This window comes from Aegilops tauschii, chromosome 1 (genome assembly GCF_002575655.3).
Source record: "Aegilops tauschii subsp. strangulata cultivar AL8/78 chromosome 1, Aet v6.0, whole genome shotgun sequence".
Classification (NCBI taxonomy): Eukaryota; Viridiplantae; Streptophyta; class Magnoliopsida; order Poales; family Poaceae; genus Aegilops; species Aegilops tauschii.
In genome coordinates, this window is record NC_053035.3 from 376,129,564 (window position 1) to 376,201,652 (window position 72,089).

At 48.2% G+C, this 72,089-nt stretch overlaps 1 protein-coding gene across 1 annotated transcript; it reads right to left on the bottom strand.

Annotated features, from left to right (window-relative positions):
* Window positions 1-29,180: 29,180 nt before the first annotated feature.
* Window positions 29,181-30,280, bottom strand: LOC109736407 (myb-related protein 308). Its single transcript, XM_020295627.4, has 2 exons — window positions 29,909-30,280; window positions 29,181-29,816 (listed from the first exon to the last, which is right to left on the bottom strand). Exons 1-2 carry the CDS (start codon window positions 30,169-30,171, stop codon window positions 29,336-29,338), a joined length of 744 nt encoding a protein of 247 aa, XP_020151216.1. The 5' UTR covers window positions 30,172-30,280; the 3' UTR covers window positions 29,181-29,335.
* Window positions 30,281-72,089: the final 41,809 nt, after the last annotated feature.

The window sequence follows — 72,089 nt, forward strand, 5'->3', positions numbered from 1 at the left end:
TGCTACCAAAGTCAGGAGATCACAGAATGATCAGAGGACATTCCATCAACTTGCTGCATATATTTGATGTTCCTCAAAAGTACAAAGTCATGAGTCTGATTGTGGAAACAATCAAGAGGACAGCTGCAGATCATAAGAGATCTTGTGGGTATGCCCCACAAATTCAGGAGCTCATCAACTCCAAGATGGGCACAGGTAGATATCTATTGGACAAAGAGAATTTACCCCTCAGGCCAGACTTTGAGGACAACACTGTTGTCATGACTGAGGAAGATCCATCATCAGTGCAAGCACATGAGAAGAGAGAGAAGGCAAGGGCAGAGAAAGCTGCAAAGATGCCAACTGCTGAAGAAGCATCTCAAGTGTTCTTGAAGAGTAAGCAAGACCAGCTTGCATATCTGATCCAATCCACTTTGAGGATTGAGAAGGGCTTGGCCACCCTGACTCAAAACCAGAAGAGCTTGGAGAGGATTATTGAGCAGAAATTCTATGACCTTGATGTCAAGGTAAGTGAGATTCAAACAGCAGTTGAGCAGCTTTAGGAGGAAGCAGAGGAGAAGAAGGGCAAGTCTACTACAGATGTTTTTGCTAGAGTGCCCAGAGGACAGAGATCAGCTGCAGTGCCAGTCACAGATACTAGAGCTACAACATCAGCACCAGCAGCTACAGCATCAGCACCAGCAGCTACAGCTCCAGTGCCACCTCCAGCAGCTACTCCACCAGCTCCAGCTACATCAACAGATGCCTTCGTCCTTGGAGTTCTCTCTACACCACCTCCCGAAGATCAAGCCTGAGAGACGTTTAGCACTATGCATTTCTGAACTTTTTGGTTACTTGTTGCCAAAGGGGGAGAAAAATGTATAGATCATAGGCTTCGAGAGAGTGTGTTGCTTTTTATCTCTCTTGCTTTTGGTTGAACTTCTTGATTGTGTGCTTGTGTGAGATACTTTATGTTCTTGTGAGATACTTGTTTGATCATGTGTTTAATCATATGCTACCTTAATGCTTGTTGGATGATATTATCTCTTATATCCTTATATGATCATTCACTTGCTTGGTTATGAGTGCATGCTTTTAATCTCTATCATTTTGAGCGCTCCACCAAGATGTATGTGACATGGAAGAGTAAACCATGATCCTAATCGATTGTGCATTTGCATTCAAAAGCAAACTTTAAATAATGCACAAATTTAGGGGGAGCTCTTGTTTATCACATACTTCTCAAAGCGACGATGTTTTTCAATCTTATTATCATTTGTCGAAGCTTTGATCTATATGTTGTCATCAATTACCAAAAAGGGGGAGATTGAAAGTGCAACTATCCCTGGGTGGTTTTGGTAATTCCTAACAACATATAGCTCATTGAGCTAATGCTATTTCAAGATAAATATTTCGGGAAAGCTCAATGATTGGCATGGCATGGATTAGAAAAGTGGACCCCTCAAAATGCCAAGGACAAAAGGATTGGCTCAAGCTCAAAGCACAAGACTCTACATTTTTTATTTTAGTGATCCAAGATCACATTGAGTCCATAGGAAAAGCCAATACTATCAAGAGGGGGTGAGGTGTTGCTTAATGAGTTTCTTGCTCGAAATGCTTAGTGATATGCTCCAAAAACCCTCAACTACTTTCTCATATCCACATCTGTATCAAACCAAAAGTCAAAATCAGCCCCACCGAAACTTTCTATCCGGCGCCACCGAGTTCACTTGACATAGCCACTGCCAGAAACCCTAGTCTTTTCGGTCTCACCAACAGGGATCTCGGTCTCACCGAGATGGGATTGTAATCTCTCTGTTTCCCTTCGTAACGTTTCGGTCAAACCGAGATGAGCGATCGGTCCCACCGAGATTGCAATGCAAACTCTCTGTTTCCCTTTCGTAACGTTCCGGTCCAACTGAGATGAGCGAATCGGTCCCACCGAGTTTGCCTGACCAACTCTCTGGTTAGTCTATTACCAAAATCGGTCTCACCGAGTTTGTGTAATCGATCTCACTGAGATTACGTTATGCCCTAACCCTAACGAAATCGGTCCCACCGAGTTGACATGTCGGTCCCACCGAAAATCCTAACGTTCACATTTTGAACTAAATCGGTCTGACCGAGTTTCATGATTCGGTCCCACTGAGTTTGGTAAATTGTGTGTAACGGTTAGATTTTCTGTGGAGGCTATATATACCCCTCCACCCACTCTTCAATCGTGGAGAGAGCCATCAGAACATGCCTACACTTCCAACATACATTTTCTGAGAGAGAACCACCTACACTTGTGTTGAGGTCAAGATATTCCATTCCAACCACATAAATCTTGATCTCTAGCCTTCCCCAAGTTGCTTTCCACTCAAATCTTCTTTCCACCAAATCCAAATCCTGTGAGAGAGAGTTGAGTGTTGGGGAGACTATCATTTGAAGCACAAGAGCAAGGAGTTCATCATCAACACACCATTTGTTATCTCTTGGAGAGTGGTGTCTCCTAGATTGGCTAGGTGTCACTTGGGAGCCTCTGTCAAGATTGTGGAGTTGAACCAAGGAGTTTGTAAGGGCAAGGAAATCGCCTACTTCGTGAAGATCTACCCGAGTGAGGCAAGCCCTTCGTGGGCAACGGCCATGGTGGGATAGACAAGGTTGCTTCTTCATGGACCCTTTGTCGGTGGAGCCCTCCGTGGACTCGCGCAACCGTTACCCTTCGTGGGTTGAAGTCTCCATCAACGTGGATGTACGATAGTACCACCTATCGGAACCACGGATAAAAATCTCCGTGTCAACATTGCGTTTGCTCCCTCAAACTCCTCCCTTTACCTTCATATGCAATTGTTTTACATTCCGCTGCTATACTCTTAGAATTGCATGTGTAGGTTTATTGCTCGACTTGTGCAAAGTTGCTAAAATCTGCTAAGAACTAAAATTGGGAAAAGGCTAGATTTCCCCCCCCCCCCTCTAGACATACTTTCGATCCTACACCCCCTTGCTCCTTTATATACGGGGGCAGGGGGCACCCTAGAAACAACAGACATTGTTCTTAGCCGTGTGCGGTGGCCCCCTCCACCATAATCCACCTCGGTCATATCGTCGTAGTGCTTAGGCGAAGCCCTGCGCTGGTAACTTCATCATCACCGTCATCACGTCGTCGTGCTGACGAAGCTCTCCCTCGAAGCTCTACTGGATCATGAGTTCGTGGGACGTCACCGAGCTGAACGTCTGTAGATCGCGGAGGTGCCGTGCGTTCGGTACTAGGATCGGTCGATCGTGAAGACGTACGACTACATCAACCACGTTGTCATAACGCTTCCGCTTTCGGTCTACAAGGGTACGTGGACAACACTCTCCCCTCTCGTTGCTATGCATCACCATGATCTTGCGTGTGCGTAGGAATTTTTCAACAATCATATTACTACGTTCCCCAACAGCGCTTACATAAAATTTATTTTAAGTGCGAAACTCAAGCATTGTCTCCTTGGTTGCCATTGTGGGTCCACATATGCTTCACAAGATCATTGAGTAGTTGCGTGTGCACCTATTGATCTCGAAGATTCTGATGCATCTGTAGAAAGTTCATCAGCTGAGCCGTACCTTGATCTTCCGGGATTTCAACTTGTTCTTCAGGTGCTTCGAAATCATGGGTTTGGGTTACGCCATCACCCCCATCCTCGACAATCATATTGTGTAGAATAACACAACATGCCATCAGCTGTCACCAAGTTTTTGATTCCCACATCATTGCAGCGCTTCACACAATTCCCAACGAGCCTGAAGCACACTAAATGCCCTCTCCACATCCTTCCTAGCCTCTTCCTTCATTGTTAAAAAGTGGCTCTGTTTATTGCCACGCGGCTCGGATATGGTCTTCACAAACGTCGCCCACCGAGGATAGATACCATTGGCAAGGTAGTACCCCATGTTGTAGTCTCGGTCGTTGACGGTGTAGTTGCACGGCGATCATTCCCCATTGCAAAGCCTCCTGAACACCGGAGATCGTTGAAGCACGTTGATGTCGTTGTGAGAACCGGGCATTTCAAAGAAAGCATGCCAAATCCATAAGTCATGTGATGCCACCGCTTCCAGTATGATGGTGGCCTCTGGTGTGACCTTGATACATTCCCCGCAGACCTTTGGGGCGGTTCTTCCATTGCCAATGTATGCTATCAATTGATCCGAGCATTCCTAGAAACCCCCTTGCCTCTCCAGTAGCCAACAACTCCTCCGTGTCCTGCACATTTGGTTCTCTGAGATACCCAGATCCAAACACCTCCGCCACGACGCGAGCAAACTTGACAGTAGTCTTCGGGCACGTGCTCTCCCCATCCCGACCATCTCACCAACGACGTCTGCAGCAGTACCAAGTGCAAGCATCCTCAGAGCAGCTGCAAACTTCTGCTTAGACAAGAAAGAGAGTTTGCCGCAGCAATCCCTTCTGAGCTTGAAGTAGTCGTCGTGTGCCTCCACTCCCTCCACAATGCGCAAAAACAATGGTTTCCGCATGCGAAAACGGCGACGAAACCATGGATCATCTGGGAAAGCAGGTTTGGGAGCAAAGTAGTCCTTGTGCAGTAGCTTTGCTCTGGACACCCTATCTCGGTTGATCACTCTTCTCCCTTTGATTGAGCCCCTGTAGGAATATGCTTCACTTGTCGGTCCATTTCCTCTTGCATGCTCATGAGCATGATCATGTCCACTTCTTCGTTCGAATCCGACAAATCAAAAAATTCATCTTGAATCATTTGGTCAAGCTCCGTCGATCCATAATACTCGTCCGACGAAGCATCGGAATCCATCGTTTTACCTAACAAAATCACAAAAAATCCGGTCGGACAATGTGTCGAACACATCAAGCGCAAGGCGGAGCTGGAGAGTTGCCGCGGCGAGGACGGGAGGGCTCTTCCGGAGCTGGCGGCGGAGAGCCTAGGAACGGCTGCAGAGCGGGTGTGGCGGCGAAGCGCGAGACGAACGGCGCGGAGGGGAAGAAGAGAGGAGATAGCAAATGGATCCGGCTGGTCTTCGGGGTGAATTTGATGCAATTTAGGGTGGGGTCGGGCTATCGGGTCTGACGTAACGGGCGTGTCTGGGCGCCCCATATCCGCCACATATTTGAGCTGGATATGGGGGTGCCGGTCAGCCTAGGCGTTTGAGGGTTGTTTGAGGGGTCCGTCTGGATCAAAAAATTGTGATCAGACTGTGACCGAGTGGTCCGTTCAAACATATGAGGCGGGTTTGAGAGATCCAGGTATAAATACTCTTAGCGGTCAAAGTCAGCGTTTTAGCGGCATGTACGTATGCGTAGACTCAGCCTAGTTCGATGTGCACTGACTTGCTAAGCGAACACATTCTAGTGGCCGCCCATGATTGCAGCTCCTCTCAGCTACGATGTCGAAGTGCACTCGATTGTCTATTCAGATGTACGTATGCAAAGGCCACCAGGGCTCGCATATTTGGCGCGCAAGCAAAGAATACCAGAACGGGTGGCTGGCGCTTCTTCGCCCCACAAAATAAAACAAAAGAAATGGCGCCGACTTGTGAGCTCTGACTATGCAAAATGTCTTGCTACTAGCTAGCAAGGAGGACGTGTGAAGCAAAAGGAGGGGCCGCAGCGCTGCGCCAAATCAGGCCAACTCGACCCCATCCCGCCGGCCCCGTTCATTTAGGGCAAAACGAACAGACCCTACGGCCAGCGCGACGGCCTGAATTCATCTTGTCCGTTTTGTGTCCAGCCTGACCCGTTTCGAGCGCAAACATGCGTTCGGTTTGGGTCCAGGCGGACAGCAAACGGACGCGCCGCTCATCCGCGTCGGGGCCGCATGGCAAGCGGCCACCTACCTTTCACCGCCTAACATAATGCGCACGCGCGGTCGGCCCCACCTGTCATCCGCCCAGACGTGCGGTAGACGTCCGTCTTAAATGGGAAGCCGTGGACCGGTCGCAGTCCACGCTCCCACTCCAGTCGCCGCGGCCTCCTCGAAACCCGACAACCAAACCCTAGCTCTCCCTTCCCCTTCCTCGAGCTCGCCGGCCAACGAGAGCCATGGCGTGGTGGAACACCGGCTGCAAGAGGGCGCACGACCACGAGGCTGGCTCGTCCTCGGGCCGCCGCAGCCGCGGCATCAAAGCAAAGCCCGCATCACCCCCATGGCACGCCCCACGGAGGGCTCCCGCGCCTGCCCCATTCATCATCGGCCCTACGGCCGGCGGCGAGCGTGACCGGCAGTACATCCACGTGGATGTTTGTCCTCGTTATTGGGAGACGAGGACGCCGCTCCCCTGGAGCGACGTTCACCTCCCCAATAACTGGCATCTGTCCGCCGACCGGGTGCCGATCCCGCCGGTCCCGACGAGCGGCCGTGCGCGCCGCGAGGAGATCGAACGCCGCCGTCTCCTCCTGCCAGACGACCTCTACTACGACCCCAGGTACGCCGTCGACTCCGACCTCTGGGACACGTGGTTTCGGGACGACCACGACACGCGGCGCGCGTCATTCTTTGCCGGCACTTCATCGGGGCCGCGGCGGCCACGTGAGCGTCGCGCGCGTGCTTCGAGCCCTCCCCACGTGCGCGGGCGTACGCGGGTGCGCGACATCACGCTGACACTGTCGCCGCCGCCCTCTCCGTCGCCACCACCCACCTCCTCGCATGACAGAGGAGGAGGAGGCCCGACTCCTTCAGCGTGTCATGGAAGACTCCATGAACACGCACGATGAGCGCCAATGGGAGGGCCTGGAGACCATGATTGCCCTCTCTGCGGCCGGCGACGTGGCCGTGCCGGAGCTGGAGATGAGGGACGTCAAGGAGGAGGTGAGGGTGGAGGTGCTGGAGGAGTTGCCTGTCGCCGCATTCCACCCGGGCTTGGTGGGCCAGCGGTGGAGCTGGTTGTGCACGGCCGCGGACATGGCCGACGGCGTGGGGGCCGTGAACTGGTGCCCTACACCGTCGCGGTCATCGGAGCGCGAGACGTCGCCACGGGGTGAGATGGTGCAGGCGCCTCTCACCTTCCAGTAGCCTCCCGCTTTCCAGGGACCAGCCCACCTTTGGACGCCGCCGCCCTACATCGACCTCACTGGTGACGACGACAACGGCGACGCGTGAGGAGACGGCGACGGACACGGCATCAACGGGCACGGCAGGAGTGCGCGAGCAACGCTTTTCTTTTGTTTTTATGTTAATTATGTCAATGCAACCGGGTGGAACGGGGCCGTTCGAGAGCCGTGATGTTTAATTATGGTTTTATATTTGCGTTTATTTTTAATTTTTTTCAGCATTTTTTTTAGTTTTTGCGATTTTTTTAATCACGTCCACCCTGGACATGATTTGAGGTGCGACCGCGTGTTGGGCGCACCGACATGGGGACGGCCCCAAATAGACAGGGACGACTTCATTGCCGTCCCAAACGGATAAAAGCAGATCAAAATGGACGTCCGTTTGGGATGTACGCTGGACTTTGCCTCAGTCCACCAACTACACTACTGCTACCAGTTCAGTGTTCCGAGCTGATGATGAGCGCTTTGTATCGGCGCAGGAGAGTGTCCGCCTTTCCCGGGCTGTAAAGCGCTTTACCATGTAAGATTCGGCTACCAAACAACGCAGGCACGCGCAAATGCTTGCTTACTCAATCTCGTCTCATGCAGATTCTGGCCCACTCAGCTTGTTTTGCACTCTTAATGAAAATTTGAAGCATAAAATCTCTCAAGGTCAGAAGAACCGCATTTCCCAGGGCACCAAACCTAACAGAATAGCATAGTTTGGCCATACGAGTTTCTCAAATACATCTAGAGGGTGTTTGGTTCCCTGCTTTGCATCTGCCTCGCATGCATCGTGCAAATTTTTGGTTGTTTGGTATCCTGCATGGGCTCTTCAACCTGGCCCGTGGATGCAAAAGGGGACCTCTCAGCCAGGCTGAGGGAAACACAGGAATCGAGCGTATCACGCGTGCTAGCTTGTTCGTTCGCTGTTTTCTTATCCCTTTTGTCTTTACTGCATAGATCAAGCAGCGCAGCCAAGGCATGTCCTCCCCGTAACCTGTTGTTGTCGTCTTCGAGCAAGCACCGCTGCCGTCGCCCACGACCAAGGGATCGCAGATAGGCTCCTTTCCGTAGCCTGCCGCCGCCGCCCTCGAACAAGCACGGCCGCCGCGTTTGTCAAGCGCCATGGCCGCTGTCCTCGTCAAGCGCCGCGGCCGTCCTCAACCAAGCAGCGCCGCCTCCCTCGACCAAGCGCAGCCGCCATCCCCGGATCCCTCGTCAAGCGTCGCCGTCGTCCTCATCAAGCACTGTGGGATCCCTCGTCAAGCATCGCCAGTGTCCATGGCAAAGCACCGCCGCCGTCCCTAGATCCCTAGTCAAGCGCCACTGCCATCCCTAGATCCTATCAAGTGCCGCCGTCGTCCACGGTAAAGTGCCGCCGCGTCCCCGGATCCCATCGCCCGCGCTGCCGCGTGATACCTGTTCCTCACTGATTTCAGTGACATTCAACACCTCATACATGTATATCGTACAAGTTCACCAAACAATCATCTCGACCAAGCCACACTCACCCAGGATCCCGCATTCAATGCAGCCTAAAGCTACGCAAGGAACCAAACACACCCCTAACATTTTTAATACACATGTAACTTTTTTCAAATACATTATTACACTTTTCAAGTACATTTTTTATGACAACTATTTCATATAAATCTAAATATTTTTATATGTGTTTTAACATTTTAGAAATAAATTTTTAATTATTTTTTCTAAAGCCATTTTATAAGTGGATGATTAACATTTTTAAATAAATGATTTAACATTTTGTAAATACAATGATTTTTTAAAATACATGTTTTGTTGTCTACTTTTTTTCATACACATTGTACATTTTTCTGTAGATCTGAAACCTTTATTGGATATACGTTTAACATTTTTTTAAACACATGTTTTTGAAAAATAAATCAAATACGTGTTATAACATTTTTTAAATGTTATCAACAGTTTTTTAACACTGCAAAAACCTATTTTTACAACAGTCGAGTAATTCTTCATGAAATACTATATGTATTTTAGATTTTTTTAAAATATAAAAAGGTAAAAAAAAAGCAAAAAGAAAAATGAGCGAAACAAGTAAACGAATAAGCGTTACTGGTTTGGCTGATGTCCACGCCGCTTCAGGCGAGGGGACGGTCTATCTCACTATAAGATGTGGTGCAGCCAGAGCAACGGTCTATCTCACCTGTTTGATTATTCAAGAAATAAAATCTTCGGTTTGATGATCCCATATATGTTCGATGATTTTTTTTTTGTGCAACACTGAGGATCTTTATTCAACAAATGCAGACCTAGCACAATCAGCTAGCCATCAGGCTCCTAACTAGGAAAGAAGGAACAGAATCCAGTTAGCTCTCAGTCACCATTTACGGGCATGCCGCTTAGCACATAGGTGGGCTTGAAAGTTGGTTGATCCATATAGATGTTAAATACTCCCTCCGTCCCATAATATAAAAACGTTTTTTAAACTAACAAAGCTTGAAAAACATTCTTATATTATGGGACAGAGGGAGTACAAACTAAAATATGAAGATATGCAGGTGCCGCAGAGGCTATCTGTCGCGATGAGGCTGGAATTCATTTGAGCTCTTCTGCCGTGGTTTTTCAAGGCACAATTGATCCTGTGTTGCTCTAGACTTACGGTTGCAAGGAGGCATTGTCATTAGCTGAGGACCTCGGCGTACAGAGGGCATTGGTGGCATCCGATTGCAAGAATGTCATCAACCACATTAACCATGGGACAGGAGGTCCCCATGCTGCTATTATACATGAAATATTAGAACGTAAAGCTAGTTTTCAGTTCCGTGGTTTCATCCATGAACCCCAAAACTTCAATTTCGTGGCCGATAATCTTGCCAAATTTACTTGTAATCTTGCTATAGGTAGACATGTGTGGTTGGGCAATCATCATGATCCAACAGTTGTACCTATGAACATTACTTCCAATCAATAATGGTTGGCGAGATTTGTTTCTCAAAAAACTAAAATCTGAAGATAAATCCTCTATTTTTTTAAAAAGCGAAGCCGCAACCAAACGAGAGTTATGACGAGAACTCCAGAGGTGGACAACCTCCGGTAGTCTCTTCATGACAACGTCTGTACATCTTCTGAGCTTTACAAAGACTACACCGTCCCGGAGCACGAAAGCTTCAGCTATTATAGATCGGTAACCCCATGATGAGGTCTACACCAAGCTCTTGGAGAACTGGTAGCGGACCTCGCTACCCTCCAGCTCCGCCATTCCTCTGTTACTATGAGCTAATGACAGCATCGGTAGTTATCTTGATAATACAACTCACATCCGTCATTTCCCTTTTTCTTGTTGGTGGACGCCTTAGATCATGTCGCCCTCCCCTACTATTTTTGCATATGAAGTTTAGAGCATCTCTAGCAGACCCCCATCCCGCCGACCCGCAAAACACGTTTGCAGTTCGCGGAAAAACGGTTTTGCTGGTCGGCGCGGACGGCCGCAGAGGTAGACCCCGCAAAACGGACCCATAAAAAAGAATATTCACGGAATATGATCTTTTACGGGTTCGTTTTACCTGCCGCAGAACAGACCCCTCAAACTTAAACTGTAAAACGGAATATTCGCTTATATTCTTTCCCCACGCCTTCTTCTTCCTCTCGTCCATGTCAATGGTCAGTTAGCTTGCTCCCGCGAAACCGATGAATAGCACACGAAGCGGTCAAAAACGAAGCCGCAGACGACCAAATACGAAGCGCACGAAGCGGCCAATCGAGGAGCTAGCAAGCTCCTCTGTCGGGGTTTGAATCGATCGAGAGCTAGCTAGCTAGCTCAGCTCGAATCCATCCAGGAGAGAGCTAGCTAGCTAATCCATCCAGGAGAGAGCTAGCTAGCTAGCTCAGCTCGAATCCATCCAGGAGCGAGCTAGCTAGCTCAGCTCGAATCCATCCAGGGCGAGCTAGCTAGCTCCTCCGTCGCCGCAGAAATTTGCCTATCTCACAGTTATATCAGCTACCCTCTGCTCCTCCTCTACACTCAACCCTACTGTGAAAATATCACTCTTCAAGTAATTGACTTTCATGAGAGACTCGGCCGGGGCTAGCTAGCTAGCTTGCTCACATCGATTCACAGAGCTAGCGCGGACGGGCGCGGCGGCCGGGCGGCCGAGCGGACGGGCGGCGGCTGGGCGCGGCGGCCGGGCGAGCTTCATGGCGTTGGCGGGAGCAGAGATTTCTCAACCTTCAACGTTGACCCGTATTCAGGGCCCTGGCAAAGTTGCCTTCAAAACTGTAGATACGAGGGTTTCGGCTTTGCGTTCACAGGGCACCTTGAAAATTTTTAAGGGTCGAACGATTTTAAGGGGTCTATTCGTGCCCGCTTTTCTGATTGAAACTACAAAAGATGGTTATTTTACAGATTTGACCATTTATATGGGGTCTGCTAGAGATGCGCGGAAAAGGGAACAAGGATGCGACAAATGGTGGGATGTGTCGTTGGTGAGGCTCGATCGGGTAGGAGTCCAGCACGACCTCAACTAATTAACCCCGGCCGGGTGAAAGTGAATAATGGTGGCTCCGCTGCTGGATGCTGCCCGTCTTTAGCATGGCAGTATCTCCAACGCATCGCCTTCGCTTTCACACGTGTCTCGACCATGCCTCGCGATCCATGGAACAATGTTACTTTGAGGCGTGATATCATCTGCATCTCGTACCATTCCGTCACAGCACAAGCCAATGCACCAAGGACATGATTACGTTTCCGGTCTACTAGTGTTGTTTCTCGGTTTCAGACTGATACAACATACGGAGTAAATTCTGAAAAAGGACTAGACTAGCAGTACTACACAATTATTTACAGACTAGCTGGCAAGATGTTGCAACAGAATATTGCCCCCGGTTGGCAACAATAATACTAATACTTTTCCATTTGTGTTGTTTGGCGGGCCGATTGGTGCCAGCTCCACGAGATGGATACGGAAAGGGTCAGATATAATCTGCAGGTCCGGTTGGTTCCAACTTCTAGCCTTGTGAGGTACCAACAGGGGACGACATCCGTACCAGAATTCTGGTTGCACCTAACACCGACCTTCATCCAGCCAACATTCTGTTCGCCGCCAGCCCGCCACCATTCTAGTTGGGAACAGATAATCTCTGCATCTTCCCAGAAGGTGGTCAAGACTCAAGAGTGGCCACATGGTCCAAGAGATGAGATAGGATCTTCTTCATAGGATGCATGCAGCACTACTGGGAAGGCCGTGCTAGCTTCTACACACGCACGCTGCTAGCTGCAGCGGGTGCTGGCCTGGACAAATCACAAATATATGGTACTACGTACATGGCAGGTAGGTGAGAGAGGAAAGGATATATCCAGAATGGGCCAATGTGATTATTGTGTTTGAGAAAAAACCAGCCCAGCGATGCCCACCATTTCATGTCCATACACAGTTTCGGTGAGGCACTGACCCATTCCATCACTGTTGCACCCAACTAACTACTCCTAGATCAGAAAAGTCCTTCTAGATGCCTTTTTGTGGGCTCTGACGTCCGGGAGAAAGATACGTTGAGGTCGAACTATAAATGGAGATCGATGCCCGATAGGGAGTTGCCTAACCTAACCACAACCTTTTCAGACGGGCGTCTCTGTGAGCTCACATGATGTACGTAGCAAAACATGCACCAAGCTGCACGACCACGAGATGGTATATCCACCAAGGAATGGAAAGTGAGCCGCCCAACTGCCTTTCCAGTGGCCGTTTCCGTTGCCCCGCCGGCGCGGCAACCATAGTCACACAAGCAACTGCTACGATGACAGCATGATCAGCTCATCAGCATGATTAAGCCAGGGCTGACATGGTCGTCCATGTAATAATAATAATAAAGCTAAAATATTTTATGTTTCTGCGCACAATGATCGATCAGTGGAACCTTCTACCGCGGCACGGGATCCACGTTTATTTTAGCAGCGGTCGAAGCGGCAGACAGCCGTGTAATTTAGGTAGGTGCAAGTGCAGCCGGTGATGTTGTGATGCTACCAACCTTCAGCGACCGCCGTCCGATTCATGCAGTTTCCAGATTCCTTCCGCATTGAAATCATGAAATGAAGTTATCTTTTGTTCTCGTCTAACCAAAGGATATATGATGTGTACGTGCTCCATACTACTCCCTCCGTTTGGAAATACTTGTCAGAGAAACAGATGTATCTAGACGAATTTTAGGATACATCTATTTATCCGACAAATATTTCCGGACGGAGTATATATGTCATAGGTTTGTTGGAAATGCTGACTTTGTTAGAGCATCTACAGCTGAACTTGGCAAATTCGACCCCTCAATCTGCGGACAGTGATCGGTCAACCCTTAAAAAACGCATTCCACATCCGGATACCTCAAATTCATGTTATTACACGCAACGTGAAACCTAATCTAAGCGGAGTTCGTCCGGTTCCGCTCCCCGCTCGCCCAGCTCCGCCCTGGCCATGTCCAGCGGTCGGCTGCGCTCCTAGGAGTGTTGGTCGGTCACCGGCAAGGTAGGGTAGGGCATGGGACACGACCCGGCTCAGGGACTCAAGGCCCCACCATCTATGGCTTGGCGCCGTTGTTGTCGGCGGGCTATACCACATATGTTCTAGAGCATGTGCATGTGCACGACGATGTCCGACTCTTCTCATTTTGCGACAGTTCTATGCTCATAAGCATAGATTTGATCATGTGGTGATGATATCCACACTAAGGATATGCACACGACTCACTCTGAGGCTCACTACTCTACACTATATATATTCTAAACTAAGAGCATCTACAGTCGGGCGCCTCAAACCCGTCTCATACGTCCGGGCGGGCCGACATTCTAAAAAAAGGTGCACAGAACAAAAGGCATGAGAGAAGCACCCAACGGGAAGATTTTGGTTTGATCATGGATTAGGCCGTGAAGTTGACTCTTTTTTCGACAAAGGGCGTTTTTATTGACTCATAATATAGCATCGAGGGATACAATCATAATGAGCATATACCCGGCCTCTGCATAACTAAGATGCACACAACCAACACTAACACACACACGCAAAAGATCACGCTGGCAAAGAGCATAGTCATATAGACCGAAGCTATGCCTAGACGGAGAAAGAAAACCGAAGCAATCAAACAAGCGATTGACGATATACAACAACGACCTTCGACACCAACCAACTCTTGACAGCACAACGACAATGAGCAAGGTTCTTCAGAAGCAACGCCTTCATGAAGGAAACGACACACAAGTGCCGACGTCGCCAGATCCAACCATCGAAGGTCAGATCATGGGTTTTCACCCTGAAGATAAAGTCCGAGCAATGCCTTCAACAAGGTAACGATGCAAAAACACCGCCATTGCCAAGTATAACCAACTAGGGTTAGACCAATGGTTTTCATCCCGGAGCTCGAGACCAGGTACTCGAAAAGCACCATCCAATCGAAGTCATTATATGTTGTCACCTCCACTTGCCACAATCCTAGCAGCTGTAGACTTTGACGAAGGAGGAAGATCACCGAGGTTGCCAAAATCCATAGTCAGGACGCTTTAACGGCCCCGCGGCATCTAAACAAGTGGCAGCCGATGACTTATCCGCATCAGATGACGTCGCCACACGCCGCCACTATCTTCGTCGTCCTCGCATGTGGCAGCAGATAAGACCAAGCTGCTGGAGGACATGGATGTCGTCATGCATCGCCATTAACGATGCAGATCGCGAACCCCGTTGGAGGTGAAGGTCCAAGCCTCTCCAGCGACAACCATCCAGCAATGTCGCATCCAATGGGGCATCACCAGACAGCCATCCACGGCCGACACCACATAGCAGCAGGCAGGCCAGATCGTGTGCGATGGCCCCGACATCTGCTGCATCGCCACCACCGCATCCTCGCCGGGGAAGTGGGCAATGGCTGCTGCATGTGCTGGCTGTTGCATGGCCACAACCTTATTCCACGGGAGCACCGGCCATGGCTTGGTGGGCGGGCTCTCCAGATTGGGGACATGGCGATCTTGGCTCAATTCCTCCGTCGCATCGGCTCCCGCTATACAGGGGAAGCACGCCACCGCGGCCGCTGCACCAAATCCGCCTTCAATGCATCAAGCCGTCGCCAATACATCGCCTACACGCCGTCCAAAAGCCACGGGAACGAAGTCTCGCCGCCGCCGTCGGCCGCACAGGCAAGCCCGGCGTCGACTCCCGGTGGCGGCGAGGGGAGGACGCGCAAGGAAGTGCCGCCTGAAAAAGCGGATCGGCAGCCGCCCGTGTCGCCCACGCGGGCGACGAGGGGGAAGTTGACTCCTAGCAGCATGATTTGTCACTGCCACAATATCTCGCCACTCTGGCGGCGCACACCTAATTCGATCACTACTAAAGTTGAAACGATGCACCTCTCCGAACATGCAGAATTAACCTTTACGTATCAAGTCCCTGTTCTGAGGATGAACACAAAGTTCAAAGCTGTCGTTGAAACTACGTGCACCTGCACATGTGATATTTGACCCTTCCACAACCACATCGTGCATGGGGGGCATGCACTTGGTAATGAAAAGGAAAACCGACCGATGTACCAAACAGATCAGGGGAAGGATAGATACTAGCACACCCACAGCACGAGGAGGAGCTAAGCATCTCACAATCATTGATCGCGGTATCACGCATATAGATCGTCCAAAAGTCTTTGGACTGAGCGGATGCATGTGCGTGTTGTGAATGGACGCTCATATCTCATTGCATCAACATTCAACAGCCCTCTTGCCGACTCTTTCTTTTTTTGACCCCGATCTTGCCGACTAGTTCACGCAATGATTGGGAATGGGCTCCGTTGTTGGATAGGAACATCCTAAATTCGCCACCCCTGTTCTGCTTCAAAATAGAGTTGACTCTAGATCGATGTTCATGATGTAGACGCCATCGGTCGAAAGCATTGCGGTTTATGGAGGGTGTCAAAGGCGACGGCAGATAGTGTGAACTCGGCGGGGCATGGTTGATTTGTGTCTTATAAAATGTGTCATACCAAAAAATGTTATGTCATTTTTTTAAAAGAAAGCTACTGTTTGAGTCATTGTTTTGGTAAGCCACACCCCTTTCCTCGCCGATACTGGTGCAATAATTCCCCCTATGCCTTCAAGTTGCAATCTTTGATCGCACCATTCAATGGCAAGTAGGAAGCAACAGTAGTAGAAAAAGGGCCTTTAGTCTTGGTTCATAAGGGCCTTTAGTCTCGGTTCTGGAACCGGGACTAAAGGATCGTTACTAAAGCCTCCTTCTTTAGTCCCGGTTCTTACACGAACCGGGACTAAAGGCCCTCCACATGGCTGCTGCCTGGAGGTCCACCTTTAGTCCCGGTTGGTAACACCAACTGGTACTAAAGGAAATTTTATGATTATTATTTTTGATTTTTTTTATTTTTTTTTATTCTCAAATTTTTTAATTATTTTAACCTCTAATCTCTAATCACCCCTCATCACTGCTCAATTTAACCTCTAATCTCTAATCACCCCTCATCATTCCAAATCATCTAACTTCCCGAACGGTCACCCATCCTCTCACTACTCCAGCCTGAGCACGCTTAACTTCCGGATTTTATTCTCCCTCGTTTCCAAGTCTGCACTTGTTGTTTTCCTGACAATAGTAAGATGTCAATCCTATTAACCCTCAGGAATTTAGCTTGAGCATGAAGTCACACATTTCACTGTTTGAGTTTGAAACTATTGTTCTAAAAAACAATAATTATTTAGTAACACTAATATTTCTTGAATAAGTAGTTTGACCACAGTTTGACCAGATTTGACCAAAATTCAAAAAAAACTGAAATAATTATTTAGTAGCACTAATATTTCTTGAATAATTAGTTTGACCATTGTTAACCACAGTTTGACCACATTTGGCCAATATTCAAAAAAACTAAAATAATTATTTAGTAACACTAATATTCTTGAATAATTATTTAGTAACACTAATACTTCTTGAATAAGTAGTTTGACCATAGTTTGACCAGATTTAACAAAAATTCAAAAAAAACAGAAATTTGAGCATAACTTTTTTTCCTTTTTGAATTTGAGGATTCTAAAAATTTGCAAACAGGCCATAGGCAGTCAAAATCGGATGCGGATTTTCGTGCTGAACATTTTGATATATTATATGTTTTTTTCTGACATCGTATGCAAAAGTTATAGCCGTTTTACATTTTTCCTACACTTTTTGCAAAACATGTCCAAATTTAAGTTTTTAAATTTTCCTAACTAGTACATGTAGTAACATAACTACATCTGGAAGGATTTTAATTTTTGAAGTTTTCATCATTTTTTTTTTGCTTTTTACAAAACTGAAAAGGCGATCCAGGGGGGTAGAGTTTGAAAATGGGACCTTTAGTACCGGTTCGTACCATGAACCGGTACTAATGCCTCAAACCCCATTAGTACCGGTTGGTGGCTCGAACCGGGACTAAAGGTCTAACCTTTAGTACCGGTTGGTGCCACGAACCGGTACTAATGGGCATCGCACCCTTTACTCCCGGTTCGTGGCACCAACCGGGACTAAAGGTCCCATTTGAACCGGGACTAATGCCTGTACGGTGCCCTAGCCGCTCGAACCGGGACTAATGCTCACATTAGTCCCGTTCGTAATGCAACCGGGATTAATGCTCTTTTCTGGCCGAACCAAAGCCCTGTTTTCTACTAGTGCAACCCAACCGCGCGTCATACTGTTAAATGATTGCTAAATGCTACTCCCTCTATCTCATAAGGGCGTCTACAGCCGGGCGCCCAAACCCATCTCATACGTCTGGGCAGGCCGCCCGGTCACAAATTTTCGATCCAAACGGGCGCCTTAAACGGGTCTCAAACGCCCGGGCTAAGCGGCACCCCTTATATTCAGCCAAAATATGGGGCGGATATGTGGGTCCCACGCGGACTCGTCTTGAAACCCGGCAGTCCGACGAATGCCATCTCCGTCGCCACGGTGTGAACGTTACGTGGCGCCGCTCCGGCTCGCCGTTCGAGGCAAAATACGGCTATTTAAGCCGGCCGGCACCCCCCAACCCTAGCACATCCACCTCCTCCCCTCTCTGCGCCGCCACCTGAGCCCGTCCGCCTCCTTTCCCCGCACTCCCACGCTCTCCGGCATCGCCATGGTCCGGCGGCTGATCACCACTTACGCTATGCTCACGCCGGAGCGCTGGAGGCAGATCGCGGAGGAGATCCAGCCAAGGCGCGCCGCCCAAATCATTGTCGGGCTGCCTCCGGACTAGCCGGAGCTGGAGGAGGACGAGGAGCAGCAGCCGGATGAGGAGGAGGGAGAGCCGCTGCCGGAGCCGATGGATGTGGCGTATTCGGAGGAGGACGAGGAACAGCAGCTGAAGGAGGAGGAGGGAGAGCCGCTGCCAGAGCCGATGGAGGTAGCGGATCCAGAGGAAGACGAGGCAGAGCAGCCTGCTCCAGGATTCAACATGGCAGAGGCGGATTTCGCTGCCGCCCAAGCCGCGGAGCAGCAGGCCATCCCGGAGTCCATCCAGCATGAGGCCTACGTGGGGGCCAACCGGCAGTTCCTCCCGCAGGGGCATGTTGGAAATATGCCCTAGAGGCAATAATAAATGGTTATTATTATATTTCTTTGTTCATGGTAATTGTCTATTATTCATGCTATAATTGTATTGTCCGGAAATCGTAATACATGTGTGAATACATAGACCACAACGTGTCCCTAGTAAGCCTCTAGTTGACTAGCTCGTTGATCAACAGATAGTCATGGTTTCCTGACTATGGACATTGGATGTCATTGATAACGGGATCACATCATTAGGAGAATGATGTGATGGACAAGACCCTATCCTAAGCATAGCATAAAAGATCGTGTAGTTTCATTTGCTAGAGCTTTTCCAATGTCAAGTATCTTTTCCTTAGACCATGAGATCGTGCAACTCCCGGATACCGTAGGAGTGCTTTGGGTGTGCCAAATGTCACAACGTAACTGGGTGGCTATAAAGGTGCATTACGGGTATCTCCGAAAGTGTCTGTTGGGTTGGCACGGATCGAGACTGGGATTTGTCACTCCGTGTGACGGAGAGGTATCTCTGGGCCCACTCGGTAATGCATCATCATAATGAGCTCAATGTGACTAAGGCGTTAGTCACGGGATCATGCATTGCGGTACGAGTAAAGAGACTTGCCGGTAACGAGATTGAACAAGGTATTGGGATACCGACGATCGAATCTCGGGCAAGTAACATACCGATTGACAAAGGGAATTGCATACGGATTGATTGAATCCTCGACACCGTGGTTCATCCGATGAGATCATCGTGGAACATGTGGGAGCCAACATGGGTATCCAGATCCCGTTGTTGGTTATTGACCGGAGAGGCGTCTCGGTCATGTCTGCATGTCTCCCGAACCCGTAGGGTCTACACACTTAAGGTTCGGTGACGCTAGGGTTATAAAGATATATGTATGCGGAAACCCGAAAGTTGTTCGGAGTCCCGGATCAGATCCCGGACGTCACGAGAGGTTTCGGAATGGTCCGGAGGTGAAGAATTATATATAGGAAGTCCGGTTTCGGCCACCGGGAAAGTTTCGGGGGTTACCGGTATTGTACCGGGACCACCGGAAGGGTCCCGGGGGTCCACCGGGTGGGGCCACCTATCCCGGAGGGCCCCGTGGGCTGAAAGTGGAAGGGAACCAGCCCTTAGTGGACTGGGGCGCCCCCCTTGGGCCTCCCCCCATGCGCCTAGGGTTGGGAACCCTGGGGGGGAGTTCCCCCTTGCCTTGGGGGGCAAGGCAACCCCTTTTCCCCTTATGGCCGCCGCCCCCCCTTGAGATCCCATCTCTTGGGGCCGGCGCCCCCCCCCCCAGGGGGCCTATATAAAAGGGGGGAGGGAGGGCAGCAATACACAGCCTTGGGCGCCTCCCTCCTCCCCTGCAACACCTCTCTCTCTCTCTCTCGCAGAAGCTTGGCAAAGCCCTGCCGAGACCCGCTACATCCACCACCACGCCGTCGTGCTGTTGGATCTCCATCAACCTCTCCTTTCCCCTTGCTGGATCAAGAAGGAGGATACGTCGCTGCACCGTACGTGTGTTGAACGCGGAGGTGCCGTCCGTTCGGCACTCGGTCATCGGTGATTTGGATCACGGCGAGTACGACTCCGTCATCCACGTTCATTGGAACGCTTCCGCTCGCGATCTACAAGGGTATGTAGATGCACTCCTTTCCCCTCGTTGCTAGTAGACTCCATAGATGCATCTTGGTGAGCGTAGGAAAATTTTAAATTATGCTACGATTCCCAACAGTGGCATCATGAGCCAGGCCTATGCGTAGTTACTATGCACGAGTAGAACACAAAGAAGTTGTGGGCGTTGATGTTGCCAATTCTTCTTGCCGCTACTAGTCGTTTCTTCTTTCGGCGGCATTGTAGGATGAAGCGGCCCGGACCGACCTTACACGTACGCTTACGTGAGACAGGTTCCACCGACTGACATGCACTAGTTGCATAAGGTGGCTAGCGGGTGTCTGTCTCTCCTACTTTAGTCGGAACGGATTCGATGAAAAGGGTCCTTATGAAGGGTAAATAGAAATTGGCAAATCACGTTGTGGTCATACGTAGGTAAGAAATCATTCTTGCTAGAAACCTACAAACCACGTAAAATTGCAACAACAATTAGAGGACGTCTAACTTGTTTTTGCAGCATATGTTATGTGATGTGATATGGCCAGAAGATGTGATGAATGATATATGTGATGTATGAGATTGATCATATTCTTGTAATAGGAATCACGACTTGCATGTCGATGAGTATGACAACCGGCAGGAGCCATAGGAGTTGTCTTTATTATTTTGCATGACCTGCGTGTCATTGAATAACGCCATGTAAATTACTTTACTTTGTTGCTAAACGGGTTAGCCATAGAAGTAGAAGTAATCGTTGGCGTGACGACTTCATGAAGACACAATGATGGAGATCATGGTGTCATGCCGGTGACAAAGATGATCATGGTGCCCCGAAGATGGAGATCAAAGGAGCATAATGATATTGGCCATATCATGTCACTATTTGATTGCATGTGATGTTTATCATGTTTTTGCATCTTATTTGCTTAGAACGACGGTAGTAAGTAAGATGATCCCTTATAATAATTTCAAGAAAGTGTTCACCCTAACTGTGCACCGTTGCGAAGGTTCGTTGTTTCGAAGCACCACGTGATGATCGGGTGTGATAGATTCTAACGTTCGAATACAACGGGTGTTGACGAGCCTAGCATGTACAGACATGGCCTCGGAACACACGCAATACACTTAGGTTGACTTGACGAGCCTAGCATGTACAGACATGGCCTCGGAACACGGAGGACCGAAAGGTCGAGCATGAGTCGTATAGAAGATACGATCAACATGGAGATGTTCACCGATCTTGACTAGTCCGTCTCACGTGATGATCGGACACGGCCTAGTTAAAATCGGATCATGTTTCACTTAGATGACTAGAGGGATGTCTATCTGAGTGGGAGTTCATTAAATAATTTGATTAGATGAACTTAATTATCATGAACTTAGTCTAAAATCTTTACACTATGTCTTGTAGATCAAATGGCCAACGTTGTCCTCAATTTCAACGCGTTCCTAGAGAAAACCAAGCTGAAAGATGATGGCAGCAACTATACGGACTGGGTCCGGAACCTGAGGATCATCCTCATAGTAGCCAAGAAAGATTATGTCTTAGAAGCACCGCTAGGTGAAGCACCAATCCCAGAGAACCAAGACGTTATGAACGCTTGGCAATCACGTGCTGATGATTACTCCCTCGTTCAGTGCGGCATGCTTTACAGCTTAGAACCGGGTCTCCAAAAGCGTTTTGAGAAACATGGAGCATATGAGATGTTCGAGGAGCTGAAACTGGTTTTTCAAGCTCATGCCCGGGTCGAGAGATATGATGTCTCCGACAAGTTCTTCAGCTGTAAAATGGAGGAGAACAGTTCTGTTAGTGAGCACATACTCAGAATGTCTGGGTTGCACAACCGCTTGTCTCAGCTGAGAGTTAATCTCCCGGATGACGCGGTCGTTGACAGAATCCTCCAGTCGCTTCCACCAAGCTACAAGAGCTTTTGTGATGAACTTCAATATGCAGGGGATGGAAAAGACCATTCCTGAGGTATATTCAATGCTGAAATCAGCTGAGGTAGAGATCAGAAAAGAACATCAAGTGTTGATGGTGAATAAAACCACTAAGTTCAAGAAGGGCAAGGGTAAGAAGAACTTCAAGAAGGACGGCAAGGGAGTTGCCGCGCCCGGTAAACCAGTTACTGGGAAGAAGTCAAGGAATGGACCCAAGCCCGAGACTGAGTGCTTTTATTGCAAGGGAAGTGGTCACTGGAAGCGGAACTGCCCCAAATATTTAGCGGACAAGAAGAAGGCCCGCAACACCCAAGGTATATGTGATATACAAGTAATTGATGTGTACCTTACCAGTACTCATAGTAGCTCCTGGGTATTTGATACCGGTGCGGTTGCTCACATTTGTAACTCAAAGCAGGAACTACGGAATAAACGGAGACTGGCAAAGGACGAGGTGACGATGCGCGTCGGGAATGGTTCCAAGGTCGATGTGATCGCCGTTGGCACGCTACCTCTACATCTACCCACGGGATTAGTTTTAAACCTCAATAATTGTTATTTAGTGCCAGCTTTGAGCATGAACATTGTATCTGGATCTCGTTTAATTCGAGATGGCTACTCATTTAAATCTGAGAATAATGGTTGTTCTATTTATTTGAGAGATATGTTTTATGGTCATGCCCCGCTGGTCAATGGTTTATTTTTGATGAATCTCGAACGTGATGTTACACATGTTCATAGTGTGAATACCAAAAGATGTAAAGTTGATAACGATAGTCCCACATACTTGTGGCACTGCCGCCTTGGTCACATTGGTGTCAAGCGCATGAAGAAGCTCCATGCAGATGGACTTTTGGAGTCTCTTGATTACGAATCATTTGACACGTGCGAACCATGCCTCATGGGTAAGATGACCAAGACTCCGTTCTCCGGAACAATGGAGCGAGCAACAAACTTATTGGAAATCATACATACCGATGTGTGTGGTCCAATGAGTGTTGAGGCTCGCGGAGGATATCGTTATGTTCTCACTCTCACTGATGATTTAAGTAGATATGGGTATGTCTACCTGATGAAACACAAGTCTGAAACCTTTGAAAAGTTCAAGGAATTTCAGAGTGAAGTTGAGAATCAACGTGACAGGAGAATAAAATTCCTACGATCAGATCGTGGTGGAGAATATTTAAGTCACGAGTTTGGTGCACACTTAAGGAAATGTGGAATAGTTTCACAACTCACGCCGCCTGGAACACCTCAGAGAAATGGTGTGTCCGAACGTCGTAATCGCACTCTATTGGATATGGTGCGATCTATGATGTCTCTTACCGATTTACCGCTTTCATTTTGGGGTTATGCTTTAGAGACTTCCGCATTCACTTTAAATAGGGCACCGTCTAAATCCGTTGAGACGACACCGTATGAATTATGGTTTGGGAAGAAACCTAAGCTGTCGTTTCTAAAAGTTTGGGGATGCGATGCTTATGTCAAGAAACTTCAACCTGAAAAGCTCGAACCCAAATCGGAAAAATGCGTCTTCATAGGATACCCTAAGGAAACTATTGGGTATACCTTCTACCTCAGATCCGAAGGCAAGATCTTCGTTGCCAAGAACGGGTCCTTTCTAGAGAAGGAGTTTCTCTCGAAAGAATTGAGTGGGAGGAAAGTGAAACTTGATGAGGTGATAGTCACCCCTTCCGAACCGGAAAGTAGCGCAGCGCGGGAAAATGTTCCTGTGGTGCCTACACCGACTGGGGAGGAAGTTAATGATGATGATCATGAAACTTCAGATCAAGTTACTGAACTTCGTAGGTCCACAAGGACACATTCCGCACCAGAGTGGTACGGCAACCCTGTCCTGGAAATCATGTTGTTAGACAATGGTGAACCTTCGAACTATGAAGAAGCGATGGCGGGCCCGGATTCCGACAAATGGCTATAAGCCATGAAATCCGAGATAGGATCCATGTATGAAAACGAAGTATGGACTTTGACTGACTTGCCCGATGATCGGCGAGCCATAGAAAACAAATGGATCTTTAAGAAGAAGACGGACGCGGATGGTAATGTGACCATCTACAAAGCTCGACTTGTCGCTAAGGGTTATCGACAAGTTCAAGGGGTTGACTACGATGAGACTTTCTCACCCGTAGCGAAGCTGAAGTCCGTCCGAATCATGTTAGCAATTGCCGCATACTATGATTATGAGATATGGCAGATGGACGTCAAAACGGCATTCCTTAACGGCTTCCTTAAGGAAGAGTTGTATATGATGCAGCCGGAAGGTTTTGTCGATCCTAAGAATGCTAACAAAGTATGCAAGCTCCAGCGCTCAATCTATGGGCTGGTGCAAGCATCTCGGAGTTGGAACATTCGCTTTGATGAGATGATCAAAGCGTTTGGGTTTACACAGACTTATGGAGAAGCCTGTGTTTACAAGAAAGTGAGTGGGAGCTCTGTAGCATTTCTCATATTATATGTGGATGACATACTATTGATGGAAAATGATATAGAATTCTTGGAAAGTATAAAGGCCTATTTGAATAAGTGTTTTTCAATGAAGGACCTTGGAGAAGCTGCTTATATATTAGGCATCAAAATCTATAGAGATAGATCAAGACGCCTCATTGGTCTTTCACAAAGTACATACCTTGACATGATATTGAAGAAGTTCAATATGGATCAGTCCAAGAAGGGGTTCTTGCCTGTATTGCAAGGTGCGCAATTGAGCACGGCTCAATGCCCGACAACGGCAGAAGATATAGAAAAGATGAGTGTCATCCCCTATGCCTCGGCCATAGGGTCTATTATGTATGCCATGCTGTGTACCAGACCTGATGTAAACCTTGCCGTAAGTTTGGTAGGAAGGTACCAAAGTAATCCCGGCATGGAACACTGGACAGCGGTCAAGAATATCCTGAAGTACCTGAAGAGGACTAAGGATATGTTTCTCGTTTATGGAGGTGACGAAGAGCTCGTCGTAAAGGGTTACGTCGACGCTAGCTTCGACACAGATCTGGATGACTCAAAGTCACAAACCGGATACGTGTATATTTTGAATGGAGGAGCAGTAAGCTGGTGCAGTTGCAAGCAAAGCGTCGTGGCGGGATCTACATGTGAAGCGGAGTACATGGCAGCCTCCGAGGCAGCACAGGAAGCAGTCTGGATGAAGGAGTTCATTACCGACCTAGGGGTGATTCCCAATGCGTCGGGCCCGATGACTCTCTTCTATGACAACACTAGAGCTATTGCCCTTGCGAAGGAGCCCAGGTTTCACAGGAAGACCAGGCATATCAAGCGTCGCTTCAACTCCATTCGTGAAAGTGTTCAAAATGGAGACATAGATATTTGTAAAGTACATACGGACCTGAATGTAGCAGATCCGTTGACTAAACCTCTCCCTAGGACAAAACATGATCAACACCAGGATGCAATGGGTGTTCGATTCATCACAATGTAACTAGATTATTGACTCTAGTGCAAGTGGGAGACTGTTGGAAATATGCCCTAGAGGCAATAATAAATGGTTATTATTATATTTCTTTGTTCATGGTAATTGTCTATTATTCATGCTATAATTGTATTGTCCGGAAATCGTAATACATGTGTGAATACATAGACCACAACATGTCCCTAGTAAGCCTCTAGTTGACTAGCTCGTTGATCAACAGATAGTCATGGTTTCCTGACTATGGACATTGGATGTCATTGATAACGGGATAACATCATTAGGAGAATGATGTGATGGACAAGACCCAATCCTAAGCATAGCATAAAAGATCGTGTAGTTTCATTTGCTAGAGCTTTTCCAATGTCAAGTATCTTTTCCACCATGAGATCGTGCAACTCCCGGATACCGTAGGAGTGCTTTGGGTGTGCCAAACGTCACAACGTAACTGGGTGACTATAAAGGTGCATTACGGGTATCTCCGAAAGTGTCTGTTGGGTTGGCACGGATCGAGACTGGGATTTGTCACTCCGTGTGACGGAGAGGTATCTCTGGGCCCACTCGGTAATGCATCATCATAATGAGCTCAATGTGACTAAGGCGTTAGTCACGGGATCATGCATTGCGGTACGAGTAAAGAGACTTGCCGGTAACGAGATTGAACAAGGTATTGGGATACCGACGATCGAATCTCGGGCAAGTAACATACCGATTGACAAAGGGAATTGCATACGGATTGATTGAATCCTCGACACCGTGGTTCATCCGATGAGATCATCGTGGAACATGTGGGAGCCAACATGGGTATCCAGATCCCGCTGTTGGTTATTGACCGGAGAGGCGTCTCGGTCATGTCTGCATGTCTCCCGAACCCGTAGGGTCTACACACTTAAGGTTCGGTGACGCTAGGGTTGTAGAGATATATGTATGCGGAAACCCGAAAGTTGTTCGGAGTCCCGGATGAGATCCCGGACGTCACGAGAGGTTCCGGAATGGTCCGGAGGTGAAGAATTATATATAGGAAGTCCAGTTTCGGCCACCGGGAAAGTTTCGGGGGTTACCGGTATTGTACCGGGACCACCGGAAGGGTCCCGGGGGTCCACTGGGTGGGGCCACCTATCCCGGAGGGCCCCGTGGGCTGAAAGTGGAAGGGGACCAGCCCTTAGTGGGCTGGGGCGCCCCCCTTGGGCCTCCCCCCATGCGCCTAGGGTTGGGAACCCTGGGGGGAGTTCCCCCTTGCCTTGGGGGGCAAGGCAACCCCTTTTCCCCTTATGGTCGCCGCCCCCCCTTGAGATCCCATCTCTTGGGGCCGGCGCCCCCCCCCCCCCCAGGGGGCCTATATAAAAGGGGGGAGGGAGGGCAGCAATACACAGCCTTGGGCGCCTCCCTCCTCCCCTGCAACACCTCTCTCTCTCTCTCGCAGAAGCTTGGCAAAGCCCTGCCGAGACCCGCTACATCCACCACCACGCCGTCGTGCTGTTGGATCTCCATCAACCTCTCCTTTCCCCTTGCTGGATCAAGAAGGAGGATACGTCGCTGCACCGTACGTGTGTTGAACGCGGAGGTGCCGTCCGTTCGGCACTCGGTCATCGGTGATTTGGATCACGGCGAGTACGACTCCGTCATCCACGTTCATTGGAACGCTTCCGCTCGCGATCTACAAGGGTATGTAGATGCACTCCTTTTCCCTCGTTGCTAGTAGACTCCATAGATGCATCTTGGTGAGCGTAGGAAAATTTTAAATTATGCTACGATTCCCAACAGGGCAAGCGGCATTCGACGCATCCTTCGTCGAACTCGACGCGGAAATAGAGAAGGAGGAGGCCGGAGCGGAGCAGCCGGAGGCGTGGGAGCTGCAGTTGCCGCAAATGCCGCGGAGCCGAGCATGGAGATTGTCGACATCTTCGACGAGGAGTAGCTAGATCATCTACGTAATACGTAGGTTTTATCGTTTGCATGCTTTGTATGGATTTGAGAATCTAGTATGAGATGTCTGGATGCAGTTGTGTTAATTTAAATAGTGTTCGATCACTGCGGTGTGTCTGTGGGCGTTTGAGAGATCATATTTGTCATATACGGCGGTGTTAAGCAGTGTTCGATCACTGCTCACGTTTCTGACCCTGACCACCTCTCTACGTCAAACGTGAGCAGCAGCAAAATCAGTTTTACTAACTTATTATACTCCCTTCGTTCCTAAATATTTGTCTTTTTAAATATTTCAACAAATAACTACTCCCTCCATTTTAAATTACTTGACTCATATTTATCTAGACACGAATGTATCTAGACACTAAATAACTATAGATACATCCGTATTTAAACAAATTCAAGTCAACTAACTTGAAACGGAGAGAGTACATACGGAGCAAAATGAATGAATCTACACTCTAAAATATGTCTATATACATCCATATGTGGTAGCTCATCTGAAGTCTTTAAAAAGTCAAATATTTAGATACGGAGGGAGTACATATGTAGTAGCAGGATATTTTGGTAGATTTGGCTTGTTAAGCTAGTAGGAGTAGAACATTGTGCACGTTTCCGGTCAGTAGCAGAGGGGTTTTCCAGTCAACCTACCTGATACAGCAACAGTCAAGAAGTTCTCAGAGTCAGCGAGTTAACAGCATGTACTCCTTTTTTTTTGATTAAACAGCAGCATGTACTCCTACCGTCCTATGTATGCCTAGACTCGGCGCGTCCAGCTCCGTCTCCACTGACTTGTTATTCGAAACGACGAAAAATTTCGCCTTTGACCCGATCACATTCTAGTGGCCGCCCATGATTGCAGCTCCTGTTCAGCTACGATGTCGAAGTGCGCTCGATTGTATATTCAGATGTACGTATGCAAAGGCCACCAGGGCTCGCATATTTGGCGCGCAAGCAAAGAATACCAGAACGGGAGGCCGGCGCTTCTTCTTCCCAGAAAACAAAACAAAAGAAGAAGAAGCGAGCGCCAGCAGCACTGCACCAAATCCGTCCACCAACTTCTGCTACCAGTTCAGGATCAGTGTTCCGATCTGCTGATGAGGGCTTTGTATCGGCGCAGGACAGTCTCCGCCTTTCCCGCTTTCTGGGCTGTAAAGCGCTTTTCCCTCGGTACCATGTAAGATTCGGCTACCAAACAGACAAGGCAGGCACACACAAATGCTTGCTTACTCGATCTCGTCTCATGCAGATTCTGGCCAGTCTAGTCAGCTTGTTTTGCTTTCAAGACCATCTCCTAGTAGTTCTTCGAAATGCTTCCATTTCACTTCTTTATAACCAATCCAAATGAAAGTTTAAGCATAAAATCTCTCACGGTCAGAAGAACCGCATTCCCCAAGGCACCAAACCTGAAAATAGAATAGCATAGTTTGGCCATACGAGTTTCTCCACTGCCTAACTCCCTGCCAACTGAAGAATTCGTGGAGTGCAAACACAGACAAGCCGAAATACCTACCAGAAAAACACACCACATGATTGCCCTGCGCAACATCCATCCACACGACCAAAACTGCACAGGAAAGGAACACCGGAATCTGATGCCCGAAACAATAATGTGCCCGCTACCTCACATCAGCTACTCCCTTTTTCCACAAAAAACACACACCAACCTTTGTCACATTATCCCCTCGTTTTTTTCACAGCACAGCAGCACCAACCAACGATACAAAATTAGGGACAGAGAGGACAAATATTCATGGTTGAAATATTATGAACAGATTAGATATTCTTTCACCGTTTTGTGAGACGGTGGTGCTGTGGAGGTGGAAAAATTCACCGTCTTACAAATTGCTGTGGAGCCTAGGGCCTAGCCGTCCTGTCTCGTCTCATATGTACTGGCCTTCCTCCAGCGGCCTGAAATATCTGAACCCGCCCCCCTGGGAGCCCGGGCTGTCGGCCTGACGGCAGCTGCACGCCGCCCCGCCGCGGAGGCCGAGGTGGCGGCAGAGGCAGACCGGGTGCGAGGTCGGCGTGTCGGCAGCCGGCGGGCCCACTGACAGGTCGAGGTTCAGGTCGGGGCACCGCGGCTCCCCCGTGCTCGTCGCGCCGCTGCTGCCGTCGTCGGACGACGACTCCATGGGAGGCTGCTTCGTCGTCAGGGGGGCGAACATCGTGGGTGGCGCTGCCCTCGCTGGCACAGCTATGTGTGCCGGGCGGGACGCCGCGGCGCCGTCGACGGGCGTGAGCGGGCGGTGAGTATGGGGGTCCATGCCGCGGGAGAGGAGCTTGCGCTTGATGTGCGTGTTCCAGTAGTTCTTGATCTCGTTGTCCGTCCTGCCCGGCAGCTGCCCGGCGATCAGAGACCACCTTCACCAGCGAGCATTCCCGTTGTCAGCAAAGAAGTCATACTACTGTATCCGAAGGCACGTCGACGAGGCCGATGGGTAGTGGCGACTTACTTGTTGCCGAGGAGGCTGTGGAGGCGGATGATGAGCTCGTCCTCGTCGTCGGTGAAGTTGCCGCGCTTGAGGTCGGGCCGGAGGTAGTTCATCCAGCGGAGGCGGCAGCTCTTGCCGCACCGCAGCAGGCCGGCCGCCTTGGGCAGCGAGCGCCAGCAGCCCTCGCCGTTGACCCTGATGTAGGCGATCAGCCGCTGGTCCTCCTCCTTGGTCCACGCCCCCTTGTTGGTGTGCTCCTTCTCGCAGCACGGCGACCTCCCCATGCCGATCGACCTTCTACTAGAGCAGAGCAGTGCGGCAGCGAGCTCTCTCCTGGTGTTGGGGCGGGGAGAGCGGAGGCGGAGCGGTATATATGGCGGGGTGTGTGTGTTGGTTGCGCGCGCCCTTTTTCGCTGCCCGCATTGACTCGGCAGCATGTAGTGAGTTTGACGGGGGGCGAGGTGGGGTGGGGTGGGTTGGGTTGGGTGGTGGTTGCGGAAGGGAGGGAGGCGGTGCGGTTGCGGCGGTGGAGCCCGCGTGTTTTTTGTTCCCGCCCCTCCCGTACTTGGCACGTACCGCTACAGTTTTGAGTTTGGTAGGCAGAGTTGGCTGGGCATTTTTAATCACGAATCAACAGACGTCGCTGCAGGGTGCGGGTACAGTTGGAAGATGTTCGCCTTTATGAGTTAGCTAGGTTTAGTAGAAGTTGGTGCTCCGTAGAGTACTATTGTACTCCCTGTTAGACGGGTAGAAATACGGAACCCATTGACCAGCGAACAGTGGCATACATACACTCATATAGAGCTGGTACAGTACGACTCTACAGCACAACAAACACACCCGTAAATGCAAAAGAAATACAGTTTAGCAACACATCAGTCAGGTGATTCTCGGATTCGGCGTCAGTCGATTTTTGAATGAAGGAAGGACAAGGGAGGGCCTCCCCGGAGAGAAGGAAGAAGCTCGCCGTCATCACCCGAGTATCTATCTTAGGGTTCGGGGCGGGGGGCGACGGTGTGTGGGGATTTGCCGGAGAAAAAGCTCAGGGCAAGGGCCCTAGAGGGATGGCCGGGGCGGCGGAGGACCGGCGGTGGGGAGTGGTTCCAGAGAAGGTGGGGAGGCGAGGCGGCACGGGAGCGCCACCGGCCGCGGGCGGCAGGGCCCGGCGGTTAGGCCGGTGGTGGCTGGCGTCGATAGGTTGAAGAAAGAGCATGGGCCATTGATTTCGCATTCAACGGTTCACATAATCGATCGACCTCAAACGAAATTTTCAGCTGGCTGATTTCTAGCCGCACCCAAAAAAATACTACTAGAATGTCAATTCAAGCCAAGGCAAGAATCTTCCGAATTCCAGGTAGGTGGTTCTTGCAAAATTGTGGTACGTGCGTATGCAAGCTTTACGGGCAGTAGGTGCAGCACGACACCCTAGAGGAGGAAATCGTCTAGAAGGTGGCAATAATTTAGGACTTGGGTTAGGTGACGTGCATCTGGTATTCTGGTTAGTACGAGTTTAGGTCGAGTTTGGTAGCAGCCCAGCCCAGCCCAGCCTCGGTGGGCTGCTAGCTCGGATCGGATAAAGAATCCGGTAAAGGTGCCCGCCCCCCGGGTCAAAGCTAACGTGCCAAGCTTCCCTTTTCGTTGGGAACCGCTTTTGGTAGTATCGGGTCGGGTCCTTCGGGTCCCCCGTCCCCGGGGCCCGGCCGTGCATGGAGCAGACCTTCGTGCCGACCTGTTCGTTGTGCACGAGAAAAATGGCACGCCGTGTTCAAGTGAACTCGTCCGAGTGTACCCGGTCAGCGACAGTGAGCTAGTGCTAGTGATGCGGATCGGCAGGAATCGGTCGTGTCCCGTGCCGAAAAGGGAGTCAAGTTGGAGGGAGGCTCCACCACAGTCCGCACCGCGTGTTTTTCTTGCAGGCGCAGGCTAGCTGAGATATCATGGGCGAGATCTCGGAAGGGGCAGGGTACGAGTAGTAGAGTAGATGGACTGAATCCGACCGGGGCGAAAAGGATCGGCGTAAAGCGGTTCAGCGGTTGGGATCCCGGCACGAGGAGAGGGTTGCAGACGAAAAAAGTCTATTTTAAACCCCGTTCGGCGAAACGAACCCCCGAGTCGAAATCCCGGTCGATTGCACCCTGAACTATGCAATCCCGGTCTAAATTAAACCCTAACAAATGTCAACTGGGATTTGTCTAGCTAGCGGGCCAAGGAGCACCCGTCCTCCACGCTGGGCCAGCCCATTTTCTTTTTGTTTGCTTAAAGAAAATTATCTTTTTTTTCCTGTCGCTCTTTTGCGGCAGAATCGCGCAAACGGGCCGGCCCATTGACAGAAAATGAGTGAACGTACGGAAAAAAATGTAAGAAACTAAAAAGTTATGCCGCTGGTTGGGTTCGAAACCGCGGCGTTTCTCTGGATAGACGCGACGCCAGCCACTGCAGCTAGCGATTGAGATTGGTACTAGAGTACAGCGTAAGTTTCAAGTAGTATGGCTAGCGGCAGATCCCTTTTTTTAATCTTCATTCAAAAAAATGAACAATGTTTTCTTGAAGAAATTTAAAACTCAAACAAACTGTTAAAACGTGAACAATTATTGAAAACCTGAACAAAAATTTATATACGACGAACGATTTTCCAATATACATTGAACATTTTTTAAGTGTACGATGAACCATTTTTAACTACACAGCATACATTTTTGTGACATCCATTGAAATAATTTAAAACATATTATACATTTTTGTGATACACGATGAACAAATTTTATACATTGAACATTTTTGTAATATAATCTAAACAATTTTTAACTACACATTGAACAATTTCGTGATATGCGCTGAAAAACCATTTAAATACCCGTTGAACTTTTTTTGTTGTACACTTAAAAATTTTAAATTGTGAACAAAATTGGAAAAAGTGAATAAATAGCAGCGACGGCAACCACACTAGCTACCTACTCAGTACCTCTATATTGCAGCGCCAATTTTAAAGTACAATGTATCGCGACAGATTTCTTGTTTCTTCAAAGTTTACAACAATTCTTGGAAACAAATGTGATTTTTTAAATACGTTCAATTCTTTAAAAATATACTTTCAACATTTTGTACATACATTGAAATTTTTTAAATAAAAATTGAACATTTTCGTGATATACGCTGTACAATATTTAATACATGTTGAACATTTTTGTGATATCAATTGAACAATATTTAAATTTCATTGAACTTCTTTGTAAGAAAATATTTTTTTGAAGCCAGTTGTATGTTTTAATTTAGAAAAAATATTTGTAAACCAGAAAAACAACACAGGGTCATGTGTTCAAGGCACACCGTGCGCTTTTTTTTAACAAAAAAACAAAAGCGGGCCGGCCCAGCTGAAGCAAGGTGTAGCGCCCTTTGTGAATTTTTATTTCTTAACGAAAAAAATAAAGCGGGCCGGCCCAGCAGGGTGGAGGTGTGTGCCCTCAGCGAAATCCCAGCAATCCCGGCCATCCAAACGACTCGAAGGTTTGATTTAGACTGGAATTACATAGTTCAGGGTACAATCGACCGGGATTTCGACTTGAGGGTTCGTTTCGTCGAACGTCTACGAGTTCAGGGTTTAAAATAAACTTTTTCCGTTGCATACTGACCGGGAGCATCCTGGGCGAAAGCAGTGGCGGCGGGCCGGGACGGAAAAGTCCGCGTGCGGCCTCAAGTCAGCTCCACGCGCGCTCCGCAACTTGCTGTAGGAGCTCTGGCTGTGCAAATGCACGCACGCGTGCAAGGGTTCCGGAGCGCCAAAAGTCGTTGCTTATCTGATCTGATCACCGACGGCAAGCGAGGCCGCGGCGGAGATGCTGCTCACCTCGAGGGTGCAGCTGGGAACAAGGTGTGGGTTGTTGTTTATGCAGGCCATCGGTCTTGCTGCAACTTGTCATCTCGGTTCATGGTGCCCTCAACGGCATAAATGGTACTAGTAAAAGCATCACCAACCCTCGCCTGCAAATTTGCTTCGGCACACAGAGGATCAATCCATGGACACAAATGCGAAGCCGGCCATCTAATGCTATCATATATTTGTACTCAGTAAAGGGTAATTTTAAATTTAAATTTTATCCGGTCCATAGCGCGCGCTGGATCACGGCGGCGCCAGATCACAAGCCCGACCATAACTAAAAAGAGGCAAATACGCTTAAGTTTTTACATGCTCGATTCCGATCACAAAAGAATTTCAGTCTGGTAGCCCGTGCAGAAAATTGAGATTTTCTACCCTGTCGGACCGGCAATCCGAGCCTCCTTCATGCTCAATGTGCCGTCGCCGTCGTGTATGCAGCCTCCGCCGCCGCTGTCGCCTCCGGCTCATCTTTCTGCCGCCGCAACATCTTGTAGCGGACGGCTTGCACGGTCATTTTTACGCCAGTATCCAAAGGCTCCACCTTCAAGGACAACATCTTGGCGTTCTCCGCATCGGCTGCGATCTTCGCCTTCTTTTCTTGGAGCTCCACCTTCTTCTCCTCGAGCATGGCCTTCTTCTCTTTGATCAAGACCCTCTTCTCTTCGAGCGCTAGCTTCTTCTCAGTCGCCTTCATCAACAGTTTGAACCTCTCCGTCTTTTTTTTCCTCCTTGATGTCCGAGCGCTTGACGAATGCCTCCTCTTTCTTGGACAAGATGTCCTCGAACCTCTCCGTCATCTTCACCGTTGCACCTTCTCGTCCCCCCCCCCCTCCTCCCACTTCTTTCCCCGAAACCCTCTTCTGACCTTCTTGGGTGGTTCTTTCTTTGGGTCGGTTGGGTCACCGATTTCTTCCCTGGTGGCTTGGGCGGCGATCTTGGTTATGAATAGGTTTCACTTTGGTTGCCCATTCAACTACAACCAACAATGCATGACGGTGAAGTTTTTCATCTCCAACTTCTTGAACACCGTACACGCATGAGAAGGCTAAAAAAAGCCAACGATCGACAAAACTATGCATATCCGGCTAGTGATCAACAAAACTATGTATATCTGGCCAAGGATTAAAAAACTATGCATATCCGGCTAGTGATCAACAAAACTAAGCATATCTGGCCAATGATCAACAAAACTATGCATATCCAGCGCCTAAACTGTTCATATCCGACCAATGATCAACAAAAGCATATCCGGCTACAAAATGGTCAACATAACTATGCATTTCCGGTAAGTGATAACTTACTTGCTCGGTGATTTGGGCATCACTAGGTCACCGTGCAATGTGATGTGCCAAGGGGCAGCATACTTCAACACGGGCTCTTGGATGGTGTACCATCGATGGTTGAGGGACTTTGGTTCATGGTTGCGGATGACCGCGACAAAGTAGGGCGTGAATGTTGGCCAGAAAAGTTGAGCTCTTTTGCTCCGTGCCATGGATCGGATCAAGGCTAGTGGCCAACCATGCATCGCACAACAGCTCCTCCTCCCGCATGTTGAAGCTTCCTTCTCTACCCTTCTTCTTCGGATTGCCGCCAAAACCATCCGAATCATCGTCTTCGCCGTCCTCCTCCGCCTGTCCGACGGCCCAATCCTCCAGCTGATGTGTGCCCATGCCGGTCTGTTGCGTGCCGGCCTAGGAGTAGCCCTGCTGTGTGTGTGGGTGTAGTTGCCGGACTGGGTGGGATCCGAATCTTCCACCTGGCGGTCCTCATAGCCTCCTCCTTCGGTGCCGTCCTAGATGATGTCCAACATCTCCATGTCCGCGTCATCGTACGCCTTCTCACCAGCTTTAGGCATAACAATGAACAGTGTGCGGGCACCCATGTGCTTCCGCCCGCCATCCGCGCCCGGACGAGCTGTGGTGAAGCAGACTTCGAGAAGAGCGGCGGCGGCGCGTTGGCGTAGACAATGTAAGGCACTTGCTCGGCGACTGTTTCCATGTACTACCTATCGAGCTGCTTGGCGGCGTAGTGGTACGGAGCCTTGTAATGCCCAGCCATGGCGGCGTCTGGATGGTGGGAGACACCATCTGCGCTCCGTGACCCTGGTCGTGACCTCCACCATGTCCGCGACTAGCACGCCCATCGCCACAGACGCCATCAACACGCCCTCCACCGGCCTTAATGTTGCCTCCTTTGCGGCCTTCGCTTTGACGCGGCGATTCTGCCGTGTTGCCGAGTTGATCTTCCGTGCAAGGGTGATGCTGGGATCCTCCTGCGCCTTCAATCCGCCAGGCTCTCGTCCGATTCCATGCGCCAACGGCAGGATGGAGGAAGAGAGTGGGAGAAACGGGCAGGAATTGGGTGGAGAGCGGCAGGATGGAGGAAGAGAGTGGGGTTTTTACCGTGGAAACAGGATGGGCGGCTACAAAAGCGCGGGCTCCACCTTCCTTTTGGGTGGGCCATGACTGTAAGAGTCCGACGTGTTTCGTGTCCGGACTCCCGCAAAGCCCCCCCAATCCCCGTTTGGTTCTAGTTTGCGTGAAAAATGTGGTCCGGCCCGCTCGGCAGACCGATACATGACCGCGTTGGATGGATTCCGCGGTGTGGACGTATGCGGGCGGTTTGAGAGTCGGCGTTCTAGATGCCCTAACACTGACTGCGCTTAAGGGTTTCTCGCCAAATTGTTGACTACCGTAATTAGTTAGGAAACATAGGATAGTTTAGGATTTATTTCTACCTTATTTTGTACTCTTATGATCATGTACTCCTATATACTACGAGGCTCAAGTAATACATCGAACAATTTCACTAATCTCCCAGTCTAACCCCGATCCAAAACCATAGCCGTTGCCGCTTCTGCACCGCATCGCCTCGGGGCGGTCGATCTCCTTGATCGCCACCGGGGCCCTCCCCGTCCGTACCTAGGGTTCGCCTGGCGAGCCAGTTGATCGGCTACCCTAGAGTCTTTTTTCCGATACTTTAATCCGGGTTTTCTCCTGTCGATCGCATTAATCGCTTTTTCTTGTTGATTTTCTGATATAAGATCGATTTGCATCGCTTGTCGCCGCCGTCGACCACTGCGCGCCTCTTCTCTGGCACCGGCGCGATCACCCGGCGGCCCGTTACGGCCGTCGTTCGCGCATCTGCCGCCCGTCGGCTCTTAAAATAAATGACGGACACACGTGCGCTTTAACCTAGCAGCACGCGCACCGTAAGAACGACCCCTGATGCAGCGAGTTAAAACGGAACGGGCAGGTGAGACGTGACTTACGAGGGAATGTGTGAACGCCGTACGAAAAGCTCCACAGGAGAAGTACGTACTGCTGATCGGCCACGGCTTTGCTGCGACCGTTGGCAGTAGGCAGTACCTTTCGTCCCCGCCGGAGCGGAGGGAATCCATCCATCCTCCGACGCACGCCGAATAAATTGCCTAAACTAGTCGCACGCAGCCATCGCATGTGCAAACCGCGGCAGAGACAGCGAGCCGGACAGACAACCGCACACATCCATCCATCCGTCGATCATATCATATCCCATCATCCGCTACAAATGCAAACGCAGGAGGTAGGCGCACGGGTGGTTCGCGATGATACTTAACTAGCAGTTGGTGACGAGTCCAATGAGAGCTAACCCCCTTAATTAGCCAACGCGCGCTGTCGTCTGTCACCCTGACCCGACCCGGCCGTGATCGAGCCACCATGATCGAGTGGGTGCAGGTAGCTAGCTAGGGATCAACACAAATGTGGTGTCAATGTGTCAAGTGCCGACCATTAACCAACCAACCGGTCGATCCTATCATCATAAACTTGATCGATCCTATGCATTCATGTGCACCACATACGATGTGCAGGGCTACCAAACCAAACCAAGCCTGTGGCGTGGTAGTTCACGGTAGCTAGCGAGCTAGACCTCCCTCCCTCTTTAATGGACGGGGGCTTAGGCTTACCAGAAAACAGTATCCGATCGATCCTATCATCATAAACTTGATCGGTCCGCTCCGACGCGGACGCCATCCGCTCCGAATAATGGGAGCCTCCTGTTGGTTGTGCGATGCTCGGAGAATGAGAATCATCGTCGGGCTGTGGCCTGCGGGCGTGAGGTGTCCCTCCGTCCCTAACCAAATCATGGGCAGCAGGGGATAATGTTGTGTATTGCTGTGCAGAACCGATCGTGGTTGGGCTGGGTTGATTCGTCGGTTCTGTAGATGCTTGCTGACAATTCCCTCCGATTGAAAAATGGAGTCGCTGCTGGTGCTGGTGCTAGTGGTGGTGGTGCTTGTGACTCTTTGGGTGCAAGTCTGTCGCTAATGTATTGTAATCGACCTAATTCTCCATGGTCAGTGCTTCGGAAACCTGGGGAATCAGAGGCTATGATTTGCCTCTCCGATGGGAATGTTTGTTGCGATGAGTGCCCGGTTGGTACGACCACACGATAGCAAATCTGATGTGCAATGTTTTTGTTTTTGCTTCCTCTTGTTGAGCGACCACGTTCAGTTTTAGACTTGTCCGTCCAAAACGGATGTGTACCTCCGATGTGTACTTCGTTAGGAATGACGTCCGTTTTAAATTACTTGTCTTAGACTTGTTTAGATACGGCTGTATCTAACACTAAGGCTGCGTTTGGCAGCTCAGTATTTTTGAAGTTTTACCAGGATACCATGGTTTTGAGAAAAAACACTGGTTTTAAATACTTTGACGTGTTTGGCATAAATTAATACTTCAGTTTTATAAATCCTAGTATGTCTGATACTGTGATCTTTTTGCTGTATTTGAAAAAGAGGTCTTGACCTCTTTTTTCGTAAACACAGAAACGCTTGCTTCATTTCTTCTTCCTGTCGTCATTTATCCGCCATTGCTCCGTCTTCCCTGCAGCCATCCTGGGAAGAAAAGTACGTGCTATTCTACGTTGACTACTCTGCCATTCCTACGACCTACCTCCACTTGACTACTCCGCCGTTGATTTGTTTAATCCGTTGCCTATTGTTCCATTGCAACAAGGGGCAGCCCGTAGAAACAGATTGCATCTATAGCCAGGTCTCTCATACCCGTCTTAAACGTTTGGACAGGTCATTCGGTAATTGACCGGTCAAAAAAACGATCTAAACGGACCTCTCAAACCGTCGACAAACGCCCGGATTGACTAGCACCCCTCGTATCCAGCTCAAATATAGGAGAATATGGGGCGGCAGGGTCACGCCCGGGCATGTCCGCAGGCCCGGCCCACCATCGACCCCACAAAAAACCCTAATCCGGGTGGCGAGCTCAAACCCTAGCTCACTCTGTCCCTCTCTCTCGCTCCATCCACTCCTCTCCCTCTCCCTTCCCGATCCCATCCACCACGATGAGCAGCTCCGGCAGCGAGTCTAACTCGGAGCTCGACTACGAGGAGGAGATGGCCCTCCGCATTGCGCTGGAGCGGTCCAAGGTGGATACCGGCGGCAACTCCGGATCTGGAGCATCGCCGCAGCTCCCGGCCGGCGCGGCGCGGACGCCGGAGCTGGATCCTCCCGGCCCGTGCGCAGCGACATAAGGACAACACAGGCCGCATCGGCCCCGCGCCGTCTCCTTCCCGCTCCTCTACGCGGCCAGCGCTGGGAGCAGGACAGGGCGGTCCATCGGATGAAGGGGCTCATCGTCCTTTTCGACTCCGACTCTGAAGGCGGCGACAACTGCACCTCCTCGTCTGAGGACTAAGACCCTCCAACAGCCGCGGACGCATACAGCTGCATCGGCGACTGGAAGGATAAAGGTCCGGCGAGGAAGTGGTGATCCCCCTCTCCTCCTCAATGTTTATATCGTTTTTAGTTGTAGAAGTTTATGAACTTGTCCAGGGACGAACTATGATCTTTTGGATGGTGGTGAAGTGTGTTAATGTCCATTTGCACCCTATCTTGTGTTCCTCTGCAGCCGATTTTTGTTGTCCATCATTTGATCACGTAGGATAGATCAACATTTGCATCTCTAGTATGGATATAAGGCGCCGAATATGCGATACGCGGATGCAAAGTGGCAAATATGAGGGGTGCCCGATGAGTGCACGCGGACGTGCCCGGGCGCGTCCACGGACGGGGCCGTATTTGCCAACTGGCTGTAGATGCTCTTAGAATGGGAAGTTGATTGATTGATCCTGACTTCCCGATGCACGGCATGCTAAGCTAGCTAGCCAATTGATTTTGTGAATGGCCCTACACATAGCCTGATTGATCGTTGTAACTTCTTGTCCTTCAGTGCAGCTGAGTTCAGTTCAGCTAGACGATGAATGCAACAGTTAAACCAGGAAAAGTGAGGAATACTGCATTTGCCAAACATCTTCATAGTTTTGCTAAAACTGAGAAAAACCGTGGTTTTTAAAAACTGAAGTATCCATTGCCCACGCATTTGAATACTGAGGTTTTCACTTACTACGGTTTTGGAAAAACTGTGTAGCCAAACTAGCCCTAAAGCATGATTAGATACATCTGTACATAGATAAATCTAGTACTGCTACAAGTAATTCAGGGCAGATGGAGTAGTTCCCAATCATTGGACAAAAAAAGACAATTGCTCCACCTAAAAAAAGGCACTTAATGTCTGAATCAATATACATTTTCATTTAGTATGTAAATGTCACCGTGGTAGAGGCGGATTTTTGGTTCCAGGGTCTAGGTGCACCTATATATATTCTTATTTTTTTAAATATAAATAACCAAAAAATAAAAGAAAAACATAGCGACAAGGCTTTGGTGTGCTACTAAAATATGAATTTTGCGAAGAAAAAACTTCAGTGTACTTTTGGGCAATAAAATACAACCTTTATGAAGATTTGATTTTGTTATTATTCGCACAGAAGACCAGAGCGAAACTTTACATCTGAATATAACACTAGACCATATTAGTTACAAAAAAAATCAGAAATATTTGACTTTGCTTTACTTTTTTAAAATCAATTAGGGTGTGCCTTGACCCAGGTTCATTTGGGTACTTCAGTGATGAGTTCATAACATACTTATTTATGTAGTTCTCATCAGGCTGACGTCATGGTTTACACATAAGGTAGGCGAAGAATACATATTCACAAAAGACACGCAATATGTCAAGGCTTAACCATTCGGCATGAATGGGGAGCTATTTCAAACCCCAAAAAAATGTCAAGGCTTAATTGTTGTCAGAGTCTCCCTTTTATTTTATAGGAATAATAAAACTTTGTTAACATGTGTATAAGGAATCTCGGTTAACTTTCGGTGTTTTTGATAACCATCCATACCTTACTTCTCACCAGTCACCTCCTAGTTGACACCCGTGTTTGACAACCTTTTTCTGAGGCAAACTCACTAGCTTTATGAGACCGTCACAACGTTTACATGGACGAATAAAAGGTCTCCGGGCTGGCCTAACCACACACAGCGGCCAACCCCTAAAGATAGTGAGTGCTTAGCGTGATTGCGAGCCCCGACATTTGAGGTCCTAGACTCATGACTAAAAACGAAAGAATTGAAAAAAAAACTAGCTCTATCTATGATTTCATGTATCGCTGCTCCATATGATGTTGCGCTTCCCTCTTGATCGCTTCAACTGCCACTTTGCAATCTGATGCTACAGCTATTCTTGTGATGTATAGGTCCTCGGCCAGTGCCAAGGCTTCTCGTATCGCCAGTGTTTCAAGGGTGGTCGGATCATCAATGTGAGTGATCACCACTACCGATGCCCCTTGATAAATTCCCGCTTGGTTTTTGCACATTGCCGCCATAGCTCCTCTTCCTCCTGTCTGCAACACCGCCGCGCCAACATTTATCTTAGCATGGACGTCCATAGAAGGTAGCCGGTGCCTTGGTCTTGGAGGCATCGAGGAGACCACCGCAACACTAGCTGGCTTCTGCAAAATCTTCATCTCTTGCAACAAACTGTTAATGAATGAGTTTGTCATGAACGGAGTCTGGTATAATGTCCTCATGGCTAACCTTCCGCTGCGCGGCCCAAATCGTCCATAAGGTCATGATCATTCGAGTATACTCCTCCTACTGCATTGTTTCGTTCATGGCGAACAACCAACCTTTGGCATCCATACTCTGAATAGTCCACATGTGCTCCATTATATCATCGCTAGACGGGGCCCAAACGTTGCGTGACATGTTGCAGTTTCAAAGTGAATTAATCCAAATATCTATCGCGTCGCAAAGTGTGCACACTTGGGACGTAGCCTTGGGATGTAGCCATGTTCCGGTGGTGTAGGACATTGTCGGTCGGCAGAGAATGTTGTGTTAAACTCCACGTGAAGATGTTGATTTTCGATGGAACATGTTTTTCATAAAGAGGACCACGCCTGGCTCTTTGCAACTAAGTCTGAGCTACCCTGGCGCACTTCCAGCCATTCATCTTCATCTGAGTAATAAGATTATACAATGACCGTACTGAGAAGCGACCCCTGCAATCATCATTCCATGCCCAAAAATCTCCAACGTTTCTTGTGCAAAGGGGTATCTTTAGGATAGCATCTGCATCAATCGGTCAACTAAGGGTGGCTTCGCTGAAGACAACGCAAATGAGCTGGCCCACTTTGTCAGCAAGCTATTTATTAGTTTGCCTTATTCGGTTTTCAACTTAAAAATCGACCATTGTTTTTAGGAGCTAGATATTTTAAAAAATTGTTAGAAAATAGAAGTATATATTGTAGGAAAAAAATATAGTATGTGTTTTATAGAAATGTTTAGAGTATATTAAAACATTCACTGTATATCAAATAAATGTTCAATTTTATTAATTCATCATATAATAAAAATATCATCGTATATTAAAAATTGTTCAATGTATATAACAAAAATGTTCATCATATATTATTAAAATGTTCATTGTGTATTTAAAAAATATTGACACTAGAAACCTTCAGTTTGTACTTGAAAAATTGTTCACCGTATATTGGAAGAATAGTTCACCATATATTAAAAAATATATAAAAAGGAGAAATGTGTAAAAATAAAAACTGAAAAAACTTTAGAAAACCCAAGATCCAGAAAGAGAGAGAAAAAAAGAGCAAAACAGAACAACTGATAGGTCGTCCGGCCCGTCTGGGGTAGTCATTAGCGAAGCCTCAACTATTGACGCGCATGGGCGACATATAGGATTGGCACCGAACATATTAATTATAGACCAAAGGTGCATTAACATTACACCAATATTGTATAAATTGGAAACGGTCAACATAGAATTATAGGACAAGTGATGTGCAAAATTAAGTGAGTAAGTTTATTAGTGTACAGTTGCTATTCTTTTCTTTAGGTCTTCTCTTACCTGTATGGTTTTCTATTCCTTTTTGAGTTGGCTTTCTTGGCGCCACATTTTGTACTATTTTTTGAAAATCAATAAAATACACAGTAGAATCCCGTTGTTTCCCCAAAGTGCAAGTTTTTCATCAAATTTGTCGGCAACTCAAATTATCAACAGGAAATTAAGACACGCTTATAATTGGTTGCCTTTATGCAATTTAAATAGTACAATAGTGCATATTTTTCTTACTAGTGGTAGTCTGTCTATACGGATGTACATTGGGATTTAATTTTGATTTAGTATGTGGTAAAGTACTTGATGGCGAAACAAACAACACGTCGAAACCATGGGAGAATGAATAACGAATCATAGACGACATAACTAGCACTGCAATGGCATCGTCGGCGCATTGATACGATGTTGATGTCTTTAAGAGCCCGACGACTGGCTAGCTTAGCAGCGAGCAATAACATGCATAGGTTAGATAGGTGATGCACGATTCTCAGTTCTATGTGACTGTGGCGGAAAACCCAGGAGATCGATCGGCTAAACTTTTCTCAAAGAATGTGGGGGAGGAGGTGGGGGGGGGGGGGGGGGGGGCTCGAAGCTCAGTGACAATATTTTATATTGACACGAGAGATGGCAAGATATCTCTCAAGTATGGTATGCTACCATTCAACTAGTTCTTATGTTGCACAAGTCCAAAAAGTATCAGTTTTTAAAATTTATCTCTCTTCAATTTTCTTTTTTGAGATCCCCTCTCTTCGACTTTTCTTTCTTAGACAGTTTGGCATGTCGCCCACAGGACCGTTATGCTACCATGTAACATGTTCTTATATTATACAAGTTTAGGCAGTCCCATTTCTTATTTTATCTCTCTCCAACTTTTATTTCTTAGATGGTATGTTGTCGAGAGTTTTGAGCTCGAGGGAAGGTTTGCCTACTCCCAAGAATTTAGTTGTCACTTGCCATATGCGATAATGCTCACCTCTATGTATTTACCAATGGGAAGGCTGATATCACAGTGACACAATAGACATGGGAGATGGAAAACCCTCTCATTAATGGCGCCTAAAAATATAGAGTGGAGCTTCACATTTGCTTTTAACTGGAAATTTAGAGTGTGTTACACACATGTTCTTTGTGTCGGGAAAACACTGTTTGACGCCCTTTGCGTCAAATAGAAGGGAACATGCAAAGTCGGTTCACTCCTGGGCTGGCCTATTAACTTTTTTAGCGCTTCTTCTATGGCTATTTTTGATTTACTTTGGTTGTTTCTTTGTTTTTTGGGTTGGGTTTATTTTCCCATGTTTGTTTTTTGTCTTCTTTTTCTATTTACTTTTTATTTTTAACTTTTCGTTTATAAATCTATATTTTATACATGAACATTTTACAATTGCACGGCGAACATTTTCTCTAAAGGATGGTGAATGTTTTTTAATACAAGATGCACATTTTTTAATACATGGTTAATATTTTTTTAATACGCGGTGGACATTTTTCAAACACTGGGTGAACAATTTATAAAAGTATCATTAAATATATTTCGTAACATATATTTTTAAAAAGCTGTTCTCGGAGGAAAGACCATATTGTTATTGCGCCACGCTTGGGCGGCCCATACAGGGAGAGGGGCGAGTGGTTTCACTGTATTTGATGCAGTAGGCGTCATATAGGGAGTCTCAGATCCTACCCCCAGCTAGCACGGACGCCCACGCGCAATGGGTGACCCAGCTACCCCACTTCGCTCGGCTGGTTTTTCTAATTTCAAATTTTTGGAAAAAAAGTCATGATTTCGAAAAAATGTTCATGGGTTAGAAAACAAATCACGAAAATCACGAAAAAATATTCATGGGTTTGAAAAAATCCATAAATTTTGAAAACAATGTTCACGAAATTGATTAAAAATTTACAAACTCAAAAAGTTCAATACTTGGAAAAGTTCATTGTTTGAAAAAAAAATACATCATGAAGTTCATGTTTTTTTATAAAAACCACATTAAATTGAAGAAGATAGAGAATTTGGAAAAACCAAAAATAGAGAAGAATTAGAAATATGTATAAAAACAAAGAAAAACAGATAAATAGTAGAAAAGCAAAAAAACGTGTTGTAAGCTTTCCTGAGGTGCTTCTGACCGGATCGCATGCTATGCTATGATGGGCTGGCTTTTCAAAGACAATCGATGAGGTATGCGCTGGATACCAAACATAATATATTTGGCCCAAATAGGATTTCACTCACATCATTGACTAATCAAATGGTGCATGCTTAGATGCCAGTTTCAAGCCCAAGTCCATCACATTATTTATAATCAACCTAGTCCTTTGCTTACAAAAACTCAGCCCCACATCATCCTAATAATAATTAAAAAAAAGTATTCACTTCTTCTTTTACTTGTGAATAGAATTAGGTCTATTATAAAAGTTCACCAGAACTACAAAGCATCTCGAATATAATAAAAATTGCATCGAGATTCTGAGGCTACCAAACGACCACTACTACCATCAAAATGAGCCACCGATGTGTCGCTATCACCGCTCTCCTACCGGAGCCGGCTTGACCTTATCGATGACAGTTGGAAAGTCTTCGTGCACGTGACCCTAAGGACCAGTACCCCAGAGCCGCAGGCGTCACCGTTAAACTCTTGCATAGATCTGAAATACATCACACCAAATCTCGCCATATGACTGAAAATCCTAAACATGAGTTAACTTCAATGTACAACTTAATACTCGACCATAATAGGGAGTTCGAATGACTACACATATTTTTGTTTCAATAGTTTGTGCATGATCATGAATGATGGGCATGCATTACTGAATCTTCTCAGGCCTCTCTCAATGTATCGTCTCTTAGCATGTTATAAAACACTTAAAAGACAACTAACCCAATGCTTTGTTTCTTAGGATTGTATCTAAATCTAATGATTTGGGGCTTATGTATAATGTGACTGCACTAGCGATTATTTTGCCTATGGCCATGTGCTGTTAGCTAAAGCACGGTTAATAGTAGATCTATCTGCTGGTTGTATCAAGTATCCATGCCATCTACAACTAACTCATATAATAGTTCCTACTTACTATAGAGATTTACTACTTTGTCACTGTATGTTCCACGTTCTACTCTCATAGAGTATTTTGGAGCTTGTGCTGTAGCTGACTACTAATCTACAGCCCACTGCTTTTCTCTCCTCTCCAACTTAACAATAATATTATATGGATCGAAATGAGTGAATCGTTAGGAGTACGGACGGGCGACAGCGTAGGCAACGCGCCGCGGGCGCCGCGAACGGTGGAACCAGAGGGTTGGTCGTCGCTGGTGCGCCGGGGCTCAAGGTGCTCTCCGGTGCGGGGCTTGCAGACCCCAAGCTCGGGCGCTAGGGCGGCCCCGGGAGGTAGCCGTTTCTGGGCGCTGGCGGGAGTGGATTCTGAGCATGAGGACGACAGCGTTGTGGGGAGATGCGGCGGCGCCGTCGGGATGCGATTTCATAGCGTCTGCGCAAGCGAAGGGCAGCGGCTCTGCAGGTTCACGACGTCGCTTCGCCCCGGGTGGGTGGGGCCCGAGGGCCACGGCCTCCCGCATCTGGCGGCCGTCAACGCCGGCGGGTAGGGGCCTGATGCCGGCGCGAGGGGTGGCTTCGGTGATTCGTGCGCAGGCGGCGGACGCGCTTGTGGCCTCGAGTGGCCCTCCGGCCCTCGTCGAGGCGTGGTCGTGCCTTTCGTCCACCTCTTCACGTCGGCAGGCGGCGACGGAGACGGCGGCGGGTGGGGCGACCTCGCTGGTGCCTAGGGTTGGTGCTGGTAGGCCACGGGCTGAGGCTGTGGGTGTGGGCCTTGGGATGGGCCGCGTGCTTTGGTGGGGTCTAGTGCGGGTGCATGCCAAGCAGCTTCTGGGCCCAAGGCCCTCTCCTGACATCTCATAGCCGCGGCCTGTCTCTGGCTATATATGACTGAGACGCGGCTGCCGTAACCCTCGGTTAGGGTTTCCCGCAACCACAAGTGAAGTGCGGCAACTGGCTCATCTGGCTCGCACCATCCACATCTCTTCCCCACCACCCCTTCTCTCCATTTCCTACGCGGCGGCGGTGATGGCCGACCGGAGGGCGGACAAGAGGCCGATGGAGGCTCCAGATCTAGTGGGGGAGAAGCGCAGGGAGCGAGAGCTAGGTGAGAAGGCCAAGCGGGAGATGCGCGGGCGGCAGGGGAGCCGCAACGAGCGCTACCAGTGTGGTCTCTCCCAAGACCAAGATGGGCGCGAGGGGGATTGGGGTCATCCTCCCCCATGCTGGATCCAGCAGCAAGGGCGCAAGAGAAAGAAGAAGGCGGGCGCGCGGCGGAGGGAGCTAGAGCGCAAACCTATGGAGCAGCTGAACTGCGGGGGTGGCCATGGGGACCCGATGGCCAAGAAGCCCAGGTATTTTGCTGAGCCGCTGGCGATGGCGCTCCCGTCCTCGTTAAAGGGCACGGCGGGCGAGCCCATCCCGGTGGAGGATGCGTGTGAGGCCCCGGAGGTGGAGTGCTTCAAGTGTGGGAGGCTTGGGCACTTCCAGTCCAAGTGCAAATTCAAGCCGCTCCGCGTGCTCTGTAAGGAGGAGGGGCACACATCCGCAAACTACCCGACGCGTGGTCGGCAACTTAGCCTACAGATCATGGGAAGTGCCATCTCGGGGGAGGGTTTCTTTTGTGTGCAGTTTGAAGAAGAGGAGGAATAGGATGGGCCTCCGACGCTCGCAACTGAAAATACCGCCATCCTCTCTGCTGAACCCGGCAAGCTCAATCTGCATGTTCTCAAACAAGAGCTCAAGCACATGGTGGCTGGGGATTGGGACTAGCAGATCACCCAAGTGGGGGTGACGATTTCATGGTGGTCTTTCCGTCTGCAGACCTGATGTCTACTACGCAACCTTCTTCTTGTAGACGTTGTTGGGCCTCCAAGTGCAGAGGTTTGTAGGACAGTAGCAAATTTCCCTCAAGTGGATGACCTAAGGTTTATCAGTCCGTGGGAGGTGTAGGATGAAGATGGTCTCTCTCAAGCAACCCTGCAACCAAATAACAAAGAGTCTCTTGTGTCCCCAACACACTCAATACAATGGTAAATTGTATAGGTGCACTAGTTCGGTGAAGAGATGGTGATACAAGTGCAATATGGATGGTAGATATGGGTTTTTGTAATCTGAAAAATATAAAAACAGCAAGGTAGCAAGCGATAAAAGTGAGCGTAAACGGTATTGCAATGCTAGGAAACAAGGCCTAGGGTTCATACTTTCACTAGTGCAAGTTCTCTCAACAATAATAACATAATTGGATCATATAACTATCCCTCAACATGCATCATAGAGTCACTCCAAAGTCACTAATAGCGGAGAACAAATGAAGAGATTATTGTAGGGTACGAAACCACCTCAAAGTTATCCTTTCTGATCGATCTATTCAAGAGTCCGTAGTAAAATAACACGAAACTATTCTTTCCATTCGATCTATCCTAGAGTTCGTACTAGAATAACACCTTAAGACACAAATCAACTAAAACCCTAATGTCACCTAGATACTCCAATGTCACCTCAAGTATCCGTGGGTATGATTATACGATATGCATCACAAAATCTCAGATTCATCTATTCAACCAACACAAAGAACTTCAAAGAGTGCCCCAAAGTTTCTACCGGAAAGTCAAGAAGAAAACGTGTGCCAACCTCTATGCTTAGATTCCAAGGTGACGGAACCCGCAAGTTGATCACCAAAACATACATCAAGTGGATCAATAGAATACCCCATTGTCACCACGGGTATCCCACGCAAGACATACATCAAGTGTTCTCAAATCCTTTAAGACCTAATCCGGTAAGATAACTTCGAAGGGAAAACTCAATCCATTACAAGAGAGTAGAGGGGGAGAAACATCATAAGATCCAACTATAATAGCAAAGCTCGCGGTACATCAAGATCGTGCCAAATCAAGAACACGAGAGAGAGAGATGAAACACATAGCTACTGGTACATACCCTCAGCCCCGAGGGTGAACTACTCCCTCCTCGTCATGAAGAGCGCCGGGATGATGAAGATGGCCACCGGTGAGGGATCCCCCTCCGGGAGGGTGCCGGAACAGGGTCCCGATTGGTTTTTGGTGGCTACAGAGGCTTGCGGCGGCGGAACTCCCAATCTAGGTTATTTTGTGGAGATTTCTGTATTTATAGGAATTTTTGGCGTAGGTCTCACGTCAGGGGGGTCTCCGAGTCGTCCACGAGATAGGGGGTGCGCCCTGGGGGGTAGGGCGCGCCCCCACCCTCGTGGACGGCCCGGAACTCTTCTGGCCCAACTCTTTTACTCTGGGGGCTTCTTTTGGTCCATAAAAAATCATCAAAAATTGGCACGTCAATTGGACTCCGTTTGGAATTCCTTTTCTGCGATACTCAAAAACAAGGAAAAAACAGAAACTGGCACTGGGCTCTAGGTTAATAGGCTAGTCCCAAAAATCATATAAAATAGCATATAAATGCATATAAAACATCCTAGATGGATAATATAATAGCATGGAAGAATCAAAAATTATAGATACGCTGGAGACGTATCCCCAAGCTTAATTCCTGCTCGTCCTCGAGTAGGTAAATGATAAAAACAGAATTTTTGATGTGGAATGCTACCTAACATAATTTTCAATGTAATTTTCCTTATTGTGGCATGAATGTTCGGATCCGAAAGATCCAAGTCAAAAGTTTAATATTGACATAAAAATAATAATACTTCAAGCATACTAACCAAGCAATTATGTCCTCTCAAAATAACATAGCCAAAGAAAGCTCATCCCTACAAAATCATATAGTTTGGCCATGCTTCATTTTCGTCACACAAAATGCTCTCATCATGCACAACCCCGATGACAAGCCAAGCAATTGTTTCATACTTTAGTATTCTCAAACTTTTTCAACTTTCAAGCAATATATGAGCGCGAGCCATGGACATAGTGTCGGTGTCAAAACCGGCGGATCTCGGGTAGGGGGTCCCGAACTGTGCGTCTATGATCGATGGTAACAAGAGACGGGGGACACGATATTTACCCAGGTTTGGGCCCTCTCTATGGAGGTAATACCCTACTTCCTGCTTGATTGATCTTGATGAATATGAGTGTTACAAGAGTTGATCTACCACGAGATCGTAATGGCTAAACCCTAGAAGTCTAGCCTATGTGAATATGGTAATGAGTCTCTCCCTATCCGGACTACGCTCTCCGGTTTATATAGACACCGGAGAGATCTAGGGTTACATGGAGTCGGTTACATAAGAAGGAATATTCGTAGTTGGTCGCCTAGCTTGCCTTCCACGCTAAGGAAAGTCCAATCCGGACACGGGTATAGTCTTCGGCCTTCATATCTTCATAGCCCATAAGTCCGGCCCAATGAATAACAGGCCGGACGCCCGAGGACTCCTTAGTCCAGGACTCCCTCAGTAGCCCCTGAACCTGGCTTCAATGACGAGGAGTCCGGCGCGCAGATTGTCTTCGGCATTGCAAGGCGGGTTCCCCTTTTTTCGAACTCCAAGATAGTCTTCGGATGTGATGATTGTATCCGGACCTGTTACACACACCGTACACAACCGCAGAGAGAATATAATATTTGCACGAATCTAATCTGTTGACAGCTTTTTTACAACACGACATCACATCTATCCGGTCATAATTTCGAACCGTTTTTCATCTGCCATCCCACGTTTCGAGACGCGGTTGCTATTGGCACGTCTTGTCGAAGCAGAGATCGTTCCCCCTTATTGCGGGATTCTCATCAATGCGGGCGTGGGCGACCCAACCGTGCCGTTTGCACGGCCCTTGGGAATACGCGAGTTTAAGGCGAGTGGGGAGGCGCTTGACATTCATGGCCTTTATAAGGGGATAAGGATTCCCTTTCTTTACCCACACCTTGGTTCCTCCTCAGCCGTTCCGTCCCTGAGCTCCAGCGCCCAAGCTTTAGCTTTTCCCTTCTTCGAGAAAGCACTCCAAAGATGTCTGGATCAGGAGTTGGAGGTAAGTGGATGGCTTCTTCCGTCAAGAAGAAGGATATCAAGGAGCTCCGGGAGGCCGGATATCTGGCCAAGAAGATCACTCATCGACTCCCGGCCAAGGGACAGATCGTCCCTAATCCCGAGCCCCAGGAGAGGGTTGTGTTTCTTACACATTTCGTCCGCGGGTTGGGGTTCCCTCTTCACCCATTCGTCCGTGGGTTGATGTTTTACTACGGGCTGGATTTTCATGACCTATACCCCAACTTCATCCTCAACATTTCGGCATTTATCATCGTTTGTGAGGCTTTTCTCCGCATCCCACCTCACTTCGGCCTCTAGCTGAAGACCTTCAATGTGAGGCCGAAAGTAGTGAGCGGTCAACAGGCAGAGTGCGGAGGCGCTATGGTGGGCAAGATGCCCAACGTCACCTGGCCCGAAGACTCATTTGCAGAGACGGTGAAGGGGTGGCAATTGGGGTGGTTCTACATCACCGAGCCGCGCGACGCCAACCGGGCGGCGACCCCCGAATTCCGATCCGGAATCCCGATGCGGCTCACCTCCTGGCAAGAGAGGGGCCTGAAGGAAATATGCCCTAGAGGCAATAATAAAGTATTATTTATTTCCTTATATCATGATAAATGTTTATTATTCATGCTAGAATTGTATTAACCGAAAACATAATTCATGTGTGAATACATAGACAAACAGTGTGTCACTAGTATGCCTCTACTTGACTAGCTCGTTAATCAATGATGGTTATGTTTCCTAGCCATAGACATGAGTTGTCATTTGATTAACGGGATCACCTCATTAGGAGAATGACGTGATTGACTTGACCCATTCCGTTAGCTTAGCACCCGATCATTTAGTATGTTGATATTGCTTTCTTCATGACTTATACATGTTCCTATGACTATGAGATTATGCAACTCCCGTTTACCGGAGGAACACTTTGTGTGCTACCAAACGTCACAACGTAAATGGGTGATTATAAAGGTGCTCTACAGGTGTCCCCAAAGGTACTTGTTGGGTTGGCGTATTTCGAGATTAGGATTTGTCACTCCGATTGTCGGAGAGGTATCTCTGGGCCCACTCGGTAATGCACATCACTATAAGCCTTGCAAGCATTGTGACTAATGAGTTAGTTGCGGGATGATGTACTACGGAACGAGTAAAGAGACTTGCCGGTAACGAGATTGAACTAGGTATCGAGATACCGACGATCGAATCTCGGGCAAGTAACATACCGATGACAAAGGGAACAACGTATGTTGTTATGCGGTCTGACCGATAAAGATCTTCATAGAATATGTGGGAACCAATATGAGCATCCAGGTTCCGCTATTGGTTATTGACCGGAGAGGTGTCTCGGTCATGTCTACATAGTTCTCGAACCCGTAGGGTCCGCACGCTTAACGTTACGATGACAGTTATATTATGAGTTTATATGTTTTGATGTACCGAAGGTTGTTCGGAGTCCCGGATGTGATCACGGACATGACGAGGAGTCTCGAAACGGTCGAGACATAAAGATTGATATATTGGACGACTATATTCGGACACCGGAAGTGTTCCGGAGAAGTTTCAGAAAAAACCGGAGTGCCGGAGGGGTTACCGGAACCCCCCGGGGAAGTATTGGGCCTTAGTGGGCCTTGAGGGGAGAGAGAGGGCAGCAGCCAGGAGGTGGCGCGCCCCCTCCCATGAGGAGTCCTAATTGGACTAGGGGAGGGGGGCGCAGCCCCTCTTTCCCTCTCCCTCTCCCTCTCTTTCCTTCCCCCTCTCCTTGGCGCGCCCAAGGCAGCCGGCCTCCCCCTTGCTCCTTTATATACGGGGGCAGGGGGGCACCTCTACACACAAGTTGATATACGATATTTTAGCCGTGTGCGGTGCCCCCCTCCACCATATTACACCTCGATAATATCGTTGCAGAGCTTAGGCGAAGCCCTGCGTCGGTAGAACATCATCATCGTCACCACGCCGTCGTGCTGACAAAACTCTCCCTCAACACTCGGCTGGATCGGAGTTCGAGGGACTTCATCGAGCTGAACGTGTGCTGAACTCGGAGGTGACGTGCGTTCGGTACTTGATCGATCGGATCGTGAAGACGTACGACTACATCAACCGCGTTGTGATAACGCTTCCGCTGTCGGTCTACGAGGGTACGTGGACAACACTCTCCCCTCTCGTTGCTATGCATCACCATGATCTTGCGTGTGCGTAGGAATTTTTTTGAAATTACTACGTTCCCCAACAGTGGCATCCGAGCCTGGTTTTATGCGTTGATGCTATGCACGAGTAGAACACAAGTGAGTTGTGGGCGATATAAGTCATACTGCTTACCAGCATGTCATACTTTGGTTCGGCGGTATTGTGAGATGAAGCGGCCCGGACCGACATTACGCGTACGCTTACGCGAGACTGGTTTCACTGTTGCGAGCACTCGTTGCTTAAAGGTGACTGGCGGGTGTCTGTCTCTCGCACTTTAGTTGAACCGAGTGTGGCTACGCCCGGTCCTTGCGAAGGTTAAAACAACACCAACTTGACAAACTATCATTGTGGTTTTGATGCGTAGGTAAGAACGGTTCTTGCTAAGCCCGTAGCAGCCACGTAAAACTTGCAACAACAAAGTAGAGGACGTCTAACTTGTTTTTGCAGGGCAAGTTGTGATGTGATATGGTCAAGACATGATGCTATATTTTATTCTATGAGATGATCATGTTTTGTAACCGAGTTATCGGCAACTGGCAGGAGCCATATGGTTGTCGCTTTATTGTATGCAATGCAATCGCCATGTAATTGTTTTACTTTATCACTAAGCGGTAGCGATAGTCGTAAAAGCAATAAGTTGGCGAGACAACAACGATACTACGATGGAGATCAAGGTGTCGCGCCGGTGACGATGGTGATCATGACGGTGCTTCGGAGATGGAGATCACAAGCACAAGATGATGATGGCCATATCATCACTTATATTGATTGCATGTGATGTTAATCTTTTATGCATCTTATCTTGCTTTGATTGACGGTAGCATTATAAGATGATCTCTCACTAAAATTTCAAGATAAAAGTGTTCTCCTTGAGTATGCACCGTTGCGAAAGTTCTTCGTGCTGAGACACCACGTGATGATCGGGTGTGATAGGCTCTACGTTCAAATACAACGGGTGCAAAACAGTTGCACACGCGGAATACTCAGGTTAAACTTGACGAGCCTAGCATATGCAGATATGGCCTCGGAACACGGAGACCGAAAGGTCGAGCGTGAATCATATAGTAGATATGATCAACATAGTGATGTTCACCATTGAAACTACTCCATCTCACGTGATGATCGGACATGGTTTAGTTGATATGGATCACGTGATCACTTAGAGGATTAGAGGGATGTCTATCTAAGTGGGAGTTCTTAAGTAATATGATTAATTGAACTTAAATTTATCATGAACTTAGTCCTGATAGTATTTTGCAAATTATGTTGTAGATCAATAGCTCGCGTTGTTGCTTCCCTGTGTTTATTTTTGATATGTTCCTAGAGAAAATTATGTTGAAAGATGTTAGTAGCAAAGATGCGGATTGGATCCGCGATCTGAGGATTATCCTCATTGCTGCACAGAAAAATTATGTCCTTGATGCACCGCTAGGTGACAGACCTATTACAGGAGCAGATGCAGACATTATGAACGTTTGGCTAGCTCAATATGATGACTACTTGATAGTTTAGTGCACCATGCTTAACGACTTAGAATCGGGACTTCAAAGACGTTTTGAACGTCATGGACCACATGAGATGTTCTAGGAGTTGAAGTTAATATTTCAAGCAAATACCCGAGTTGAGAGATATGAAGTCTCCAACAAGTTCTATAGCTAAAAGGTGGAGGAGAATAGCTCAAGCAGTGAGCATGTGCTCAGATTGTCTGGGTACTACAATCGCTTGAATCAAGTGGGAGTTAATCTTCTAGATAAAATAGTGATTGACAGAATTCTCTAGTCACCATCACCAAGTTAGTAGAACTTTGTGATGAACTATAGTATGCAAGGGATGACGAAAGTAATTCCCGAGCTCTTCGTGATGCTGAAATCGACGAAGGTAGAAATCAAGAAAAACATCAAGTGTTGATAGTTGACGAGACCACTAGTTTCAAGAAAAGGGCAAAGGGAAGAAGGGGAACTTCAAGAAGAACGGCAAGCAAGTTGCTGCTCAAGTGAAGAAGCCTAAGTTTGGTCCTAAGCCTGAGACTAAGTACTTCTACTGCAAAGGGACTGGTCACTGGAAGCGAAACTACCCCAACTATTTGGTGGATAAGAAGGATGGCAAAGTGAACAAAGGTATATTGGATATACATGTTATTGATGTGTACTTTACTAGTGTTTATAGCAACCCCTCGGTATTTGATACTGGTTCAGTTGCTAAGAGTAGTAACTCGAAACGGGAGTTGCAGAATAAACAGAGACTAGTAAAAGGCGAGGTGACGATGTGTGTTGGAAGTAGTTCCAAGATTGATATGATCATCCTCGCACACTCCCTATACTTTCGGGATTAGTGTTGAAACTAAATAAGTGTTATTTGGTGTTTGCGTTGAGCATGAATATGATTTGATCATGTTTATTGCAATACGATTATTCATTTAAGTTAGAGAACAATTGTTGTTCTGTTTACATGAATAAAAACCTTCTATGGTCATACACACCAACGCAAATGGTTTGTTGGATCTCGATCGTAGTGATACACATATTCATAATATTGAAGCCAAAAGATGCAAAGTTAATAATGATAGTGCAACTTATTTGTGGCACTGCCGTTTTGGTCATATTGGTGTAAAGCGCATGAAGAAACTCCATACTGATGGGATTTTGGAATCACTTGATTATGAATCACTTGATGCTTGCGAACCGTGCGTCATGGGCAAGATGACTAAAACGCCGTTCTCCGGGACTATGGAGAGAGCAACAGATTTGTTGGAAATCATACATACAGATGTATGTGGTCCGATGAATATTGAGGCTCGTAGCAGGCATCATTATTTTCTGACCTTCACAGATGATTTGAGCAGATATGGGTATATCTACTTAATGAAACAGAAGTCTGATATATTTGAAAAGTTCATATAATTTCAGAGTGAAGCAGAAAATCATCGTAACAAGAAAATAAAGTTTCTACGATCTAATCATGGAGAAGAGTATTTGAGTTACGAGTTTGGCCTTCAGTTAAAACAATGTGAAATAGTTTCACTACTCACGCCACCTGGAACACCACGGTGTAATGGTGTGTCCGAACATCGTAACCGTACTTTATTAGATATGGTGCGATATATGATGTCTCTTACCGATCTACCACTATCGTTTTGGGGTTATGCATTAGAAACAGCTGCATTCACGTTAAATAGGGTACCATCTAAATCCGTTGAGACGACATCTTATGAACTGTGGTTTGTCAAGAAACCAAAGTTGTCGTTTCTTAAAGTTTGGGGTTGCGATGCTTATGTGAAAAGGTTTCATCCTGATAAGCTCAAACCCAAATCGGAGAAATGTGTCTTCATAGGATACCCAAAGGAGACAGTTGGGTACACCTTCTATCACCGATCCGAAGGCAAGGCATTCGTTGCTAAGAATGGATCCTTTCTAGAGAAGGAGTTTCTCTCGAAAGAAGTGAGTGGGAGGAAAGTAGAACTTGATGAGGTAACTATACCTGCTCCCTTATTGGAAAGTAGTTTATCACAGAAATCTGTTCCTGTGACTCCTACACCAATTAGTGAGGAAGTTAATGATGATGATCATGTAACTTCAGATCAAGTTACTACCAAACCTCGTAGGTAAACCAGAGTAAGATCCGCACCAGAGTGGTACGGTAATCCTGTTCTGGAGGTTATGTTACTAGACCATGACGAACCTACGAACTATGAAGAAGCGATGGTGAGCCCAGATTCCGCAAAATGGCTTGAGGCCATGAAATCTGAGATGGGATCCACGTATCAGAACAAAGTATGGACTTTGATTGACTTGCCAATTGATCGGCGAGCCATAAAAAATAAATGGATCTTCAAGAGGAAGACGGACGCTGATAGTAGTGTTACTATCTACAAAGCTAGACTTGTCGGAAAAAGGTTTTTGACAAAGTTCAAAGTGTTGAATACGATGAGATTTTCTCACTCGCAGCGATGCTTAAGTCTGTCCGAATCATGTTAGCAATTGCCGCATTTTATGAAATCTGGCAAATGGATAAACAAAACTACATTCCTTAATGGATTTATTAAAGAAGAGTTGTATATGATGCAACCAGAAGGTTTTGTCAATCCTAAAGGTGCTAACAAAATATGCAAGCTCCAGCGATCCATCTATGGACTGGTGCAAGTATCTCGGAGTCTGAATATACGCTTTGATAAGTTGATCAAAGGATATAGTTTTATACAGACTTGCGGTGAAGCCTGTATTTACAAGAAAGTGAGTGGGAGCACTACAACATTTCTGATAAGTATATGTGAATAACATATTGTTGATCGGAAATAATGTAGAATTATTCTGCAAAGCATAAAGGAGTATATGAAAGGAGTTTTTCAAAGAAGGACCTCGGTGAAGCTGCTTACATATTGAGCATCAAGATCTATAGAGATAGATCAAGATGCTTGATAAGTTTTTTCAATGAGTACATACCTTGACAAGATTTTGAAGTAGTTCAAGATGGAAGAGTCAAAGAAAGAGTTCTTGCCTGTGTTACAAGGTCTGAAATTGAGTAAGACTCAAAGCCTGACCACGGCAGAAGATAGAAAGAGAATGAAAGTCATTCCCTATGCCTCGGCCATAGGTTCTATAAAGTATGCCATGCTGTGTACCAGATCTATTGTATACCCTACACTGATTTTGGCAAGGGAGTACAATAGTGATCTAGGAGTAGATCACTGGACAGCGGTCAAAATTATCCTTAGTGGAATAAGGATATGTTTCTCGATTATGGAAGTGATAAAAGGTTCGTCGTAAAGGGTTACGTCGATGCAAGTTTTGACACTAATCTAGATGACTCTAAGTCTCGGTCTAGATACATATTGAAAGTGGGAGCAATTAGCTAGAGTAGCTCCGTGCAGAGCATTGTAAACATAGAAATTTGCAAAATACTTACGGATCTGAATGTGACAGACCCGTTGACTAAAATTATCTCACAAGCAAAACATAATCACACCTTACTATTCTTTGGGTGTTAATCACATAGCAATGTGAACTAGATTATTGACTCTAGTAAACCCTTTGGGTGTTGGTCACATGACGATGTGAACTATGGGTGTTAATCACATGGTGATGTGAACTATTGATGTTAAATCACATGGCGATGTGAACTAGATTATTGACTCTAGTGCAAGTGGGAGACTGAAGGAAATATGCCCTAGAGGCAATAATAAAGTATTATTTTTTTCCTTATATCATGATAAATGTTTATTATTCATGCTAGAATTGTATTAACCGGAAACATAATACATGTGTGAATACATAGACAAACAGTGTGTCACTAGTATGCCTCTACTTGACTAGCTCGTTAATCAAAGATGGTTATGTTTCCTAGCCATAGACATGAGTTGTCATTTGATTAACGGGATCACCTCATTAGGAGAATGACGTGATTGACTTGACCCATTCCGTTAGCTTAGCACCCGATCGTTTAGTATGTTGCTATTGCTTTCTTCATGACTTATACATGTTCCTATGACTATGAGATTATGCAACTCCCGTTTACCGGAGGAACACTTTGTGTGCTACCAAACGTCACAACGTAAATGGGTGATTATAAAGGTGCTCTACAGGTGTCTCCAAAGGTACTTGTTGGGTTGGCGTATTTCGAGATTAGGATTTGTCACTCCGATTGTCGGAGAGGTATCTCTGGGCCCACTCGGTAATGCACATCACTATAAGCCTTGCAAGCATTGTGACTAATGAGTTAGTTGCAGGATGATGTATTATGGAACGAGTAAAGAGACTTGCCGGTAATGAGATTGAACTAGGTATCGAGATACCGACGATCGAATCTCGGGCAAGTAACATACCGATGACAAAGGGAACAACGTATGTTGTTATGCGGTCTGACCGATAAAGATCTTCGTAGAATATGTGGGAACCAATATGAGCATCCAGGTTCCGCTATTGGTTATTGACCGGAGAGGTGTCTCGGTCATGTCTACATAGTTCTCAAACCCGTAGGGTCCGCACGCTTAACGTTACGATGACAGTTATATTATGAGTTTATATGTTTTGATGTACCGAAGGTTGTTCAGAGTCCCGGGTGTGATCACGGACATGACGAGGAGTCTCGAAACGGTCGAGACATAAAGATTGATATATTGGACGACTATATTCGGACACCGGAAGTGTTCCGGAGAAGTTTCGGAAAAAACCGGAGTGCCGGAGGGGTTACCAGAACCCCCCGGGGAAGTATTGGGCCTTAGTGGGCCTTGAGGGGAGAGAGAGGGCAGCAGCCAGGAGGTGGTGCGCCCCCTCCCATGAGGAGTCCTAATTGGACTAGGGGAGGGGGGCGCAGCCCCTCTTTCCCTCTCCCTCTCCCTCTCTTTCCTTCCCCCCCTCTCCTTGGCGCGCCCAAGGCAGCCGGCCTCCCCCTTGCTCCTTTATATACGGGGGCAGGGGGCACCTCTACACACAAGTTGATATACGATATTTTAGCCGTGTGCGGTGCCCCCCTCCACCATATTACACCTCGATAATATCGTTGCGGAGCTTAGGCGAAGCCCTGCGTCGGTAGAACATCATTATCGTCACCACGCCGTCGTGCTGACAAAACTCTCCCTCAACACTCAGCTGGATAGGAGTTCGAGGGACGTCATCGAGCTGAACGAGTGCTGAACTCGGAGGTGCCGTGCGTTAGGTACTTGATCGATCGGATCGTGAAGACGTACGACTACATCAACCGCGTTGTGATAACGCTTCCGCTGTCGGTCTACAAGGGTACGTGGACAACACTCTCCCCTCTCGTTGCTATGCATCACCATGATCTTGCGTGTGTGTAGGATTTTTTTTTGAAATTACTACGTTCCCCAACAGGGCCTAACCTGGGGTCCTTCAGACGAGCTGACTGGGCTCCAGACGTGCGTCCAGAACATGATAGATAGGAAAATCAAGCTTGTCAACGTGGTCCAGGTCATGCTCATTCGTCGGGTCCTTCCGTGCCAACGCCGGACTTGCTATCTTTGGGAGTATGATCCGGCCAAGCACCAGACGCTGCAAGAGCTCTTCGGCACGACGCACGAAGACATCTGGAGAGTGCTTTTTAAGGCCGGCGAGACGCCGCCGCCTATGACCGAGGATCGCGGGCTTAGCTTAAAGCGCCAAGCTAATTCGGTAAGTTATTCCATGTTTTCAAAGCATACCTTTTACTGGCATATTTTGAGGTAAAGCCTAAGCTTTCCTATCCATGTTTTCAGGCCTGGATCAAGGTGGCTGAGGAGATTAACTGTCCGGCCCCGTTGCCCGAAGACCAAGGATTTCCATTACTGGAGAAGATGTTGTTCCCTGCACCTTATGAGGTGCCGGAGAAGACGGCTAAGAAGGCAGCCAAAGGGGCCAAAAGGGGCCTTCGCCGTAAAGGCACTCCAGACGTGACGTCCGGAAGCGAGACTTCCTCTTCGTCCGCTGACGACGACGATGAAGAGGAAGAAGAAAACGACTCCCCACTTGAAGTGGGGAGGAAGAAGAGAGCGGCCCCCACAAGTCCGTAGGCGAAAGCGCCTAAGAGGGTTAAAGGCTCCCTCGCGGATAACTCCGCGTGGGATGTTGACAGCAGTCCAGAGCAACCTCGCCGGACCAAGCCTCGGGCCGCCTCATAAGTACCAGAATCTGCAAACATATGGCCTTCCTGGTTTGTAATATTGACATATTGTAAGCTTTGTCACTGCAGTCCGGCACGCGATGGCTCCCCGCGATCCTCGACAGAGGATTCGCCGGACTCGAAGGAGATGGCTAGCATGTCTCCGCCACCTGCTCATTCCGTCTCACCCAAGGGTGATGACGAGGTGGTGTCCAAAAAGACTTTCCCAGGCCGGGGGGAGATTCCGGAGATCATCGGGGTGACGCCCCAGGATGACTCTTCGGCCGCCGGACATACGGGGGAAAAAGTCCCCATGGGGACTGGTGACGGGGCCCGAGTTCCCTTTGGACCTCAGCCGGATACCATTCCGGAGACCTACACGGCTTCAGGGTCCAGCGAACGGCATTCCCTACAAGGAGGGAGTGTGCCTGTTTCACCGGTGACCTCTGTCCGACCAGAGGCACTGGATAATCTGCTGGAGGCGCTACGAGGCGCCTCTATTGTGGATGAACATCGTGTCCTTATGGACACGGTGATAGAGAAGGTTCAGTTCGTCAAAAGCGGACTGACCGAAGCCTGCAATAGCCTTCTAACGGGCTTTGAGGTAAGTAATGTGATTGTAGGAAAAATATCACAGTATAGACAGTAGCCCCTGATGCTCTGTTTGGTGTTCGGGAAGAAAAGCCGAACAGAGGATCAAGAAGAAATATCGCAGGAGTCTAACATGAGTTGTCTATGTGAATAAGCAGGTATCGCTGCAGGCTGCCACTGCTCATGCTGCGAGGTCTCCGGACTGAAGTAGAAACTGGAGCGGGCCGAGGAGGAGCTCGGCCTCGTGAAGAAGCAGCTGGAGGATAGCCAAGGTATGCAACAACTTGTTGGTGTATTTCGAAAAAATGAATAGTCCGACCGGGCTAAAGTGTCATAAACTTTATTAGGGGCCACGACCGAGGTGGCAACCCTTAAGAAGGCGCTAGCCGAAGCCGAGGACAAAGCGGCCAAGGAACGCGCCTCGTGCGAGAAGCATGAGGCCCAGGTTGGCGAGGTGCAGCAACAGCTCCAGGGCGTGATTGAGAGATTTGAGTCCCTGGAGCGTGATTGTAAGGCGCAAGAGTCCGAATTGGCGAAGGCCCGCGAGAGTGCGCAGGATGCACGAGCCGAAGCCCAGAGCGCCCTCCAGGAAATTCAGGCGGCCAAGAAGATTACAGCGGGTAAGTCTTTCACCTTGCATAGCAAGTATGTAGAAGAAACGTTCCTTGTACTTATCCTGAATTCGGGTTTTCCAGGGGCGTTTACGGATCTGCCGCACAGTGTATCAGATGCTGCCGAGCATTATAGAGCCGAAGAAGGGATGTCTACGGAGAAGCTATTCTGGTCCCAACATCTGGGATCCGAACATCTGGTGCCCTTCAGTGACCAGCTAAAGCAGTTGGTCGAGCTGCACAGGTTGGCAGAGCTAGCCATGAAGGACCTGATAGTCCGGTTGTGGCCCGCCGATCCTATACCTAGCAGCTACTTCATACTTGTGCAGCGGCTTGTGAGTGCCTGTCCGCGGCTCGAAGCAGTGAAGCGGTCGGTCTGTATTGAAGGTGCGTGTATGGCCTTTGCCCGCGTCAAGACGCATTGGGCGAAGCTGGATGCCAAGAAGCTCATGACCGAGGGACCGCCGGAGGGCAAGGAGCATCGTCGACCCGAGCACTATCTTGATGGTGTTCTGGAGGGGTCCCGCCTTGTGGCGGAGCAATGTTCGAAGGATGTTATATTCCCATGAGAACATGTATATTACCTTGCCCTGTAATATGGAACAATGATGTCATGTAGTATAATGCTTATGATTTAAATTTTACCTCTTGTGCGGCTGTTTACTAAATCTGAGGGTTGACCAGTCGTCAGCTTCTGCCCCCACGTAGATAGTACGGGGGTGTTCGGGATAAATCTAAACACTCTTTACTCCACATTCTGGTCCTTGAAGGAGGTGTTTAGCGCAACGAACAAGGCAATCAGACTATGCAGCCTTTACCACCCTCACTTAGCCATAGGAGTTTGACAATTAAGAAAGTTGACGAAGCCCCTGGTGTTCGGAAGGCCGAATTAGGGGCGTTATACACGCCTAATCGGAAGAACCGATTCTTCGCAAGAAGCGGAAAAAATCTCTAACGATTTGGAACCTCTCGAACAGCTGACCGGCTCTCGCCGCATCATGACAGTCAGTTTTCGGCTTTTTCTACTGAGGTGCTCGTCCGGAAGAACCGGGACACAATCGCAGTAGTTCTCCCTTTACTACCCTAGCCGATATAGCGGAACGTAAGGTAGTAAACACAGGATCCGGGCAACCCAACTATTGACCAAAGACATGATTCGGAGTCGATGCATATGATGCTATAAGTTCGGGGTGCTGAACTATACTGTAGAAGTGTTCGGACTTTTATTGCCGTGATGCGGGGTGTAATGAAGCCCCTGGCGTAGCAGTACGTACCATGGTGTACGTGTGCAATAAGTAATAGATACTAAGGTGAGGAAACGGAAAAATGAAGTAATGAGCTGACGCCACCATTTATTCACCATTGTGATTTTACTAGTACGTCGAGGCGTACTTTGTACAAGTAATGCGATAAGCGAGTAAGGCTATTTAACATGCCGTAACCAAGGGCGAGCTGCGTGTGGGTATGTAAAACAAGTATGGTAATCATTTATTAGAGATCAGCTGGGGTTCCCTTGTACGCCAAAGCTCCTTGCCTCCTTGGTGTGTTCTGCAAGCGGGTCATCCATGTAGACCTCGAAAAGAGAAGAAAACCCATAAAAAGGAAAAGCAAAAACGTGCGAATCCCAGGGTCTATCAAGCCGTACTGTGGATCACGAGCGAGTTATGCCTCCGTCAGTGCCCATGGGGTTTTGAGTGCGTAGTTTGTATGCGCACGGTACTAATACCATTGCCTCATCGGGGCTGGGATGAAGGCCAAATTGCTAGTTTGGCTCGTGACGAGCCGAGCTGTCCTTCTGCAGTGTAGTCCGGACCCTCTTAATGGTGTCCAGGGGCTCGGCAGCCGTATTATAGTGCTGCTTGAGAAGGCCACTCTGTACTTCTGCTGCTAGGGCGGCGGTGTGCTCCCCTGTACGGAGGGAGCGTTCCGTGTTTCCATTTACTGTAATGACGCCACGTGGACCAGGCATCTTGAGCTTGAGATAAGCATAATGTGGCACTGCGTTGAATTGAGTGAATGCGGTTCGTCCTAGCAGTGCGTGATAACCGCTGCGAAATGGGACGATATCGAAGGTTAATTCTTCGCTTCGGAAGTTATCCGGGGAACCGAATACTACCTCCAACGTTATTGAGCCCGTACAACGGGCCTCTACGCCTGGTATGACTACTTTAAAGGTAGTCTTTGTTGGTTTGATTCGTGAGGGGTTAATGCCCATCTTCCGCACTATGTCCTGATAGAGCAGGTTGAGGCTGCTACCACCGTCCATTAGGACTCGTGTCAGGTGAAATCCGTCAATGATTGGGTCGAGGACCAGTGCGGCTGAACCGCCATGGCGGATGCTGGTTGGATGATCTCAGCGATCGAAGGTGATCAGGAACGACGACCACGGATTGAATTTTGGGGCGACTGGCTCTACCGCGTAGACGTCCCTAAGTGCTCGCTTATGCTCCCTTTTGGGGATGTGTGTAGCGTATATCATATTCACCGTTTTGACTTGAGGGGGAAATTTCTTTTGCCCCCCAGTGCTCGGCTGCCGGGGCTCCTCGTCATCGTCCTCGCTCTGCGATTCCCCTTCCTTGTTTTTGCTGTTTACCTTGCTGGTTTGTTTAAAGACCCGGCAATCTCTGCTAGTATAGTTTGCCGGCTTGTCTGGGGTGCCATGTATCTGGCAAGGATGATCGAGTATGCGGTCCAAGCTGGATGGTCCTCTGCTGCTCCTTTTATAGGGCTTCTTGCGTTGGCCGGACTTGGAGCCACTGAATCCGGTGTGAACTATTGTGTCATCGGTGTTATCGCCATTGCTTCGGCGTTTGTGTCTGTTGCGCCGGAGCTTGCCGGTGCTGTTTTTGGCCTCGGAGGGGCCTGTGTCGTTGGCTGTGTTTGTACTGCGAGCCAGCCAACTATCGTCTCCCGCGCAAAAGCGGGTCATAAGTGCCGTGAGGGCTGTCATGGACCTCGGTTTTTCCTGGCCGAGGTGGCGGGCGAGCCATTCATCCCGGATGCTATGCTTAAAGGCCGCTAGGGCTTCGGCATCCGGACAGTCAACGATCTGGTTCTTTTTGGTCAGGAATCTAGTCCAGAATTTTCTGGCTGATTCTCCAGGTTGTTGAACTATGTGGCTTAGGTCATCGGCATCTGGTGACTGGACATAAGTTCCTTGGAAGTTATCAAGGAAAGCCTCTTCCAAGTCCTCCCACCTGCCGATGGAATTCTCAGGCAGGCTATTTAACCAGTGTCGAGCTGGTCCTTTGAGCTTTAATGGGCGGTATTTGATAGCGTGGAGGTCGTCTCCTCGGGCCATGTGGATGTGGAGGATAAAATCTTCGATCCATACTGCGGGATCGGTTGTTCCGTCGTATGATTCAATATTGACGGGCTTGAGCCCCTTGGGGAATTCGTGATCCAGCACCTCGTCTTTGAAGCAGAGAGGGTGTGCGGCGCCTCTATAGCGGGCCGCATCGCGGCGTAGCTCTGATGGAGTCCGTCTGCGGCATTCAGCCCGGGCATGGTTATGTTTGTCACGTCCGAATAGGTAGCCGTCATCGTGCCTCGAGGCATGTCCTCGCGATCTGTAGATCGATCTTGTATGTCCTGCTCTACTGTCCAGGGTCTGCCGGAGGTCGTACGTGTGACCCCGAACTCTTCCATCTCTATTTTTACGGGGCAGTGGGGCAGGCTGCTGTTCGGCCTGAGTTGCCGCTTTATCCCGACCGCGGGGTGGCCGGTCGGCCGCCCTGTCTCGACCACGTGGTGGTCGTTCCGCATTACGCGGGGGAGATGTGTGCTCCGGTGCCTCCTCATTGAATTGAGGTAGCAGTCTGCGTTTCGAGTAGCTCTTGGCTGGGCGCTTGAGGCCGTATTCTTCGGCTGTCAGGAAGTCAGTCCATCTGTAGACGAGCAGATCTTGTTCAGCTTGAAGCTGCTGCTATTTCTTTTTTAGGCTCCTTGAAGTGGCTATGAGCTGAAGCTTGAAGCGCTCCTGCTCCAGAGGATCCTCAGGCACGATGAAGTCTTCGTTGCCGAGGCTTGTCTCCTCCTCGGAGGGTGGACAGTAACTATCGTCCTCCGAGTCATCTTCCATGGCCTGTTCATCAGGGTTGTATTGCCTGTTGTCATGTTCCTCCTGTTCGGATGTAGCTCCGACAGGGTCTTCGTTGTTTTCGGCGTCGCCCGGAGTACTATTTCTCCAGTGCCAGTGTTGCTATCTTTTGAGTGACGAGGCTTAGAGCGGCGTTTGGGGCGCCAGCGCTTGGACTGCGTCTCAGAGGGTTTATTCGCGTCTGGCTCTTCTTTGTCATCGCCAGATCCTTTAGGTGTATCAACCATGTACACGTCGCACGAAGAGGTGGCCGTCCAACGTCCAGTAAATGGCGGGTCTTGGCCTTGCTCCTTGTCGGCATTGTCGTCCATATCGTCGATGTCTTCGGAGCCATAGTCAAGCACGTCGGTTAAGTCATCGACGGTGGCTATGAAGTGGGTGGCGGGTGGGAAGCAAAATTCCTCGTCATCCGCCTCTAGCTCGAACCGAACATATTTCGGCTGTGAGTCTTCCTCCAAGGACAAGTTCGTTAAATAGTTTAGTACGTCACCCAAAGGTGAATGCTGGAAGATGTCTGCGGCGTTAAATTCGAAAATCGATAACCGATCCAGCTCGGTGTCCGCAGGCGCACCTGATCCGGAACGTATAGCCGGAGACGAGTCTGGAGTTCCATTGACGCAAACATTGCAGGATGTCAAGTCCGTGTGCGGCTCCAACGCCGCGGACTTTGTGGCCTCGGAGGGCACGATCTGCTTCGGTTCTGAAGCCGTTGCAGCAACAGGATCCATCTCCTAGACGTAATCCGATAACAGATATAAGTCATGTTCATCGGGACGAGGGAGAGCGATCGCTGCGGTTTCAAACCCATTGAAGATCGAGTCTCCACGGGTATCCGCGGCGTAGTTCAAGCTTCCAAATCTGACCTGGTGGCTAGGGGCGTAGCTATCGATCTGCTCCAGACGGCCAAGCGAGTTGGCCCGCAGTACGAAGCCGCCGAACACAAAGATTTGTCTAGGGAGGAAGGTTTTTCCCTGGACGATGCCATTACTGACGATCTAAGGGGCCATCGAATCCTTTGCCGATGGCACCGTGGAACTCTCAATGAAAGCACCAATGTCGGTGTCAAAACCGGCAGATCTCGGGTAGGGGGTCCTGAACTGTGCATCTAGGATCAATGGTAACAAGAGACGGGGGACACGATGTTTACCCAGGTTCGGGCCCTCTCTATGGAGGTAATACCCTAGTTCCTGCTTGATTTATCTTGATGAATATGAGTGTTACAAGAGTTGATCTACCACGAGATCGTAATGGCTAAACCCTAGAAGTCTAGCCTATGTGAATATGGTAATGAGTCTCTCCCTATCCGTACTACGCTCTCCGGTTTATATAGAAACCGGAGAGATCTAGGGTTACATGGAGTCGGTTACATAAGAAGGAATATTCGTAGTTGGTTGCCTAGCTTGCCTTCCACGCCAAGGAAAGTCCAATCCGGACACGGGTATTGTCTTCGGCCTTCATATCTTCACAGCCCATCAGTCCGACCCAATGAATAACAGGCCGGACGCCCGAGGACCCCTTAGTCCAGGACTCCCTCACATAGCACTATAAATGGAATAGAATATGATGATGGAGTTTGTGTGGAGAAGACAAAAAGGGAGAAAGTCTCACATTGACGCGGCAAATCAACGGGCTATGGAGATGCCCATCAATTGATGTCAATGCGAGGAGTAGGGATTGCCATGCAATGGATGCACTAGAGCTATAAATGTATGAAACCTCAACAAAAGAAACTAAGTGGGTGTGCATCCAACTTGCTTGCTCACGAAGACCTAGGGCATTTGAGGAAGCCCATTGTTGGAATATACAAGCCAAGTTCTATAATGAAAAATTCCCACTAGTATATGAAAGTGACAAAATAAGAGACTCTCTATCATGAAGATCATGGTGCTACTTTGAAGCACAAGTGTGGAAAAAGGATAGTAACATTGCCCCTTCTCTCTTTTTCTGTCACGACCGGATTTTCAGGATAATAATTTCCCAGAAAAACGGCCTTTGTGCTCACCAGCCCTAGGATTACTGTTAGCTGATGAGGCACCAACTTGATACAAGAATTCCAAGCAAAGTACAAAATATGTAGTACAAGACCATTGTGGCCTAGGAGTACAACACTTGGTTTCTAATGGTTGATGGCGGAAGCGGTTTGTGGTACATCTGCGTCTATGGGACTCCATTTCCCACAAGAACAGCTGACCAGGATAACTCCTATCTTCGCGAGGCTGCTGTCACCTTTACAAGGGTTCCGGGGCTGTCATCGTAATGCTATCTCCATGCGCGAAATCTGGCCAAGACAATAGCCAGGGACAAGCCAGTGAGTACGTTTGAATGTACTCGCAAACATTAAGAACACGGGTATAATATAACAAGGGGTAATCATGCTCCGAAATAATCATGATTATACGTCTGTTCCGAAATGAACAAAAATCCGAGACGCACGCATGCAGGTGGAATATGATCATGTAATACGGGAGTAAAAAAAATAGAATGCACTGACCGAGTGTCTGAAGTGACTCCTCGAAAGGTTGCAAATAAATTTAACAATGCCGCAGTCGGGCGTCTGAGCGACACCACTTAAAGGGCTTATAAAGCAAAATAAATAACATACATGCCGCAGTCGGGCGTCTGAGCGACACCACAGAGAGGGCTTATAAGGGTTAAATAAATAACAAAACATGCCGCAGTCGGGCGTCTGAGCGACGCCACATAAAGGGCTTATATAAGGATAATCACAGTGAGCATCCAGGAGGTAGAACCGTCCCAAGGATACTCAATAATGCAAATAAAGTAACTGGTTAATTCATGATAATAATAATACACATGATCCTCAGATGTCACGGGTCATAAACAATATCCTAGTATAGCCGTTTCTCCATCCGAATACCGTTACTGCGATCCAGTCTAGCCGTTCTCCATCCGAATACCGTCACTAGACTCGTCTCAGACTGTAGTCCTACCCATGGACATGGCTATCTGGATAGATATATCCTCTGCAGAGGGCGTACTCTTTACCCATGAGTAACGGATTTATTTAGCCCATCGGGACTAATTCCGCCTACGGCCTTTTAATTGAAAACACGCCTGACCTGCACACACCAGCTTAACTTACCGGTGTCTGGAATCACCCACGACACCTGCCAAGCAAAACTCTAAGTGGGGAGGCTACAACCTCGACGTAGCATGGGATCAAATTTATATTCGCGCGCTCTAAGGGGTGCCCCCCTCTCGGTCCCAACCGGAAACACCCATGCCCCCGGACCAGGTGGCCTGTCTACCGGAGGCCTCCGGTATCTTCCACCATGGCCTCTCTGTACGGTGTGTGCTTTGGTAAGGGGTTGACAACTTACTGAACCGTACCCTACCTGCGGCAGGGACAAGTGGTAGTACAAAACAAGTAGGGAAAGTTACTGAACAAGACTCGACCTACAACCGACTCAGGAGGTCCAGGTATTCTCCAACAATATTACCATTAACAGATAAACTCACCACTCATCAAGCCTTACCATGCAATACCGGTCATACTCGTCTCAACGAGGAACTAGGGACAAGCTCGTGTCTACCCAAGACCACGACTTTCCCGGCTTCCTTCCGGTATGCATGAGAAGCTCACGAGGATGAACACTATCACCAGCATATCCATTACTAACAACAAAACATCTCCAAAGTGCACTCACGCATGAGACTTTATCGTTACATAAAGATAACACATACTCCACGTCCACGTGGTGTTATAACCGTATGAAAACACCACACAAAATATTATGCCAGAGTTCAGAAATGCTTGCCTTCAAGAGTATGCAAAGGGTGCACTTTTTTGGAAGCTTTCCCTTCTCTCCAAAATCCTATTTTGAGAAATAATCAAATAACAAATAATTCAAACACAGTACAAAAAGTTGTCTCAAATATTTTTGAAATAAATCTTAAAATAAACTAGATGAAATTTGAGAGAGGTAGGAAAAAGAATCAACTCATTTGGAGTTTTATTTTAAAAGATATAGCCAGTCAAAGATCAGTCAAACTTCTGTTTTTAAATAAAACCAGAAAAGAAAACGTTTCGGGAAGATTACGCTTTCGCAGCAGAGGAGACGTACTCGGGACTTTGCGCTATCACTTAACCAGAGAAGAAGGCGCGCGGGTCACTGACAGTGGGTCCAGAGGGCCCACTGGTCAGGTTTGACTGGTCTCCCTCTCCCTCCTTTCTCTCTGCCCGAACGGGAGCAGGGCTCCGGCGATCGCCGGCGATGAACGGCGGCTCCTCGAGGGCACCTGAGGCCAGGGATGGATCGGCCAGACCGAGGCGGTCCTCTCGGTGGGCGCTAGGCAGGTGGGGACGGAGGAGGTCACCGGCGGCGAGCTCCGCGGCGGACGGAGGTTCGGGAGCAAAGTGAGCTTCAGGCTATGGTGGTCCTAGGTCGAGGCTGAGTCGCTAGGCAGCTCCGCAAGGCTGTGGGGAGACTCTTGGTGGCGTTGGATGGGCGGGGGAGAGCCTGGCTGCGACGTATTGCACCGGAGTTCGGCGGCGGCCGAACTGGCCGGAGTTGGGGAAGATGGCCTCTCCCGGCCAATCCACTGCTTGGGGAGCTCTAGAGGGAAGGCTGGAGGTCGCCTGTGGTCTTGAACGAGTTCGGGGATCCTTTAAATAGGCGCTCGAGGCTGGACCGCGGCGGCTGTGGATAAGAACGCCGGCGACAGCCGTGCTGTAGCTGCAGAGCGACGTGGCGGCGACGAGCGCGTGCCGACGAGCTTTAGGATAAGCTTGAGCTGTTCATAGGGGCAGCTGGCGTGCTGGTGTGGTTTGGGCGGCGCCGTCCATGGCAGAGGCTCGCTGCCGACGCCGGCGTGCCGCCAAGAGCTCTGCCAGTGGCGCTGTAGGGTGCCAGGGGTGGCGTGGAGAGTGGGCGAGGTAGTGCGCAGTTCAGTGGGCGAGCAGGGGCCAGGGACGGGACGCGACGAGGGCGGCAGTGCGACGCGGCGGCTCAGTGCGCGCGCGTGCAAAACGTGCGCTCTGGGCGCGCCCAGAGCACGCACGGCACATGCTCGACGAAATGCCAGGGCGGCCTAGAGTGCGAGGGTGAGGCTGGCAATTAACAGGACTAGGATAGGGGTAGCCAGGAGTTTAGTGGACAAGGTTGTTGGGTCAGTGGATCAAGATCATAGTGCAAACTAGGAAACATGCCCAAAACTGACTGTGCACACTAAGTGTTCGACAGAATGCCAAGTGCACTTAGGCAACTCTTGGAGTGGCCAAAATCTCCAGATCAGGGTCTCTTTAGTTGTAGATGATGATGGCAAGATCATTTGGGAAAAACCAGAAACTTGCTAGTGCAAGTTTTGCAAAACTTCAGTTTTGGCCAGAAAGAACAGGGGCTCATTGCAGGCACTTAAAATCCTCCAATGGGTCCAATCTCCTGGTCTTAAGGGTTTTGCAGGGAGGACTAAAGGTAGGAAAAAGCTCAGGGGCACTAGAGCAAAATAAAATAGGGTTGCAGTACAAATCACCAAACTGGACCAAATTGAAAAAGAGGCTGATTCACTCAAGTTTTACAAAGATCATCACTGGGTTTTTGCATAAAACTTAATTATATGCATCTACTGACATCTCCAAACATTTGGAAGAATTTTTAAAGGAATATTTAAATAGGTTGTAGTGCAAAAATGCGTACTGGACCAGATTTGAAAAGTTGATGTAGAGCTCAAAATCTCCAATGACCATAAGATATTTTTGCATTAAAGTGATGCGGAAACATCACATGACATCCCCAAATTTTGGTGAAAATTTTAAATGCATTTACCAAAAGGTTGCAGTGCAAAAAGGGGCTCCAAAATTATGAAAGATCATTTTAAAGGCATTAAAATTTCATGGAAATTAATTATGCAAATAAATCCACTGATAAAGAATTGTTTTTATAAAAAGGGCATATAAGTCCAATAAAACTTTTGGAAAGTTCCACTTGAGGTAAAACCCATAATATCCAAAGAGTAAATCTAGACAAATGGTAAAGTT

Bases quoted from the DNA above. Each gene is read 5' to 3' on its own strand.
- LOC109736407 (XM_020295627.4), bottom strand. From the start codon at position 30,171: ATGGGGAGGTCGCCGTGCTGCGAGAAGGAGCACACCAACAAGGGGGCG. The intron at 29,817-29,908 runs GTAAGTCGCCAC...TCGCTGGTGAAG, and splicing joins CACAGCCTCCTCGGCAACAA to GTGGTCTCTGATCGCCGGGC.